Raw genomic sequence first — 72089 nt, forward strand, 5'->3', positions numbered from 1 at the left:
TCCACTCCGCACAGGTCTACTGTTCCACCGCCACTGCCATCCTGCGATTCTACTCCTGAACCTATGTAAATAGGCCATCTGGGATTAGCTAAGCAACGCCGAGCAGAGCGGCTCGCCCTGGGTCTGTGTTTCTACTATGGAAGCGGTACACACCTGCTTCGCTCTTGCCCTGAGAGACCAGGGAGACCCCAAGGCCTAGGGTTGGTGGGAGTTGCTACTCTAGCTACTGGTACCCCCTCAGTCCCAGTTACACAGACAGTCCAGGTGACGACGGAGAAGACCCGGTTCACGGCAGAGGCTCACTTTGATTCGGGGGCAGTGGGCAATTTCATCCAACAGGCTACAGTGAACCGATGTCGGATACCTGTCATCCCGCTTGCTAAACCCCTCAGGCTCGCCTCCGTGGATGGAAAACCCTTATCTGAACCCGTGTTGTTTAGTACCAAAACCGTGGAACTCCGTGTTGGCGCTCAGCATACCGAAAAGATTGCTCTATATGTTCTCCCGAAAATGGCTCACGCAATCCTGCTGGGTCTGCCCTGGTTACGACTCCATGAACCTGTCGTTAGTTGGCGCTCTGGAGCGATCACTCATTGGGGTCCGTTGTACCAAGACAACTGTCTACAGCCTGTACGGCCCGTTCCTCAGTCACTGACACCGGAGTCCTCCATGCTGGAGGAACAAAAAGAACAGACGAATCAGTCCTGCATTGGTCCCAGTAAGGTTGTCCCGGTAGATACCTCCACCCTGGCATGGATGCCTCCTGGGAAGACCTTCGTCGGGGAGACCGACAGACTTGATTTTCTTCATGGGGGCATTCTTCAGAAGCGACCACACACGCCAGTCGGAAGGAAACCCAGCGTGCTATTGGTCGGCACCATTGGTGGCCGTCTCTTCGTCAGCATGTTGCCTCCTTTGTCTCTACTTGTCTGTCCTGTCCCCGGACCAAGAGACCTGAGCCGGTAGTCCTTGGTTCCCTCTCTTCTGCTGAAAGTGCTCCTCCTCTTCCCGTTGCTGCTGACAGGGGGTGTCCGGTAAGAGGTATAGTGGCCATGAAGCAAGTTCGGGGTAAGCAGTCCTTCCTTGTCGATTGGGTGGGTTGCGGCCCTGAAGCCCAGTCCTGGATACCCCGGAGGTACATTACTGCCTCTCTTCTACGTGGCTTCTTGTCCCGGTCGCGGGGAGGAGGGCGTGAGGGAGGGGGTACTGTCACGCTCCCGGTGTACTGGCACCACTTCTTACACACTGGTCCGGTCTCACCATCACGACACTGCTCCTTACCCACTGATCCGGTCCATGTACTCACCGATCGTGGCCGCTGCTCCCACTCGTGCTCCCCTGCATCCTGTCCCCGGCCTCCTGTGTTTGCCTCTGGCTCCTGAGCTCATGCATGTGTATAGGACGGGGCCGCGCCCACTCACCTTGTCTTATAGGCCCAACACTCCTGAAACAGGATATGGCTGATACAGGTGCTGGGTATATAAGACTTTCCTTTCCATGTGGGTGGCGCCTGTTCAACGTGTTTCTTTAGTTAGGTGTTCAGGTCTCCTAGTGCTTTGTCTCTCTTTAACCCTGTCTCTTTAACAGAAAGAAATAGTAGAAATCGGGTTTCTGAAGCCGCGCCAATGATCACCACCAGGACATCAGATTTATGTGACTTTATTACAGCATCGGTCTACGCGTTTCATGAGCTCTGCTCACTTCCTCAGGACCATATGAAAGACACCATCAAATCTACCATGCAAGATACAAGTGTACATTAAATAGACATAGTGACATCATAGAACCTCCCCCTATAGAAAAAATGAGCGGGAGAGAAAAGCCTGTTGTTGAAAACATGACGCAATACAAGAGAAGCAAGGTGAAGATACAAAACATAATATACGTCTGAGAATAAAGTGTACACAATCATGATAAACATAATAAATTGAATAAAAATTAAAAAATAAAAATTGTGAAATAATGTATATGTGTGATCCACATCATTACCTATGATATAGCCAAAATGGATTGTAAAATATATATATATGTGTGTGTCTATATTTATAACTTCTCCACAAGTCCGGATGAGCCTGGAACCCATGAAGGACAATTGACCTCAGATTCCAAGCAAGTAAGGATATAAGATGTAGAGGTATAAGCCCCCTCCACCATGATAACTGTGACAAGTTACGCTTATATGTAACCCCACAATCAGGAACGTATATACTATATAATATATACTGAGGTGATTAAGAGGTAATGACCACAGACCCAAGTAATCAGAAAACCGTGAAGTGAAAGTCCATGTGAATATATAACACAAAGAACTCATTCCCCTTTTGTTAGAAGGAGTGAGGGCTTACTAAAGTTCAGTACCGTGGGAAAAAATACCCAGCGGCTGCGCACAAGAAACTTCAGAAAGGAGGGGTGAACGAAGTTCATACCCGTGGGAAAGTGACCCAAGCGCATGCGTCGATTGCGTCCATCCCCGTGTGAAACAGGTGTAGACCCAGAAGAACAGTGATCATAGGAATACATAGGACCAGCAGAATAATAATAAAGGAACGTGCATATTCCGTGCGCAAAGAACCAGAAATTAAAACTACAAAATTTCTTCCATAGTGACCGGCAATATTTATAAAACACGGGAAAAAGGTTTTAATATATGGAATACCCGTTTGGGAGATATCAAATTCGTGCGCAAAGTGCAATTAAACCAAGAAGGAAAAACACCCCCCAGAACACAGACCGAGTGCCAAAGGCGCACTCCATTAATTTATATATACCTATAAGACAAAAAGAGAAAAAGAACTACTAAAATTTGGATAAAAACAATAAAAATCTAAAAGGGAACAATGATTCTAGGCATTAACCCACAACAGAGGTGAAGTAATCCTTCATTTGTTCCATGCTCTCAATGACCCCTCTGGGAGCCGTATAGTATACCTAGATGGAACTACTAATGGTCACAGATATACAAATATATCACAAATAGGGTATTGATGCCAAAATTATCAACCCACCAATATATTACAATGGGAATAATTCCTTCTTTAAAATTATTATAGATAAACCGAACAACAAACCTACCAATTCAAGGCATAAAAAAGTCACATGGAATATACTAGTTTAAAATGCATTAGCAACAAGGCATAGGCACTAAAAATATAAAAAAACACATATAATAATACTATAGAGATAAAATAGATGAATAAAAACAGTACATATATCCAAAGGAGATATATATATATATATATATATATATATATATATATATATGTCGACCTTCATAATACACAAAATCACAATGTAGCCATCACTCACAAGGACCCTTAGGGAAGAGCAATATTTTAATGAAATAGATCAGTTACTTCATTCAGACCCTGGGGTTTCAGGGTATTGAGCTTGTAGATCCAGTACGTTTCTTTTCTGTTCAGGGTCTCAATTCTATTAGGCACATGTGGTGGAATTTGTTCAATGGGTGTTACTTTAAGTTTAATTTTTTTTGTCATGATGTAGGGTCACATGCCGAGATAACCCATGTAGCATGAACCCCACTTTAATATTGTGCCTGTGGGAGTTAATTCTATTATGTAGAGCTTGGACAGTTCTACCCACATACCGTTTGTCACAGTCACATTCAATAAGGTAAATGACGAAGTCAGATTGGCACGTCAGATACCCTTTGATGACAAATTCCATTCCTCCAGGAGCTACACCAAAATTTATTCTTCCATGTTGAATATTTTTACAACATAAACAATTTTTGGTGAGGCATTTGTAGACGCCTGCCTTTTTATTATTACCGGTGAGACTGACCACCTCTCTAAGCCTCTCAAAGAAGGAATTATTCCCATTGTAATATATTGGTGGGTTGATAATTTTGGCATCAATACCCTATTTGTGATATATTTGTATATCTGTGACCATTAGTAGTTCCATCTAGGTATACTATACGGCTCCCAGAGGGGTCATTGAGAGCATGGAACAAATGAAGGATTACTTCACCTCTGTTGTGGGTTAATGCCTAGAATCATTGTTCCCTTTTAGATTTTTATTGTTTTTATCCAAATTTTAGTAGTTCTTTTTCTCTTTTTGTCTTATAGGTATATATAAATTAATGGAGTGCGCCTTTGGCACTCGGTCTGTGTTCTGGGGGGTGTTTTTCCTTCTTGGTTTAATTGCACTTTGCGCACGAATTTGATATCTCCCAAACGGGTATTCCATATATTAAAACCTTTTCCCGTGTTTTATAAATATTGCCGGTCACTATGGAAGAAATTTTGTAGTTTTAATTTCTGGTTCTTTGCGCACGGAATATGCACGTTCCTTTATTATTATTCTGCTGGTCCTATGTATTCCTATGATCACTGTTCTTCTGGGTCTACACCTGTTTCACACGGGGATGGACGCAATCGACGCATGCGCTTGGGTCACTTTCCCACGGGTATGAACTTCGTTCACCCCTCCTTTCTGAAGTTTCTTGTGCGCAGCCGCTGGGTATTTTTTCCCACGGTACTGAACTTTAGTAAGCCCTCACTCCTTCTAACAAAAGGGGAATGAGTTCTTTGTGCTATATATTCACATGGACTTTCACTTCACGGTTTTCTGATTACTTGGGTCTGTGGTCATTACCTCTTAATCACCTCAGTATATATTATATAGTATATACGTTTCTGATTGTGGGGTTACATATAAGCGTAACTTGTCACAGTTATCATGGTGGAGGGGGCTTATACCTCTACATCTTATATCCTTACTTGCTTGGAATCTGAGGTCAATTGTCCTTCATGGGTTCCAGGCTCATCCGGACTTGTGGAGAAGTTATAAATATAGACACACACATATATATATATTTTACAATCCATTTTGGCTATATCATAGGTAATGATGTGGATCACACATATACATTATTTCACAATTTTTATTTTTTAATTTTTATTCAATTTATTATGTTTATCATGATTGTGTACACTTTATTCTCAGACGTATATTATGTTTTGTATCTTCACCTTGCTTCTCTTGTATTGCGTCATGTTTTCAACAACAGGCTTTTCTCTCCCGCTCATTTTTTCTATAGGGGGAGGTTCTATGATGTCACTATGTCTATTTAATGTACACTTGTATCTTGCATGGTAGATTTGATGGTGTCTTTCATATGGTCCTGAGGAAGTGAGCAGAGCTCATGAAACGCGTAGACCGATGCTGTAATAAAGTCACATAAATCTGATGTCCTGGTGGTGATCATTGGCGCGGCTTCAGAAACCCGATTTCTACTATTTCTTTCTGTTATCAGCCCTTGGGTTGCCGCGGCCAGGATCCATTGATACATGCGAACATAGTAGTTGTGACTCTCACAACTGCATATGGTGAGTAGTATTGCTCCCCACCGTACCCTGTACCTATAAGGGTAAGACCCTATTGCGCTCTTTTTCCACAGCTCCTGTTTGTATTAACCCTGTCTCTTTTGCAGAGCCAGTCCTGCCTCCTCTACCTGGTCCTGACTGCGAATTACCCAGGAAGTCTCTCAATGACTGTCGGCTGTGCATCTCACCACCCTTCCATCAGCCTGAACCCGTCTCCGATCCCCGACTTCACCTGGTGACCTCAGTCTTCACATATAGCTGGGTCCAGAGTCCGCCTGCTGTTCCTACCCGGCACCTGAACCTGGTCCCCGTCTTCTGCCCAGCCTCCGGAGTTCCGTGGACCCAGAAATATCCGTATACCAGTTCCCTGAAGGACGCTGATCCTGTACCACTAGTGCTCCAGCTACTGTGCATCTAGGCCCTCTGGTGGGGTGATCGGACAGTCTCTGTACAGGGGTTAGCTCCGGGTTGCCTCACTGGGGGAGTCCGGTGCATGGCCCAGAGGATCCACCACCAGGACGTTACAATATTCCACACTCATGGTGGATTCTTTTCATTTTCTATGTTAACAAGTATCACTTTCTTATATATATTATACATCATTAATATTCCACACTCAGAGGTGGATTCTTTACATTCTCTATTTTAAAAAATTGTAACTTTCTTATATATATTATACATTGAAATAATACTAAAACAATAATATAAATTTCCAAATATTCTGCATCAAAATTATTAATACATTAGTTGTTCAAATTCATATAAATTCTTGAAATATATGTCATGATAAAAAGGATTAATAAAACAATAAAAAAAATAAAAACATTCAAAAGAATCATATATAAATGTATAACCCTGAGATACGTTCATCTGCAAAAGTGCAGGATTGAACCTATCCTCATATCTGACTCCAGCTCTCCAAGAGCCATTCGCTACAATATGTGCTATTGGAGTTGTCAACTGTGAACAAGTGAATGGAGGACAATAGACTTAATATTTCTAACATATATATGTGATGTAAGTTATTGACAGATTCCTGACTGAGATCAGGGAAGGTCCTCATAAAATATATATTTTAGATATTTTCTAGTTTATCATTTATGCCATCAGGATGCAAGCAATGGAGCTTATACAGTTAGGTCCAGAAATATTTGGACAGTGACACAAGTTTTGTTATTTTAGCTGTTTACAAAAACATGTTCAGAAATACAATTATATATATAATATGGGCTGAAAGTGCACACTCCCAGCTGCAATATGAGTTTTCACATCCAAATCGGAGAAAGGGTTTAGGAATCATAGCTCTGTAGTGCATAGCCTCCTCTTTTTCAAGGGACCAAAAGTAATTGGACAAGGGACTCTAAGGGCTGCAATTAACTCTGAAGGCGTCTCCCTCGTTAACCTGTAATCAATGAAGTAGTTAAAAGGTCTGGGGTTGATTACAGGTGTGTGGTTTTGCATTTGGAAGCGGTTGCTGTGACCAGACAACATGCGGTCTAAGGAACTCTCAATTGAGGTGAAGCAGAACATCCTGAGGCTGAAAAAAAAGAAAAAATCCATCAGAGAGATAGCAGACATGCTTCGAGTAGCAAAATCAACAGTCGGGTACATTCTGAGAAAAAAGGAATTGACTGGTGAGCTTGGAAACTCAAAAAGGCCTGGGCGTCCACGGATGACAACAGTGGTGGATGATCGCTGCATACTTTCTTTGGTGAAGAAGAACCCGTTCACAACATCATCTGAAGTCCAGAACACTCTCAGTGAAGTAGGTGTATCTGTCTCTAAGTCAACAGTAAAGAGAAGACTCTATGAAAGTAAATACAAAGGGTTCACATCTAGATGCAAACCATTCATCAATTCCAAAAGTAGACAGGCCAGAGTTAAATTTGCTGAAAAACACCTCATGAAGCCAGCTCAGTTCTGGAAAAGTATTCTATGGACAGATGAGACAAAGATCAACCTGTACCAGAATGATGGGAAGAAAAAAGTTTGGAGAAGAAAGGGAACGGCACATGATCCAAGGAACACCACATCCTCTGTAAAACATGGTGGAGGCAACGTGATGGCATGGGCATGCATGGCTTTCAATGGCACTGGGTCACTTGTGTTTATTGATGACATAACAGCAGACAAGAGTAGCCGGACGAATTCTGAAGTGTACCGGGATATACTTTCAGCCCAGATTCAGCCAAATGCCGCAAAGTTGATCGGACGGTGCTTCATAGTACAGATGGACAATGACCCCAAGCATACAGCCAAAGCTACCCAGGAGTTCATGAGTGCAAAAAAGAGGAACATTCTGCAATGGCCAAGTCAATCACCAGATCTTAACCCAATTGAGCATGCATTTCACTTGCTCAAATCCAGACTTAAGACGGAAAGACCCACAAACAAGCAAGACCTGAAGGCTGCGGCTGTAAAGGCCTGGCAAAGCATTAAGAAGGAGGAAACCCAGCGTTTGGTGATGTCCATGGGTTCCAGACTTAAGGCAGTGATTGCCTCCAAAGGATTCGCAACAAAATATTGAAACTAAAAATTTTTTTTTTGGGTTTGGTTTATTTGTCCAATTACTTTTGACCTCCTAAAATGTGGAGTGTTTGTAAAGAAATGTGTACAATTCCTACAATTTCTATCAGATATTTTTGTTCAAACCTTCAAATTAAACGTTACAATCTGCACTTGAATTCTGTTGTAGAGGTTTCATTTCAAATCCAATGTGGTGGCATGCAGAGCCCAACTCGCGAAAATTGTGTCACTGTCCAAATATTTCTGGACCTAACTGTACATCCAATATGCTTCCTTTCTATTAAGCAATTGTACTCTATTTGGTGCGGTAACTGGGATATGTTCAACCGGTGTCAAGTGGACATCAAATTTTTTCCCATGACTAAAGAGGAGGTGGCGCGAGAGTCTATGTGTAAGTAACCCATTCTTAGTATTATACCTATGTCCATTTAAACGTGTTCTGACCATTTGGATCGTCCGACCAACATATTGTAGCCCACAGCTGCAGGTGATCACGTAAATTACATGGTCTGTTGTACAAGTGAGATAATTCAGTAATAGGTATTGAGTCTCCCGTACTATTTGATTTTATAAATTTTTGTCCATGTGTTAACATTTTCCAACAATGGCATTTCCTTTGTCCACATTTATAGACCCCTATTTTAATATTTCCTGTTATTATCTTCATATATTCACTATGAGCAGGAGGGAGTCTCTGGAGATGACTTGGTGCCACAAAATTCCGGATCGATTTCCCTCTTCTGAATGTAATTTTTGGTATTTTGGGTAGTATTCCTCTAAGTATAGGATCTTGTTGTAATATATACCAATATTTATTTAGTATTTTTCTAATTCTTATATTACTATCATTATATCTAGTAATAAAGTTGTAACGCCATTTTTTTTTATCTTTTTTTATGGGTTGGGTTTTTTCAGAATCATTTTCCTTTATGGACGAGATTTTATATTTCTCTTGCATTTTTTCTAAACATTCATCCTGAGTTTCTCAGATTTATTTGGAATGCTTCATTAACCCCTTCACGACCTTGGACGGATCTATCCGTCCAGGATCGTGTCCCGTTAAGCCCCGCCCCCTGCCGCGGGCAGGCGGCGTGGATCGGCACACATATCAGCTGTTTTCAACAGCTGACATGTGTGCCTGCTAGCCGCGGGTGGAATCGCTTCCACCCGCGGCCATTAACCCCTTAAATCTTGCTGCCAAAGTCTGGCAGCAAGATCTAAATGCGCGCGGCCATGTTTTTTACTCACCGCCGCCCCCACCAGAAGTCACGTGTGTTATCACGTGACTATAGGTGGTTGCCATTGTAGCACAGGGTCATGTGATGACACCTGCAGCTACGAAGTTTCACTTTCGTTTTCCCTCGGCCGAGAGCAGAGGGAAAAACAAAGTGACTGAATCTGCTGTTTACAGCTGTATTGCTGTGATCAGCAGATAGATAATAGCGATCGGATTGCTGATCGCTATAGCCCCCTAGGGGGACTAGTAAAATAAAAAAAAAGTAAAAAAGTTAAAAAATAAAAAAAACAAAAAACCTAAAAGTTCAAATCACTCCCCTTTCCCCCCATTGAAAATTTAAGGGTTAAAAAATAAATAAATATACACATATTTGGTATCGGCGCGTTCAGAAATGCCCGATCTATCAAAATATAAAATCAATTAATCTGATTGGTAAACGGCGTAGTGGTAAAAAAATTCCAAACGCCAAAATTACGTTTTTTGGTCGCCGCAAGTTTTACGCAAAATGCAATAACAGGGGATCAAAACGTAGCATCTGCGCAACAATGGTACCATTATAAACGTCAGCTCGAGACGCAAAAAATAAGCCATCACTGAGCCATAGATCCCAAAAATAAGAACGCTACGTGTTTCGGAAAATGACGCAAAACGTGCGCCACTTTTATTGGACAAACTTGTGAATTTTTTTTAACCCCTTAGATACATGTAAACCTATACATGTTTGGTGTCTACAAACTCGCACCGACCTGAGGCATCACACAGATACATCAGTTGTATCATAGTGAACACTGTGAATAAAACATCCTAAAAACTATTGTGCGATTACACTTTTTTTGCAGTTTTTCCACACTTGGAATTTTTTTGCTGTTTTCCAGTACAATATATGGTAAAACCTATGGTTTCATTTAAAAGTACAACTCGTCCCGCAAAAAACAAGCCCTCATATGGCAAGATTGACTGAATAATAAAAAAGTTACGGCTCTCGGAAGAAAAGGAGCAAAAAACGCAAAAACGGAAAGTGCCAGGGGGCTGAAGGGGTTAATCAATTGTTTTGGATATTTTTTAGCCTGGAATCTTTGTAATAATATTTTTGATTGAATTTTATAATCAGATTGTTCAGTATTTTTTCTAATCCATAAAAACTGACTATATGGTATATTCTTATTCCATTTATGATAAAGGGCACTACAGAAGTCTAAATATCCATTCAGATCTATTGGTTTAAAGTTAGTTTTGGTTAGTATCTTGTCATCTTTATGACTTATGTGTAACTCAAGGAATAATATCCTGTCACGATTGATATTAGAGGTAAAACTGATCCACCATTCATTGGTGTTCAATTCCTCCACCAGGGACGCAGCCTCACTTCTTTCACCTCTCCATATGATTATAAGATCATCAATGTAACGTCAATAAAGAATGATTTTTCCAGCATATTGAGGGTGATGTAAAGGCGATAGGGACTCGAAGAGCCCCATAAACAGATTTGAAAAACTTGGGGCCACCCGAGTCCCCATCGCTGTACCAAGTAACTGCGGGTACCTCTGTCCTTTAAATTCAAACAGATTGTGCTTTAATATGAACTCCAGACCCTCGAGTAGTAACTCTCTTTGTTCAGGGGGCATTTTTTCATTCTTATTTAGATAAAGGCCCACTGTGTTAATACCCAAAGTATGGTCAATATTTAAATATAATGCATTTACATCCAGGGTAATAAATATACAACTGTCATGCCATTCAATTTTTTGGAATTCATATAGTAGTTCGGTTGAATCTTTAAGATAAGAGGGTAAAGTTTTAACCAATTCCTGTAACTGTAAATCAATAAAATGTGATAAATTACATGTGAGTGAGATTATACCCGAAATAATGGGTCGTCCAGGTGAATTCATAGGATCTTTGTGTCATTTTGGTAAATGGTAAAAGAAGGATATACTTGGCTCTTTATTGATGAGGAATTTCTTTTCCCTTTTATTCAAAATTCCCTTTTCATAAGCTGTTTTGATCATCCTAGTATACTCATCTTTGAATGTTTTCGATGGATCTGTTTTCATTTTTTGATAATATTTGCAATCTGATAAGATTTCTAAAGCCTCCTGTAGATAAGTATCTCGATCCTGTATTACTACTCCCCCCCTTATCTGCTTCTCTAATTACAATAGTGGTATTTTTATTTAATTTATTTAATGAAATTTTTTCTTTTTTTATATATATATATATATATATATATTTACCTAGTTATAGTTATTATTTCGACTGGCTATTTTTATTTTCTCACATTTAGTGTTATCAAGGGTACGAAATTCTTCACCAACTACTGTAAGGAAGGTTGCAAGGTAGCTCCCCCTGTGATATATAGGATTAAAATCGGATTTTGCTTTTACTTCTGCATGTATATTTTTATCATTATTCATGTCCTCATCTACTATTTTTCTTAAAGTAGATATTCTTTTTATATTTATGTTCTTATTCTGTTCTTGTAGATAATAATGTCTAGTCAATATTAATTGTCTTATGAATTTGTTCAAATCTATAAACAAATCGAAACGATTCATTTTCTGTTTGAGGCAGAAATTGAGTCCCTTAGTTAAAAGCTCCATTTCCTCCTCATTTAATACATAACTAGATAAATTGAAAACTTTTTGAGGAGTTAGACCATTTTTTATGGGAGAAATTTTTAGTTCTCTTTTCCTTTCTCTTTCTCTATTATATTCGTATCTTTTAGAGTGTTCTGTGTTTTTTTTTGTTGTTTTTTCTACCGCCCCTAGTTCCCTAGTTCTTCTGGTCCTCCTTTTCTTTTTTGGAGTTTTTTAGTGATGGAAAGAAATTTGTAATTTGTTGTTGGGACGCTGGTGGAAGGAGAGTGGCAGTGCTGGATTGACTTTGGAGAGGGGGGAATATAGTTTCTGTAGGCAGTGGGGGACAAACAGGACCAATTTCTAAAAAAGAAAGGTAAAACTGTTGAGGAAGAAGAGGGGGTGGGGGCTTGTAGGACTATAATAAATAGGGGGAGGTATCATCCAGACTATGCTTTGTTAAATTAATAAGGTTGAGAATACTATTAGAAGCTTCACATTCCACATCCCCACTAAAAATATCCTCTTCCATTCCTATTTCATCAATCCATTGAGATTCACTTATATTTTTATGACATGGCAATACTAGGTTTGAGGGGTAATATTGTGGAACCCCTATTATTTATTAGTATTCTGCTTCTATGGATTTCAAGTGGAGAAGGTAAATGGTTGTCTCTATCATTAATATTTTTTCTCATAGTGATCGATCTAGATGTTAGATTGGGAGTTGATTGATTTTATGTCTTTTTCTTTGGAATAGCTCCTAGATCTCTCCGTGGAAATATTCCTGTAGAGATCTTATTTAAGTTATTAGTTACCTTAGTAGTATTAGAATTATAAAACGTTCTTAAATTTTCTACTGTATGTTGGTGTCTTCTAGAAGAAATTTCTTTTTTTCTAATATGGATTTCTATAGGTATTTTTTGTGGAATCCCAATTATGGGTAATTTCTTCGATTAATTGGGTCTTCTCAATAAATTAAGAAGGAAACTTGAGTAAACTAACCTTTTGTTCATATAAACCCCCCAGTTACGTTTATACTGTACCTGAGGAAGGCTACTTGTATGATGTTGTAGCCAAAACGCGTTATACTTTCTATGTGAACCTACAGGCATTTATGGTTTTATACTGTTGAATCCAATAACATTTTGAAAGAATAAGGATTCTGGAATAACTCTGGGAGCGCCAGGCTAACAAATCGGGATTCCTCTATACGGGATTGATGAAAATACCTTGTTGTTTTCTACTTTCTTTTATTTATTTTTTTTACTGTGTGCACTGAAGGGGTTAATTAGTCTTACAGTTTTATAGATCAGGTTGGTCCAGCCACGGTCATCCCAAATATGTGTACTTTTTTGTTTGTTTAATTGTTTGTCTTACATAAATATACATATTTGCTGGTATTTTTTTCCTTTTTTTGTTCTTTATTTTTTGATTTATTAAAAATATTTTAATTTTTTTTCACTTTTTTTTATACTTAGTCTCTATATGGAACATTACCGTTATTGCTCTGATCTCTGACATAATGTATTGCATTGCACCAGCACTGCAATACAATATATCTGTCAGTCCAGCACTGACATCTCTCTCTGCTGCACTGACATAAACCTCTGATCCTGACATGATTCCAGAAGCTCTCCATAGCTGGGTGACCCAAAGGTCATCATAACGACTTCAGGATACTATAGCAGTGATTGAGCTCTTGCGATGACGTCACAGAGACACCAATTGGACCGGAGAAGGAATGCATTCCTTCTCCCAGCCCCCAAATTCTGCAATACTGCAATTGATATCAGTCGTGGAATTTAATGGGTTTAACAGCCAAGGATGGCACGGGGACCATTCCTGGCTATGAGGGCTCAGCAATCATAAGCAAGCGCCTAGCAGGAAGTACCGATACGTCCAAGGTTTGGACTTTCCCACCAAACAGGGCAAACCAGTACATCCAAGGTCATGAAGTGGTTAAGGAATATATTTCTTAGTAGCCCTTCAAAATAACTATTTCTATATATTAGTTACTAAACCTGAAGGAAATCTTCCCTCTTCCAAAGTAAATAAACGTGTGTGCAATGCCATATTATCATGAGCCCCAAGCTCATTACTACAAAGGACATTAGTATATCAAACAAGGCTTTTGGTTACCTTACTGGTGAATAGAATGTACTTCATAGCATATCCCCTAAAATCTCAGTGTGTCAGCCTCAGATGTCTCATTCTATATACCATGCAACTCACAGACCCCCCCTATTACAGCAACTGTGCCCTACTTAGATACCCTTTTCTCCAAAACCGTATACTATTCATATATAATCACCCATTAAATTCTACCCATGGCCAGAGCCTTTCGTGTTGGGTCAGTTCTGGACTGCACCTTGCCATTCAAGGTTCTACAGGTTTGCATCCTAAAGGCTACTTTACACACTGCGATATCGGTCCCGATATCGCTAGTGTGCGTACCCGCCCCCATCTGTTGCGCGACACGGGCATATCGCTGCCCGTGCCGCACAACATCGCCCAGAGCCGTCACACATACTTACCTGTCCGGCGACGTCGCTGTGACCGGCGAACCGCCTCCTTTCTAAGGGGGCGGTCCGTGCGGCGTCACAGCGACGTCACTGAACCGCCGCCCAATCGCAGCGGAGGGGCGGAGATGAGCGGGACGTAACATCCCGCCCACCTCCTTCCTTCCGCATAGCGGCCGGGAGGCAGGTAGGGAGACGTTCCTCGCTCCTGCGGCGTCACACGCAGCGATGTGTGATGCCGCAGGAACGAGGAACAACCTCGTTACTGCTGAAGTAACGATAATTGGGAATGGACCCCCGTGTCGCCGATTAGCGATTTTTCACTGTTTTGCAACGATGCAAAATCGCTAATCGATGTCACACGCAACGGCATCGCTAATGCGGCCGGATGTGCGTCACGAATTCCGTGACCCCAACGACTCCGCATTAGCGATGTCGTAGCGTGTAAAGCCCGCTTTAACTTCATTTTAAGTTAAATTAAAGTGTTTTTTTTCAAAGAGTTCATTGTATGGCATGATATGTTTACTCACAATACACACTGGTATTCGTCTAGTGAAGTTTATTGTTTCTTCATCTACCTGTGGCCAAACATTTTTGTAATTCTGATCACAGCATCATGGACATGAAATTGCTGGTATTGAAAAGAAACTTCAAATCCCAAAGAGACAGAAAAGTCTGGAAATACAAACTTATGATGACCTTTGACACATTCAGAGCAGGAATGAATGTGTCACATGGATTTATGTCTTTTTACATCAATTAAGAAATGTACTCCTCAGAGCATCTGGGGGCATCTCAACTCTGGACCAGACATCAATCAGAAGACAAAAAAACTTTCACACTCCTTGTCTATGAACTGCTACAATATTTACTGCCACAACTGTTTGTCCCCTTCCCATACTGATAGTTCTGCTTCACATAACTTGTCTTATTTACTGCACTATTCTATGTCCTGTTGTGTATAAATATGTGACTCTTAAAATTTTGTGTTATACCATGCCTGTGTAATGCTGGGTTCACACATAGCGACAGCGACAACGACGTCGCTGTTACGTCACCATTTTCTGTGACGCAACAGCGACCTTGTAAGTCGTTGTTATGATCGCTGCTTAGCTGTCAAACACAGCAGAAGCAGTAGCGATCATAACGACACGCGTCACTGTGCTACATGTGCAGAGAGCAGGGAGCCGCGCACACTGCTTAACGCTGGCTCCCTGCACTCCTAGCTATAGTACACATCGGGTTAATTACCCGATGTGTACTGCAGCGACATGTGCAGAGAGCAGGGAGCCACGCACACTGCTTAGCGCTGGCTCCCTGCACTCCTAGCTACAGTACACATCGGGTTAATTACCCGATGTGTACTGCAGCTACATGTGCAGGGAGCAGGAGCCGGCACTGGCAGCGAGTGCGGCGGATGCTGGTAACGAAGGTAAATATCGGGTAACCAAGGTAAGGGCTTCCTTACCGCAGCTGTCAGACACCAGATCCCACACTAGGTGACTTCCTAAAGAGCAAAAGAGCAAACAGAAAGCCATGGAACCTATGGGGTGGAGGGGCGACATGACTAGAGGGAAGGGAAGGAATGATGGGGTTAATAGGGACAGGAGTGTGTTTGAACGATGTAGAAAATGGGATTGGTGGGAAGGAGGAGTTTTAGGAGGAAGAGGGGGCAGATGACGGGTAGTTAAGAGAGGAGATTTGTCTTACCTCCCTCCTTGACTTCCGGATTGTGATCAATCAGGACGGACGGCTGTATGGCAGATCTTCAGGACCTCGAGAGAATGATCCGAGCGACGATGGCGGTGCACGGGCCCCAGGCCGTGCGGTCCCACATCAGGGCTGCCGGGGTTAACCCATCGGCACTATCCCTTCGCTCCCCTGCCAGCAGCGGGCGGCGGTCCTAGCCCCCTGCAGGTACTCACCAGGTGTGGAGGGGGATGAGGAAGAGAAGTGAGAGCCCCTCTAGGGGCCGCGGCAGCTGAGAAGGGGGCGTGTCTAGTCTGAGGCCTACTTCCGGTCTTGAGCCTTGGGCTGGAGTAAGCAGTGCAGCGGTGGCTCCTGACCGGGAGAGCGCCCAGTGGGTGACGGAGGCCAGCTCTACCCCCCGCAGTCAGCAGGGGGGCCGAGGGGCTGCAGCCAGTGGGGAGTCCGGCAACAGGGTAGGAAAGCAGAGGTCTGGTGTGACGGGCACCCGGGAGGTGGCGGTGAGTGGGGGTGACGGCAGGTGCCCTGTCGCTCAGATTCATGGTGCAGTGCCCGGAAGCAGCGGTCTCCCTCAGGCGGGAGGACCCGGCAGGTGGAGGCATTCATCGGCCCTGGAGGGCAGGAGGCGGCGGCGGCTCTGGATCAGAGTCGTCCGGCAGTGGGAAGGGCACAGAGACCCCTGGCAGGTGGCAAGGAGGCAGATCTGGCCTGAAGAGGATGGGGCCCTTGGTGGCAGTCCATGGGACAGGATGGTCTCACGGGTTGTTGCCGCATGGGAAAAGATGGAGCTTGGACGGCAGTGCCCACATGGTGGCTCGGGAGAGTGGCCGTGGTGGAGGCGGCGCATCGAGTGCGTCTTCCTGACCCAGATCAGCGGCGGAAGGTTCCAGCAAGGAGGAGGGAGCTGTAACTTCAGAAGAGTCGGACGTACAGATGGCGGAGGATGGCATGGCGCCTATTCCAGGATACGTCGAGTCAAGGTCGGGCGAGACAGCCGTGGATTCGGCGGGGTTGACGGCGTTGGGGGCGTGGGGTGTTAGTTTTTTGGGGGCGGCTGCGAATACGGCAGGGCCAGAGGGGTCTGTGGTTTTGAGCCAATTACTGGGGCTCCTGCAGGGTCTGGTGGTGGCTAATGCGGTGGCAGCGGGGCTTGGGCGCCGTCAGCAGCATGGACAGGAACGGCGGTGGACAGCGCAGTGTCGGCAGGCGGAGAGAGGGCGCCTGAGCCAGTAGGGGCGAGTGATATGATAGAGGTGGCAGGAGGTGCAGAAGAAAAAGAGAAGGAAAAGGAGGATGAGGTGGTGCGTCTAGATGACAGGGCTAAGAGAGAGGTATTTGTGTGCTTCGAGGGCCCGCTGGGGGCTCACCTTAAGAAGGAAGTGAGGAATAAGATTAGGAAAGGGGAGTATGTGGAAATATTTTCTCTGCTGCCCCTGGAAAAGTTTAATTTGGATAAGGTCAAGCCGAGTGACTCCAAGAAGGAGAAGGAGGAGGAAGAAAAGCGCTGTTATAGGCTCATTCCTCGTACATTTGCAAACTGGCTGCAGGCGTTTGCGATCTTGGCGAGTGTTATTGGGGAGAAGGAACTGGAGCATTGTTCGGCATTGTTGGTTAGATGGATGCGATAGGGGAAGCTTATAGGACGTACGGCGGTTTAGCCTGGCTGCAATACAATGAGCAATTTAGGCACAGGAAGACTTTGCGGGCAGGTATGCGGTGGGATCATAAGGACATATCCGATCATCCAGAGAGGAGAAAGCGGCAACTCACTCTGTAAGTAGCAAATAACTTTATTCTGCGGTTGCAGACAAATACAGGAGCAGTGGGGAGAGGAGGGAGTGCGGGGACAGAGAACGGCCCGACCCTTCTCCACAATCATAAGGACATATCCTTATGGATGCGGTTGATGACGGCTCCAAGTCATCCCTTTCGTGGGGGAGCCTGGGGATCGGGAGTCGGGGCCCTGGCGAATCAGAAGAAGGGATTTTGTTGGCAGTATAACAAAGGGCAGTGCAAATTTGTAGCGCCCTGTTGTTTTAAACACGAGTGCTCAGGTTGTGGAGGGGGACATAGTCTGGCCAAATGTTTCAAGAAGGGGAAAGAAAAGGCTGGGGATGGGGCTGGAGAAAAGGAAGACGCCGGTGAAAATAGAGGCGATGGGCTGTTTTTAAATAGGTACCCGGATGTTAAAGCGGCTTCCTTAGTGTGGTTTTGTTTTTCCCACGGTTTTCGCATCCCGTCGGTTGTCGGTTTGTCCTTGCCGCCTTATCGGAATTTGCACTCTGCGAGGGAGCACCCGGGTGAAAAATTGGGTAAGGAAGTTGATTTGGGCGGGATGGGCAGGCCATTCGAGGTTCCGCCATGTCACGATTTGGTTGTTTCTCCGTTGGGGGTGGTGCCAAAAAAGGAGCTGAACAAATTTCAGTTTATTCATCATTTATCTTACCCGGAAGGGTCATCGGTGAATGACAGCATTGCGCCAGAATTGTCGGCGGTGTATTATGTGTCGTTTGACAGAGCTCTGGATTTGGTTAAGGAGGTGGGTCGTGGAGCATTGATGGCAAAGACGGATGTGGAGGTGGCATTTAGGTTGTTACCGGTTCACCCAGATAGCCAGCATTTATTGGGTTGTTGGTGGAATGGGAATTATTACGTTGATCGCTGTTTACCGATGGGTTGTTCGATTTCTTGTTCCTATTTCGAAGCATTTAGTTCGTTTGTTGAGTGTGTTGTGCGGGATGTGTCCGGGCTCACATTTATCTTTCATCATTTGGATGATTTCTTCTGTGTTGGGCTGGCGGGTTCGATGATTTGTGCGGGTTTGTTGTTTTCATTGAAGAAAGTAGCGGACCGTTTTGGTATCCCTTTGGTGCAGGAAAAAACGTAAGGTCCGGCATCAGTGATGCGTTTTTTAGGGATAGAGATTGATCCTATGGATATGAAGTGTAAGCTTCCGGGGAAGAAGGTTCTGGACTTAAGGGCCATGGTAGAGGCAGTGAGATCAGCGAAGAAGGTGCGCCTTAAAGTGGTGCAGTCTTTGCTGGGGAAACTGACTTTTGCGTGCAGAATTATGCTGATGGGGCACGTGTTTGCAGGTGTGAAGTCATCGGCTCATTTTGTACAAGTCACGAAGGAGATCGAGGAGGATCTTATGGTGTGGGATGTTTTCCTGCGGCGATTTAATGGCCGCGCGCTGTGGTTGGATAAGGTCGTGCCTAATGGAGCATTGCAACTATACACAGATGAAGCTGGGTCAGTTTGATTTGGAGCAATTTTTCGGGGTCATTGGTGCGCGGGTGAATGGCCGGAAGAGTGGCGTAAGGACGGCTTGGTCAGAAACTTGGCATTGCTGGAGTTGTTTCCAATTGTGGTGGCGGTTGAGTTGTGGGGTCCGCAGTTTTCCGGGCGAAAGGTTTGTTTTCATTGTGACAATCAGGCGGTGCTGCACTCTATTAACAGTTTGTTTGCTAAATCTGGGCCCGTAGTGGCGTACTTGTGGCATTTGGTGCTCAAATGTCTGCAGTTGAACATTCATGTGGTGGCAAAGCACATACCGGGGTCAATAATGGAGTGGCTGACGCTTTGTCTTGTTCTCAGTTCCGCAGGTTCCGGGCTTTGATGCCATGGGCAGACGAGGTTGGAGCGGTGTCTCCAGAGGGCTTGTGGAGTCTGGTGAGGCTGTAATATTGGGACTAATCAGGAACTCTGTTACCGAGGTTACTTGGTGCCAGTATGCTAAAGTATGGGCCGAATGGGAGGCGTTGTTGGGGTCTATGTTCAAGGAAGGACAGGTGGATCATTTGGTGGCGATGTTAGCAGTGGTGAGTAATGATTTTAGGGTCGGTCGGTCGGTCAGCACCGGCAGTGGCTCTTAGGGTGGCGGCTGTGGCCTTTTGGTTGAAGATTAGAGGCGAGCAGTACGTTTCGCAGGATTTCCGGTTGTGGCACGCCTTGAAGGGTTTTCGCAAGGGTGCGAAGGAGCGGGACACAAGGTGGCCGATATCCTTTGATTTGTTAAAGTGGTTGGTGAGGGGTTTGCGGTTGATATGTTCATCTGATTCTGAGTGGGTTCTGTTCAAGATGGCTTTTGTGCTAGCTTTTTATGGGGCTTTTCGGATCGGGGAGTTGGTTAGTCCATCTAAGGTTAGAGGTGGTGGTATGCTGTCGGAGGATGTGTCTGCGGCGAGGCAGAGGGTTGAGTGCCAGATTCGTTACTCTAAAATGGATCAGGTGGGTCGTGGAAGGTTGGTAGTGTTGTATGCGGTTCCGGGTGAGAAATTATGCCCAGTACTAGTAGTGGGGAAGTTTTTAACCATTTGGGGGGGGCCACTCAGGCCCGTTACTGTTTCATGAGGATGGGTCCTTTTTGTCGCGGTATCAATTTGTGGCAGTGTTGCAGAATTGCTTGCAGGGGGCGGGGGAGCACCAGGAGGACTACGGGTCACACTCCTTCAGAATTCGGGCAGCCACGGAGGCTTCTCGGTGGGGTCTCGGGGACGAGATGGTGAGATGCATAGGGAGGTGGGAGTCCTCCTGTTTTCATCGTTACGTTCGGCCTCAGTTGTTATCGCAGTAAGGTCATCGGGGTATTTTGAGTTTAAAGGAAGTGGCACATGTTATAGTTGGTGAAACTGGTTAGTGTTTTATGTGTGTGTTTATAACTCGCTTTTTTTTTGTTGTAGGGGTGTACCTAATTTGGATATTGGGGCACTCATTCTTTTTCTAGGGGGCTTGTCAGGCCGAGGCTCACCTGAATGGTCGCCAGCTGGGACTGGACAGGTCAATGGCGTCGGTTAAGTGGATCAGCGTGCGCGGAATGGAGTGGAGCAGGGTTGTGCCGGAGTTTCAATATTATTGAGAGTGGACAAACCCCCTGATGTGCTAGTTCTGCATTTGGGAGGAAACTATTTGGTAGCTCGGGCGTCTCTGGAGTTAATTAGGGATATTAAAATTGATTTATACGTTTGTGGAGGATGTACCCGGGCTTAATCGTGGTGTGGTCTGATATCATGGCCAGGTTGGAGTGGAGAGAGGCTCGTTCTGTGAACAGGATCAATTGAGCCATGGTGAAGGTGAACAGGGTGGTGTAACGATTTGTGAGGAGGAATGGGGGTATTGCGGTGAGGCACAAGGAGTTGGAGTCACCGAGATGGCAGTTTCGGAGAGGTGATGGGGTACATTTCAACGATATTGGTTCTGATTTGTGGGCGATGGGTTTACGTGAAGGTGTGGAGCGAGCTTTTGGTGTGTGGCGGGTCCAGGCCACGTAAAAGAGTCACATGTCCTGTTCTGTGGCAGGGGGAGGGCTGGTCCAGAGGCGGTTTGAAGGGAATGGTAACTGGACCGAGAGACACCGTCTTAGTATGGTGGCTCTGGGTTCCGGGATGTTGCAGGCACGAGGTTCTGCAAAGTTTGGGGGTATTAATCCATGGGTGATTAATTCCTCATCTCTGGGTCGGTGTGTTGTGGCCAGGGATATTGGGGTGAGTAGTTCCTGGACTGGGCCTACCCAGGGTTAAATTTACTGTATTGGTTACTGTGTTACCTATTGTTATTTGTTGGGGTCACCCGTTGGACGGCGCCCCCTGTGTTTAGAATGTAAATAAGGCTATGTGCGCATGTAGCGTTCTGTCCCTGCAGAAATTTCTACAGCAATTTGAACAGCACACGTGCGCTTCAAATCGCTGCAGAAAGAGTCCATAATGAAAAAAAAGCCGATTTCATGCGCTCTGAGTGCAGCCCCTCCCATAGACAGAGCGGGGAATGCATGCAGAGCGCACGAAAGAAGTGACATGTCACTTCTTAAAACGCGCGCTTCGGGCAGCAGCCGAAGCGCTGCGCTCTAATATGCCACGTGCGCACATCTCCTGCATAATCTTCATAGATTATTCTGGGGACGCAGGACGCATGCAGTTACACTGCGGTGCAGATCGCAGCGTAACTGCATGCAAATACGCAACGTGCGCACATAGCATTATAAGTAATAAAGCCTGCTGTGGCCAATTTGAACCAAGTCGCATGCAGTTCGTGTATTATTTACAGATGGTTTAATGGTGGGGCAACACAGAGATCACGACTGGAGAATCCTTCCTCACTGGTCATAGTTCCTTCATACAGCATCTGGCCTAAAACACACTTCCGCATAAAAAACGTACGTGTCTCACGTTCCGTTTTTCGTGTCAGTGTTCCGTATTTTAGGGGCGTTTCTCCAGTACGTATGGCATCCGTGTGATGGCGTATGCGAGCCATGCGTACATGTGGGATGTCCGTATTATCATAAAATACGCACGTGTGCGGTCCGTTTTTAATGAACCGTATTTTGCCACAAATAACCTTGTTATCCCATCATGATGTGCTCCAGTTGTGTTTAATTGGACAATTAACTTCCCAATTTAGTTTTTATGTTTAAAAACCCTGTGAAAACAAGGCTTTTGGGCTCTTTATCACATCATACACACTCCAACTAGTCACTCTCCAATGAAGCAACCATGTATTTGCTGTGGTTGATATCTAGGAGATTTGGGGTTAGGCGACATATGATTGAAGAAGAGCCACCACTGGAGAAAAGGATGTGGATTCACCCCCTTGTGAAGCTCAGGAAAACACATGGGCATTTTAATATTCTCTATGCCGAAATGCGGAAATTCCCTGCAAAATTCCAAGCCTACCGCCATCTCACCATTAATTCATTTGACAACATCCTTGCCCTTGTGTATAATCGTTTGAAGCATCAGGACGCCTCTATGCGCCTCAGCATCTCCCCTGAGGAACGACTGTTGGTTACTTTACGGTAGGTTTTGTTATGTATACTAATGGTTTTTTGTAAAATGTTTGAAAATTTGTAAAAACTTAAAGGCATGCATTTAGCTAAACTATGCATTTTTTTATTGTTAGTTCTATGTGTGCAGAAAATTAAGATAGACCACATAACATTGTAAACAATGATAATGGTCTGAGTGCTTACACATACCATTCTATGGCTAAAAAGATTTAAGACACAAGAGACAAACATCAAACAATCTTGTTTATTAAACAGATCAGTGTTTTTGTTTCCAATATGGAAAATAAATTTCAAAAAATATGTTTTAAACACAAAAACAAAAAAAAAAGTCATACAGAGTATGTTGCTAGCCATTGCATGACACAAAAATTTGTATTGAAAACAAGCTGTAATGATTACACATAGTAATGTCTTGTTCTGTTTCAATTTCAGTTACCTTGCAACTGGGCAATCCATCAGCAGTCTACATTTCGAATTCTTATTGGGAAGGTCTACAATAGGCAAGATAATCCTGCATACCTGCACTGTGCTATGGGAGACCCTTAAGCGGGCTTTACACACTGCGATATCGCCGGAATTTTGTCGTTGGGGTCACGGTTTTGGTGACGCACTTCCGCAATCGTTAGCGATATAGCTTTGTGTAACAGCGTTCAGCGATGTAAAATCGTCGCAAAAGCGTGATTTATCGCTAATCGGCTACACGGGTCCTAATTCCCAAAAATCGTTGTAATTTCTTTGTAACTATCGTTGCTCGTTCCTTTCAACATACTTAACGTTACGTGTGACACTACTAAAGCGACTTTAAAAATTGTTGCCTCTTGCGTCATCATCGATACGGGCGTGTATGGTGGTTTAAATGTTCAATACGCCTACTTGTTTCCTATTTGCTAACGCATCTGCTCCATGATTGGACCATAATATATGTAATACGCTAACATCCTTTTAGCGTTTATCCATTTGGTGGGTTCATTTCCTAGGTTAATTTCGTCGGTCTTGGACGTGTCCTGCTGCCTCCGTGTCCGGCGTTTAGTTAGGCGTCATTCGTCTGTGAGATAAACTTCGCATGTGAGGTTTTTTTTTTTTAATTATATTTTTTTTTTTCTTACTATAATTGTTGTATATTTGGCCTTTTTTATAGGATTTATGTCTTCCTTTGTATTATAACATTTAAATATTGTTGTAGAATTAAATGGGGTTTATCTTAATTTATTAACTAGCCAATATCATGACTGTATTTGTGTTTCTTTAATACATTACAGTTAGATATATTATATTATCCATAATTGTATGTTAATCAAGATTGCTGGCATCCAAAGTGTAACGGTTAAAAGACGTCAAACATTACTGTGACCAATAAGAATAATAATCATATTTGTTAAGGGGTTTTATTGTGCGATCCAAATAAAATTTTGCTATTATTATCCCAAAAAGTTTTTATTAGAAAATACCACAACAAATACTATATTATTCTCTGTTATACAGGCTAAATATGCGTAGTGAGCCGGAAAATGCCGTAATAGCTGCCATGCTTGTAGCCGGAGGAGCCCTTGCACTTGCCGAGGATCATGACATGCGATGCCGAACAAGAAAAAGAAGAATTTGGGCACGCAAATGGCTACTAGAGAGACAACGCTATACTCACATGCACCTTGTAAGAGACCTACAAGAGCATAACCCACATGACTTTCGAAACTACTTACGCATGTCGGAAAGCTCGTTCTCATACCTTTTAGAGAAAGTCCGCCCTTATATCCAGCGCAATAATACAGTAATGCGTCAGGCAGTACCTGTAGACGAGCGTTTGGGGGTGACTCTTCGATTCTTGGCTACAGGACGCAGTTTGACTGACCTTCAGTATTCATCAGCAGTGTCCCGCTCTCTACTTAGCTCATTAATTCCAGAGACATGTTTGGCAATAGCACATGCTTTACATGACTACATGCATTTGCCAAATAGTCCTACTGATTGGGACAAAATTGCTAATACATTCAACCTATTATGGCAATTCCCTAATTGTGGTGGCGCTATTGACGGCAAACACATAAGGATAATGCAGCCACATAATTCTGGCTCATATTATTACAACTACAAGGGCTACCACAGCATTATCCTTATGGCGGTTGTCAACGCAACTTATGATTTTCTGTACATTGATATCGGCATGAATGGCCGAGTTTCTGATGGTGGGGTATTTGAACATACGGAGTTTGCATTACGGCTCAAACAAAATCAACTCCAATTACCCACAAACCAAAATGCCATTGGAAATTTAAATTTTGTTTTTTTGGCGGACGAGGCCTTTCCATTACTACGTAATTTGTTACGGCCATATCCACTTACAGGCTTGAATGTTGAAAGACGCATTTTTAATTATCGTCTATGCAGAGCTAGAAGAGTTGTCGAGAATGCTTTTGGCATATTAAGCAGTAGATTTCGTATCTTTTCCATGCCAATCAACTTAAAACTTGAATCCATTGACAATGTTGTGCTTGCATGCTGTTATTTGCATAATTTTCTCAGAAAAAGAGATGGTCTTGAATATGTTCCACCTGGCTTTGTTGATGTAGAAAATCCAAGTAATGGTGTTGTTGAGCTGGGGGCATGGCGTCAGCAAGGTAACCCACTGGATAATCTTTTGCCACAGCCACCCCTGTCACGTAGTATGATGGATGCAATGGAAAACAGAGCTAATTATTGTAATTTTTTTAATGGCCCAGGGGCTGTGTCATGGCAGCATGTTTATAATTAATTCATGAGTTTAGGTGCTCTTTAAACATGAGATTGCATGGTTGTGTTTAAATAATGTAAGTCATAATTTTTTTTTGTTTTTTTTTTTTTTTTTAACTAAAATTGCCTTAAGTGTGGAAAGATTCTGATTTTGAGTTGAAAAATGTTTATTGTGTTATTAAAGTAAATTGTTTGATGTAACTTAATACAACATTGTGAATATAGTTTTTTGAAGTTTATTGTGATAACATGTTTAATCATTACAAAATAATGTATGATTGTAAACAAAATATTTATTTGGGCAAAATTTTTCTTTTACAAATTATCAAAAAAAGATAACTAAACAATTAAGCAGTACAAGCATTCTGTCAATCATTTTTCTCGATTGATTATTTAAATTTACTAATATGTATGTTTTAAACATGACATAAAACATTATGATTTTAAAAAAAAACGGCACTTTTCCATAACTAAAATATAATTCAAAGATAATTCTTTAATAAACACAAAAAACAAAGTGATAAAAACAAAAAAAACCATTTGCGCATAAAAAAATGAGCACATAAGTATTACTAATGTATATTACGGCGACATACAATGTTCAGTTTGTTCACATATAAATAAAGAAACGTCATGACGTACAAACGTCTAAATGACCATGTGACACGCCACACTGTGTACCTGCTGATCTAAAGCGAAACTGAAAGGGAAAATGGCAACCAACAAACGTTCAAAGGTCTGGGGCCAAGGGGAGGTCCAATACTTGGTGAAAAGGATGGATGCACTGGACTATATATGTGCAAAGACATATCCACGTCCTATGGGACATAAAAGGAGTGTTGTGAAAAAAATATGCAGGGGCCTGTTCCGTAAATTTCATATCAGACGCACATCAACGCAGGTACTGAAGAAATGGGCTGATTTAAAGTACAGGGATAAGGAGAGAATCGAAGAAATTCGAAGTAGCCTGGTATTGATAGCTGGTAAGATAATTTTTTCATACATACATTATCTATATTTTTGATTAATAATATAAAAACATAACAGTTTTTAAAATCATTAACGGTCTGCAGTGATTTGTTAGATCAAAAAATCACATTATATGTTGTTGTTTGGGTTTAATGAAAAGTGTTTTTATTTAATGTTAACAGATGTAAACTCATTGAATAATGAGTCAAGGCAGCCCACCAACAATACTGATGAAAATGTAGTCCAGCAGCTGTCTGCAAGCATGGATTCCAACCCTGAAAATAGCCTACCCATTTTAAATGAGGAAGCAGACAGCCTTGATTATGATGTTCTGTCACCATCATCAGGACATGGTGATGCTGATGTAACGTCTGAAGAGAATATGGAGGACAATGGTACTGATGTGGTTTTCCAAAGTTAGTACAGTGGAAAATCTTTAGCTACATGGCTAATACTCTAACAAAATTACCTTATGTTTCAATTAGGTGGTAGAGGATCAGGTTGGGACATGAGCGCATCATCAGGAGATGAACGTGAAAAACAAGTTGTCAGTAATGGTAAGTTTCATGAGTGTACAACATAATGGTAAATGTTTCAATTTTTCATTGTTTAATTTAATTTTTATAACCAAACGCTAAAATATATAACAATAACTGTTTTTTTTGTTGTTTTTTTTACAGAAATAGTCACACTATATGATGTTTATGTGTCTGCGAACCGACTCAAAGAAGCCTCTGCGGCGCATGATGCCCTAATCCTTAAATATATTAATCAACGTAATAAATAAATGATGTTTGTTTTGTAGATTTCTATGTTAACCATGTATGTCTAATTGTTTGTAAACTAAGATTTTACCAGAAAAATATTTTTTAAAATTGCAAAAAAAATTAGACAAGTTAATAAATAAATCTAAATTAAAATAAAAGTTTTAAACCATTTTCACAAAAATTGTGCCTAATTGATTCGAAAAACACATTATTTCATATGGCAGGTTTATTATCTGTGGAATGGTTACACATTTGTTATTTTCACAAATATGCACGAAATATCAGGCAACAGAAGGAATCCAATAATCACCAAAAACATACGAAAATAATATAAAAAAACAATACAACTACTTCTTTTTGCGTTTGTTTACCAAACTCATGCGTGACCTACGGCCACGCACACCACCCTTTCGAAGTGCTTGTCTTGATGGCTCTGCTGCAGCTTGAGGAATTTCAGGGGCATCAACAGGAGCAACAGGATCAACAGGTTCAACAGGGTCAACAGGTTCAACAGGTTCAACAGGTTCAACAGGTTCAACAGGATGAGAAACCTCGCCAATGGCAACATAGGATGAGTCTGTTAGTTTTTTTGCTCTTGCCAAACGTAAGACATCCTGGATTAAACATTGGGCTATGTATTTTTGATCTGGGGTCAGTTCACGCATTTCATCATCCACAAACATAGCAATACCAGAAAGGGGTGGTCTGTTGTGCTGGTCTAGGATGTTTTGTGCCACTCCCATCAGTTTTGTTACAGCTGTAGTAGTGTTTGGAGGGATGGTTTTTTTTCTCCTTTGCCAACTTTGTGTGTAGGACACATTGGATGGGCCTGCCTCAACCAAATCAACATTGGTTAATTGGCTAGCAGGAGTTTCCATTAGTTGTTCAGATGTTGATTGCTGACTTGTTGTTGGCTCCTGCAATACAAAATTAACATGAATAAATAAAATTGTCATTCAAATCTATTTGTCTAAACAAAATTTGTACACTTTTACATATATATTGGAAAGTAGACAAATATTCATTTCATCATCAATAAAAAATACCAAAAACAATTTTTAAAACCAATTAGGACAATTTTAAAAATTATACCTCAGATATAGTCACTTCATTGTTCGCATCAGGGGGAATATCACCACCAATATTGAGGCTACTGGTTGATGGCCTGTGAAGCTCCTGGTCCCTTGTGAAATTTAATAAATCAAAATACCACAGCGTTGGGACGTAGACATCACCAGTGCCAGCACCAGAACGCTTGGATTCCTCTATTTTGTTCAGTTCTTTCTTATAAACTGTGCGTATTGCCTGTATTTTTCTTTTAACCAGATCCTCGGTACCTTTTTGATTAGGATGGTATTTGTCATATATTGCAATCATTTTAAGGTACGCATCCTTTTTAAGTTGCCTATTGCTGTACTCGGGGGATTTAATTTTCCATAAGGGTGTTTGCGTCTGGTACACCTCAATGAATTCACGTAGGAATTCCTCCTTATTAGTACACATCTGTAAAACAGTAAATTGGAGATACATCAGTACAAGCACTGATTTAAATAAGAATAAAAAAAAATTTAAAAAAAAAATAAAAAAAAAAATTGCACATACACGTCAGGCAAACATTAAATTGGAGCAAATTCAGTACAAACTATGATTTTGACCAAATTAAACAAAGAAAAAAACTAAAAAATTATATACAGCAAATACTATAGCACATACACGTCTGGCTAACATTAAATTGGAGCAAAATCAGTACAAACAATGAGTTTAAAAAATACATTAAAAAAATAATTAAAAAAAAAAACGATAACACATACCTTGAAGCAAAGAAAAGCAAGTCCAGATGACAGTTGCGTCCAGATGACAGTTGTTTTCCAAAATAAGTTGTGCGAGGACAAACGCAAATGGGTAGACAACAGCTGCAAGAATGAACACGCATCTGCGCACATTTATACTACCAACAACCAATGAAAATCTATAGCGCTGATTAAACAAATGAGTCGAGGCAAGCAGGGGTGTAGCGAGTTTACAATTCTACTACATCAAGATGCACTTTGTGTGGGGAACCAACGCCCATATCGCCATGACACTTGGAAATCCATGCGGTGAGACAGCTACACAACGATAATATTGTTCCTCATTACATCGGGACACGAGATAGCTTGAAAGGTGACTATAACAGAGATTGTGACATGTGACCGTAAGCACACGACAAAAACATGGACACACAGCGATGAACACACATCGCGCTAACGAACAGGGCGTGCCGCACATACGGCGACATCGCGCCCGATATCGCAGTGTGTAAAGTAGCCTTTAGGCATCTTGTCATGCAGCAGCCAACAACAAAGGATTGGATGCACATTTCGGATGAATTTTTGGAGAAAACATCTTTCCCTAATTGTATTGGTGCCATTGACGGAAAGCACATTAGAGTGAAGAAACCACCTAACTTTGTATCAAGATATTATAATTTTCACAATTTCTTTTTCTGTAGTTATATTGGCAATGGTAGATACAAACTACTGCTTTGTTTTTGCTGATATTGGGGCCTATGGCAGTGCCTCAGATGCACGCATTTTCAGAAGCTCACGTTTAGCAAGACGATTAATGTCTGATAGTTTAAGTTTGCCTGCACCAAGACCATTGCCTGGTACTAATGGGCCTACTTTACCTTTTGTCATGGTTGCAGATCAGGGGTTTGCCTTGTCTAGGCATTTGATGCGTCCATATCCCAGAAGGGGGCTGGACAGATCAAAAGCCCAATTTAATCGCCACTTGGCAAGAGCACGTTGCTATGTTGAACGTGCCTTTGGCATTTTGGCCTCAAAATGGCGCATTTATCAAACCACCATCCAACTCCAACCATCCACCGTCAAGGCTGTCATTAAATCGACAGTAGTGTTACATAATTACTGTAGATTACATGAAAGCAATGACGATAGACATGGAAGAGTTGCCTGTTTTAACCCCATAGCGACGGCCTAACGTCTCAAGACGTCGGAAAAACAGGGTACTTATTCTGTTCCGACGTCTTGAGACGTCAGGCCGGAAAAAGCTTGTAGCGCCCCCCAGTGACGAAAAATCTCGGGGGTTTCAGCTACCGGAGGTAGCTGAGACCCCCAAGATTATGAATCGGGGTGTTTTTTTTGGACCCCGTTAATGCGATCGCCGGTATACACCGTATACCGGCGACAACATTAAAAAAAAATAAATGGCCGGTAAAATTGATTTATTTCTCATCTGACGTGATCAAACATGTCAGATGAGAAATAAATATGAGCCCTTAGTGCCCCCAAAGCCCCCGGTACCGGAGAGTCCCCCCACCACCCCTACCCCCCCTCCGGAAAATCCAAGATGGCGCCGACGCGCGCTGAAAACTCCCGCCGCCGCCGGCTCTGCATTCATTTCCCTCCGATCTGAAATGATCAAACATTTCAGATCGGAGGGAAATGTCCTCCCCCTGACCCCTCCTCCGGTCCACCGGAGATCTCTGGTCCCCGGAGCCCCCTCCGGTCTCCAGAGCCGCCTCCCCCCTCCCCCCTCCCCCCTCCGGAGCGTGGAAGATGGCGGCCGCATTCATCCTGCACTTTCTGCCGCATGTGACACGTCACATGCGGCAGAAAGTTGTCCCCAGGTCCCGCCGTCGCCGTCGCCGTCGCCCCCCCCCCCAGTTTTACGTTACCTGGCTGCTGGTGCTCCTGCTCCGGCCCCGCGATCACAGCACGCCGCCTCCTTCTTGAAAGCTGACGGCGCATGCGCAGACAGCGGCTGTCAGCTGGATCCCTGCAAGCAGGGATCCTGCTGACGTCGCTACTGCACAGGCTACTCCACTGTGGACCGGGGGAGGGTGAGTGCGGTAATCTGCAGTCACACCCCTCACATGGAGAGACTGCTGTTCTAGAAAATGGGGGGTACGTTCTGTGAGCGTGCCCCTCATATTCTAGAATGAGGTTACTGCAGGTCACTCTGCCCTAGGTTGGACCGGGGCAGTGTGAGTGCAGTATTCTCAGATTACTGCACCCACACTGCTCATGGAGAGCTTGCTCTTCCAGAAAATGGGGGATACGTTCCCTGAACGTGCCCCCCATATTCTAGAAGATCCAGAGTCGGCGCGGGACCTCCAAAATGGATTACAGCGACCGAAATTTATTTATTTTCAATAAATTGGTAAAAGAGGAATGTTTCGGGGAGTTTTTTTTTCAAATAAATTTTTTTTTTGTCTTTATTTTTTTCTATTACTTGACTGGGTTAGTAATGTCGGGTATCTGTTCAGATGCCGTGACATCACTAACCCCAGGGCTTGATGCCGGGTGACATTACAGCTGGTATCAACCCCATATATTACCCCGTCTGCCACCGCACCAGGGCGCGGGATGAGCTGGAGCGAAGCGCCAGGATTGGCGCATCTAATGGATGCGCCACTTCTGGGGCGGCTGCGGCCTGCTATTTTTAGGCTGGGAAGAGTCCAATAACCATGGCTCTTCCCACCCTGAGAATACCAGACCCCAGCTGTCCGCTTCACCTTGGCTGGTGATCTAATTTGGGGGGGACCCCACGTTTTTGTTTTTTTTTAAAAAACGCCTGGGGAGCCCTCCACATTGATCACCAGCCAAGGTGAAGCTGTCAGCTGTGGTTTGCAGGCTACAGCTGTCTGCTTTACCCTAGCTGGCTATCAAAAATAGGGGGGACCCCACGTCGTTTATTTTAATTATTAATTTTTTGGGGGGCTAAATACAAGGCTAGGCACCCTTTAGTGCCACATGAAAGGCACTAAAGGGCGCCAGCTTAGAATATGCAGGGGGTGGGACGTTATATATGTTTGACATCTATCCATTCATCCATTGTAGCATTTTAGGCTGTGTGCCCACGATCAGGGTTTGCAGCGTTTTGGGCGCAGAGTGTTTTCCCTGCGTCCATAACGCTGCGTTGTGCAGTAGAAGCACAGTGGAAGGATTTTTAGAAATCCCATGCCCACTGTGCTTCTCTTCTCCGCAGCATAAACCGACCTGTGGCGCAGCTTCCCAAGCCTCCACATGTCAATTTATGCTGCGGAGATGAGTGTTCTCTGCAGGTAGCATAGAGCTCCACAGCGGCCTGAACCCAAATCGTGGGCATGGCCAGCTGCGTTCTCCCGTGGACAACACTCACATCTCTGCAGGAAGGCTGACACTGTGTACTAGACGCCGTGTCGCTGGATCATGGCCACATAGCCTAAAAGTGAGACATTTGTTGCTACAGCAACATTTTTGTGAAGTACCTGTGGATTCAAAATGCTTACTATACTCCTGAATAAAATCCAGTTTCCAAAATGGGGTCACTTGTGGGGGGTTTCTAATGTATAGGTACCCAAGGGGCCCTGCTAATGTGACATGGTGCCCGCAATTTATCTCAACTTTTCCAGAATTCAAATGGTGCTCCTTCCATTCCAAGCCCTCCAATTTATCCAAACAGATGTTTTTGGCCACATGTGGGGTATCCCTGTGCTCATAAGACATTGGATAAAAACCTGTTGGGTCCACGGTTTGTTGTTGTCTCTTGAAAAAGTGAGAAATTTGATGCTGAAGCAACATTTTTGTGAACAAAATGAAAATTTTCAATATGGCAACCTAAGCTTATCAAATTCTGTGAAGTATTCGTGGATTCAAACTGCTCACTATACACCTAGATAAAAGCCTTGAGGTGTCTTGTTTCCAGAATGGAGTCACTTGTGGGGGACCGCCACTGTTTAGGCACCTCAAGGGCTCTCCAAATGCAACCTGGCGTCCGCTATTGATTCCAGCCAATTTTGCAGTCAAATGGCACTCCTTCCCTTCCGAGCCCTGCCATGCGCCCAAACAGTTGATTTCCACCACATATAAGGTATCGCCAAACTCAGGAGAAATTGCACAATAAATGTTATGCTGAATTTTTTCCTTTTACTCTTGTAAAAAAAAAAGCTACCTGGTTGAAATAACAATTTTGTGGTAAAATTTTATTTTTTTTTTTTCATGGCTCAACGTTATAAAATTCTGTGAAGCACCTGGGGGTTCAGGGTACTCACCAAACATCTAGATAAATTCCTTGAGGGGCCTAGTTTCCAAAATGGGGTCACTTGTGCGGGGTTTCTGCTGTTTAGGTACCTTAGGGGTCCTCCAAATGTGACATGGTGCCCGCAATCTTTTTCAGCCAAATTTCCTTTCCAAAATTCAAATATTGCTCCTTTCGTTCCAAGCCCTCCCATTTGTCCAAACAAAGGTTTCAGACCACATGTGAGGTATCACCGCACTCATAAAAAAGTGGTTAACAAACCTTGAGGTCAAATTTTTGGAATTACCTCTTGAAAAAGTGAGAAAATTTATGCTAAAGCAACATTTTTGAGAAAATTATTAAAATTTTCAATGTGACAACGTAACGTTAACAAAATCTGTGAAGTACCTGTGGATCTAAAATGCTCACTATACCCCTAGATAGAAGCCTTGAGGGGTCTAGTTTCCAAAATGGTGTCACTTGTGAGGGGTTTCTTCTGTTTAAGTACCTTAGCGGACCTGTAAATGCAACATGGTGCCCGCAATCTATTTCAGCCAAATTTGCTTTCCAAAATTCAAATATTGCTCCTTCTGTTCCGAGCCCTCCCATTTGTCCAAACAGAGGTTTCTGACCACATGTGGGGTATCGGCGCGCTCATAAGAAAGTGGGGAACAAGTTTTGCGGTCCATTTTGTTGTGTTATTTCTTCTAAAAGTGAATAAATTTGGGTTAGAGCAACATTTTTAGGTAAAATTTAATTTTTGCTTTTTTTCATTCCACATTGCTTTTGTTCATGTGAAGCACCTGAAGGGTTAATAAACTTCTTGAATGTGGTTTTGAGTACTTTGGGGGGTGCAGTTTTTATAATGGTGTCACTTTTGGGTATTTTCTGTCATCTAGGCCTATTGAAGTCACTTCAAATGTGATGTGGTCCCTAAAAAACTGGTTTTGTAAATTTTGATGTAAAAATGAGAAATCGCTGATAAACTTTGAACCCCTCTAACTTCCTAACGAAAAAAAATTTTGTTCCCAAAATTGTGCTGATGTAAAGTAGACATGTGGGAAATGTTATTTATTAACTATTTTGTGTCACAGAAATCTCTGGTTTAACGGTATAAAAATTCAAAAGTTGAAAATTGCAAAATTTTCAAAATTTTTGCCAATATTCAATTTTTTTCATAAATAAACGCAAAAAATATTGTCCTAAATTTGGTACTATCATGAAGTCCAATATGTGACGAAAAAACAATCTCAGAATCACCGGGATCCGTTGAAGCGTTCTAGAGTTATAACCTCATGAAGTGACACTGGTCAGAATTGCAAAATTTGGTCTGGTCATTAAGGTGAAAATTAGCTCCGTCACTAAAGGGTTAAATGCCACATTTGTAAATAATGGTACTCTTAGAACCAATTTGTCCTCTTCTGGTCTACAAGTGAGGAATCAGTTTAAAGATTATTTTAGTTTAAATCGCCATAGTCATGTATAAACTTGACATTGTTATATATTTTGTTATCTCAGGTACATAATTACAAACACATATGTAATACAAAAGAGAAAATCACCTTACATAGGTATATTGTTTGGTGTACTTTGTTGTTTTGTTGTGTTTCAGCTACCAATAAGCTATTGTTTTTTGGGGTTTTTTTGGGAAAAAAACTAAGTAAATATGGTTTTGTCAGTGACATTACTACTGAATGTAGCTGAGTAATTAAAAATTTGCTATATGTTTTAAAAAAAATTGTAGTCCTGATTGTTTATTGTACCTATGTATGTCTTTTTTCTTTTGCAAAACACACTGTATTCTATTATTTTGTATAAAGAATTTTGTCAGGGACATAATCCCATACAAAACACCATACTGTATTATGCAATAATGTCACGCAAACATGATTTGTTTGACACTGTTGGAATACAAGTATGGGACCAGAGCATATGCAGATACTGCATAATGGGTGGATTTTTAGTAATAAAGGTGTTTGAATGTTAGTGTAGTAGTTTATGTGCGTGCATTTTTTCTAGAAACACAGTTTTGTCTGCTGGATTGACAAAACACCATGTCCAGAGCAAGGCAACATTCTTACAGGCCGGTAATGTTTAGGAAGTGATAGAGTAACTTTCTGTTTAAATTTTGGAAACATTATGTCAAAAAATTCCCCATCCATATAGAGTAATTAATGTTTAACATTTTTAAATGTTTAGAGACCATCTATAACCCTGAAAACATTACAAAATGTTGAACAATGCATACTTAATCACATTATGAGTCAACTAAATCCTCTAGGCTAGTGATGCTTTCTTGTGTAGTCTCCATTGCATTGACACCTACTGAATATGACTGTTGGCCAACACTAGATGTTGTAGTAAGTGCCTGATCAGTGTTTCCACTAGTAACAGTTGTTGTACTTGGGACAAATATTGATGCAGTTGTTTGAGCAGATGGAAGACCAAGTGTAGGTGGTACATATTGATGTGTTTGAAGAGGCTGAGTATGTGTGTACGTGTAGTTAGGTGGGTAAGGCTGATGTTGAAAGTACTGTTGTTGAGGATTATTAGGCACATGGTAGGATGTAGGTTGTTGAATCATTTGAGGTAGTCTATGAACATTACTAATGTCGTGGGCGGCGGGGTGCTGCGCTCGCTAACGCTCGGGTCCGGCGCTGCTGCTGCTGCTCGGTGGCTCGAGCGGTGGGCCGGATCCAGGGACTCGAGCGGCGCTCCTCACCCGTGAGTGAAAAGGGGGGTGATTTGGTTTGGAATTTAGTCCATGACGCCACCCACGGGTTGTGCTGAAGGTGGGCACCACCGCTGCTGGTGATGGGGATCCCGGGAGTGATGGTAGGGAGCAGCTGGGATGTTGTTTTCCCCCTCCGTAGGTAGGGGTTGGTGGTCCCGGGGCCCGGTGGTGTGACAGGAAGGCAGGGTCGGTGAGGTGCAGGGTTGCAGGGACAGCGCGGCGTGGTGCCGGATGGCACGGGTGTACTCACTCAGCAAGAGATGCACAAAGTCTCCGGTAAACCAAACGGCTGGATGGACGGGTCCCGAAGCCGGCTGCAGTGTCTCTCCCCGGACAGGTGATGGTGGCTGTCTCTCCCTGCACATTTGTGTACTGTGTTGACTCCAATGGCTTCCCAACGATAGTCCGCTCCCCGGTGTATAGATACCGGAGGAGCCCGTTTTGCCCGCAGGCGCTGGCCCTTGGATTTATAGCTGTTGGCGGTGGCTGTGTATCCTCACGGTGTGAGCAGTTGCCTTCAATCGAGACTTGGTTGTTAGGTAACCCCGGGGGTTCCTGTCACATTCGGATTTGACTATTGACGGCGGCTCCAAGCCTGGACAGGGTACAATGGCCCTGCCTGTGTGTGCTTAGCTTCACTCTGTTCCTCAGTCCGGTACCGGTGGGCCACCGCCCAGCCCCGGTCCTTACGGCTCTGCGAGTTCCACTAACTCCTGCAGACGGCCACCACCGTCTGCCAACCTTGCTGACAGTGCCTGGGCTCCTACCCAGACACCTCAAGTGTTTACTCCTCTCACTTTGACCTCCAAGACTAGACTGTCACTTTTCCCGCCTCCAGGCCTGTGAACTCCTCGGTGGGTGGGGCCACCACCCTGGCTCCGCCCCACCTGGTGTGGACATCAGACCCTGGAGGGAGGCAACAAGGGTTTCGTGTCTGACTAATTTAACTGTCCGGGGGGGTGAGGATGTGTGTGTGTTTTGTCTGTGGCTACCTGGCTAGTCCAGGGCGCCACACTAACATTACTTGGATAGCTAAAAGAGGATTGTATTGGTGTCTGTTGGGGGCCTTGTGGGTTAAATGATGGCTGTTGAGATGGCCTTTGTATCATTAATGTACCAGTTTGATGTGGGACAATTGTTGGCCTAATTTGTACATCACTTCCCATAGAAGAAGAAGGCCACTGTATATGTGTTGGTTGCACTACAGTATTTAGTTGTGTATTTGAGTAATGTTCATCTGTTTGGGTTTCCACAGTTTGTAGGATTGTGTTTGTGTGTGGGCCAAGTGGATTTGCTCTCCATTGCTCAATCACTTCAAAACAATATATGGGTTCAGGCTCACGTTGGGTAGCAGATATCAGTGTTATTAAGGACACCCTTAACCTGTCCTGCCTATCAGCTTGGACCAATGCAAGAGAGGGAGAAAGGGAGCGGCAAAATCTCTCTCCATCACTCTCTGGTATCAGTGAGTTCATCATGTTTATTATTCTTGTATCAATGATCTCAGGCAGGGACCGTAAATCTTCAAAACGCCTATGTCTGTGACCACAGATAGATTGGGCTATTATGCGCATGGTATTAGTTGGTATTGTTGGCTGTGGGCCTGTTGGTTGCTGTGGACTACTCTCTGCAAGAACTGGTGAAGGACCACTTTGTTGACCTGTAGACTGGCCTGGAATTACAGTAGTGGATTGACTTGTTCCCAAACCCAAATCTGATGACATTTCTTCTGCATCTGGCTGGCTGGCGTTGGGGATTGTGGGTGGTTGGTAGGAGGTTGGCTCCATCTCGGAAGCAGAGGTAGCTGTAGCTGTTAAGACTGCTGACTGTGCCTCCTCACTGTCTTCTAGATTATCCTCTGTACTTTTGTATAAAGATAAAAAAAAAAAATAGTGTGTGCATTTAATAAAGACCGCCATGTGATATGATGGTTAAAACTTACTTTTGGAATTCCATAATGGGCATGAGGAAGGTGAGTCTTGCATAATGCACATATTTTTTCTTTTTTGATGCTGCTGCTGTGGTTGGCACTGGGTTATATTGTCACGAATTGGTCACGTGCAGACCGCCAACAGTGTTTAACAAGATCCACTGTTTCCAAAAAAAAACAGAATATATCAACATCATGAACACTATTTTCCATTAAAAAAGGCACATAGATTTTTTCAACCAAAATATTCAATAATTAGGTTAACAAAATCATGTGGATTAATACTGCAATCCATGACAATCATATAGTGACATAACACAATTAACACGACGAACTACAACAGTTCACCATTACACAGATTAAACCAATGTATAATTTTGCAATCCGTCACGCCCACATCCAATCCTTTTCAGCACTGCTGATCACATTGTTTAAGGCTGCGTGCTCACGATCAGTATTTGCAGCATTTTGGATGTAGCATGTTTTTCCTGTGTCTAAAACGCTGCATTGTACAGTACAAGCACAGTGGAGGGATTTCTAGAAATCTCCTGCCCATTGTGCTTGTTTTTTCTGCAGCAAACACTGACCTGCGGAGCGTCTTTCCAGACTGCAGCATATCAATTGTTTGCTGCAGTTGCATGCGTCCTCCGTAGGGAGAACACAGCAGGAGACCGCAGCGCACTGAACCCTGAGAATGGGCACAGGCAGCTGCATTCTCCTGCAGAGGAGACGTGCAGCCATGCAGGTCAGGACCCGCTGCCTCCAGGACACAGCGAGTCCTGATCGTGGGCACAGGCAGCTACGTTCTCCTGCGGAGGAGACATGCAGCCCCGCAGGTCAGGACCTGCTGCCTCCAGGACACAGCAAGTCCTGATCGTGGGCACAGGCAGCTGTGGTCTCCTGCGGAGGAGACGTGCAGCCCCGCAGGTCAGACCCGCTGCCTCCAGGACACAGCAAGTCCTGATCATGGGCACAGGCAGCTGCGATCTCCTGCGTTCTCCTGCGTTCTCCTGCGGAGGAGACGTGCAGCCCAGCAGGTCAGGACGCACTGCCTCCAGGAGACAGTGAGTCCTGATCGTGGGCACAGGCATACGCACATATACGGTACATATTTGAAGACAAATTCCCTAAAATACATATAAACAGACAAATCTATACACAGTCATCTGCACTGACATACATAGATATATACATCATACACATACACACATTGGAGGTAATAACATGGGGAAGCCGGCAGCAGCCGCACTCACCTACCCCGCTTGTCTCTATCCAGCTCCTCCTCGGCATGTGATCACTTGGCAACACTTTAACAGACCTAGCCACGCACAGTGCACACTGACACCGCTGTGTATGTATCACAAGGGAGGATGGGGGTTTTATATACAGTACATATATATATATAATATGTATATATATTTATATATGCAGTATATACAGCACAGGAGGGGCTGAGGGCTACAGTATATACAGCACAGGAGGGGCTGGGGGCTACAGTATATACAGCACAGGAGGGGCTGGGGGCTACAGTATATACAGCATAGGGGGGCTGGGGGCATAGACAGTACTTGAGGGGCATACATATTAGGCCTGTTTCAGATGTCAGTGATTCTGGTATGTATGTGCTAGTTTTTATATGTAGCAGAATCACTGACCTATGCAGACCCATCATAATCAATGGGTCTGCACACACATCAGTGATTTTTCACTGACCGTGTCTCCGTGCGGCGTACATGCGTATCCGTGATTGCCGCACAGAAACATGTCTGGTTTTTTTCTGGCATCACTGATGTCCCACGAACCACACTATGGTGTGATCCGTGAAACACGTACCAGAAAAACACGGACATTTAAAATAAAAAGCTTTTTCAACTCACCTTCTCCAGCGATGCTGAGTTCGGCAGCTGCTCTCTGCTTCTTCCTGCCCGGCTCATTATGGCATACATATTCATTTATGCAGCCAGAGCCGACCCGGAAGTAGCTGCAGAGTTGAGAGAGCGGTGGCTGGATGCTGAATCGTGGGACTCTTCAGCACTACGGAGAGCAGGAGCGGGGGCAGGCGAGTATATGTCCATGTGCAATCACAGAGTACGGATCACGTATCATGGATTGCACATGGACAACCACTGTGTGCCGTGAATCACGGAGCATGAAGGGACATATGCGTGTTTAACACATCAGTGAAGAACATCTGTGTTTTTCACTGAGGGGCATACATGTTACTAAGGGGTACACACATTACTGGGGGAAATACACTTTACTTTGGAGCATATAAATAACTTAGCATAGATATTACTAAGGGGCATATAGCTCTGGTGTTGTGGCTTATACAGCTCTGGGGGCACATACAGCTCTGATGGGGGGGCTGGGGGCACACAGATCTGATGAGGGGGGGTGGCTGGAGGCATATAGCTCTGGTGAGGAGAGGGCTGGGGCATACAGATCTGGTGAGGGGGGGCTGGGAAACATCTGGTGGGAGGGGGCTGGAGGCATACAGAGCTGGGGGGTGCTGGGGGGCATATAGATCTGGTGGGGGGGCTGGGGGCATACAAATCTGGTGTGGGGGCTAAGGGGCATACAAATCTGGTGTGGGGGCTGGGGGTATACAAATCTGGTGTGGGGGTTGGGGGGCATACAGATCTGGTGACGGGAGGTGGCTGGAGGCATATAGCTCTGGTGAGGAGAGGGCTGGGGCATACAGATCTGGTGAGAGGGGGCTGGGAGATACAGATCTGGTGGGACTGGGCTGGAGGCATACAGAGCTGGGGGGCATATATGGTAGATCTGGTGGGGTGGCTGGGGGCATACAAATCTGGTGTGGGGGCTAAGGGGCATACAAATCTGGTGTGGGGGTTGGGGGTATACAAATCTGGTGTGGGGGTTGGGGGGCATACAGATCTGGTGACGGGAGGTGGCTGGAGGCATATAGCTCTGGTGAGGAGAGGGCTGGGGCATACAGATCTGGTGAGAGGGGGCTGGGAGATACAGATCTGGTGGGACTGGGCTGGAGGCATAAAGAGCTGAGGGGCATATACGGTAGATCTGGTGGGGTGGCTGGGGGGTATAAAAATCTGGTGTGGGGGCTGGGGGGCATACAAATCTGGTGAGGGGGTGGCTGGAGGCATATAGCTCTGGTGAGGAGAGGGCTGCTGGGGCATACAGATCTGGTGAGGGGGGGCTGGGGGATACATATCTGGTGGGAGGGGGCTGGAGGCATACAGAGCTGGGGGGTGCTGGGGGGTATATAGATCTGGTGGGGGGCATACAAATTTGGTGAGGGGGCCATACAGATGTGGTGAAGGGGGTGACTGGAGGCATATAGCTCTGGTGAGGAGGGGGTTGGGGTATACAGCTTTGGGTAGGTGGGGGGTCACATACAGCGTTTCTTGGTGTTAAGCTCCTCTTCCTGCAGTCTCTTTATCTGTGGACAGAGCTCAGCATGTTGCTCGGTAGCTCCGCCCACAGATGCACTTCCGTACACAAACAGCCCAGCAGTAAGCAGTGAGTGCACGCTGAGCTGCAGGTGCCGATTTAAAGTGTCGGCAGCCAGAGTGCTGCTGCCGCCCACCCATAACAGCGGCAGCACAGAGCCAGAGCAGTGAAGCAGCGCTCTGCTCTGCTCTGCTCATGTGCATTAGGAGGGGCAGAAAGTCAGACGGGGAGAGCGGGTGGGCAGAGCCACGGAACAAAAGCCTCACGATCGTGACACCGGGACACCAGCTGAAATCCAGTACAGTCCCGCTGTATCCGGGACGGTTGGGAGGTATGCTTTGTGGAGAGATGGTATAAATTCCTATACACTTAGAGTGGCGCAGGTTGTGGTCCCATTGGTGGGATCAACATTTACTATACAAATCCTGAGGATAAATGTACCAGATGATACCAGACAAGGCACCATGGAGCCGGTGGTCGATGCTGTGTGTACGCCGGACCAAAAAGTCCAAAATATAGATGTTAAAGGGGAATGTACGAAATTAGAAAAAAATCTCTGCTTTCTACATAATAAAGAGTCCTCAGGTTATATGTGTCGCTGCCTCTCAGCTCCACTGACCTGAACAGACTGAGGTGCAGCACCACATACACACCATGAGGGAGGGGCACGGTGTATGGAAGAACTACGGCATACATATTGTAATCCCTTTATTAACCAGACTGGGCACACCCCATTTGGCAATGCTACAAATAATTTTGTTGGAAAATTTGTAAGATAAATCCACACTGAATAATGTAATATTCTCTAGAACTTCATAATGCACACCTCAGCTGCTGCAGAACCTCAAAATACACACCTCAGATGCTATAGAACCTCATTATACACATCTCAGCTGCTGCAAAATCATATAATTCACCTCAGTTGCTTCAGAACCCCATAAGACACATCTCAGCGGCTGCAGAACCCCATAATACACACCTCAGCGGCTGCAGAACCCCATAACACACACCTCAGCTGCTGCAGAACCCCATAATACACACCTCAGCTGCTGCAGAACCCCATAATACACATCTCAGCTGCTGCAGAACCCTATAATACACACCTCAGCTGCTGCAGAACCCCATAATTCACACCTCAGCTGCTGCAGAACCCCATAATACACACCTCAGCGGCTGCAGAACCCCATAATACACACCTCAGCGGCTGCAGAACCCCATAATACACACCTCAGCTACTGCAGAACCCCATAATACACATCTCAGCTGCTGCAGAACCCCATAATACACATCTCAGCTACTGCAGAACCCCATAATACACATCTCAGCTGCTGCAGAACCCCATAATACACACCTCAGCTGCTGCAGAACCCCATAATACACACCTCAGCTGCTGCAGAACCCCATAATACACATCTCAGCTGCTGCAGAACCCTATAATACACACCTCAGCTGCTGCAGAACCCCATAATTCACACCTCAGCTGCTGCAGAACCCCATAATACACACCTCAGTGGCTGCAGAACCCCATAATACACACCTCAGCGGCTGCAGAACCCCATAATACACACCTCAGCTACTGCAGAACCCCATAATACACACCTCAGCTGCTGCAGAATCCCATAATACACATCTCAGCTGTTGCAGAACCCCATAATACACATCTCAGCTGCTGCAGAACCCTATAATACACACCTCAGCTGCTGCAGAACCCCATAATTCACACCTCAGCTGCTGCAGAACCCCATAATACACACCTCAGCGGCTGCAGAACCCCATAATACACACCTCAGCGGCTGCAGAACCCCATAATACACACCTCAGCTACTGCAGAACCCCATAATACACATCTCAGCTGCTGCAGAACCCCATAATACACACCTCAGCTACTGCAGAACCCCATAATACACACCTCAGCTGCTGCAGAACCCCATAATACACACCTCAGCTGCTGCAGGACCTCATCATACACATCTCAGCTGCTGCAGAACCTCATAATACACCTCAGCTGCTGACGATGCATTACATTGATATAATGGCCTTCATAACAACATTAAGACTAAGTTCACACAGTCACAGGACATCTATTGTAGCATTTTTGAGGTTACAAAGATGCCCCTGCATGCATTTCCTCCTCCCAGCAAAGTCTATGGGATTGCTCTTTTGCTGTCCACATTGGGCATCTTTTGTTGGCTGCGTTTTTGAAGATGCAGCATGTTAGTTCTTTTTGCGTTTTCGTTTTTGAACCCTTCCAGTCAATAGATTAGACTTAAAAACCGCATTAGGCAAACGCGGTAAAAATGTGTCAAAAACACATTGCGTTTTTTTATGCGTTTTTGCTAGGGTGCATTTTTGGTGCATTCTTGGGACAAAAACACTGCATATTTGTGGTAAAAAAGATGCCCCGTGTGAACATACCCTAAACCATTCCATGTGATGTGCAGACAGCAGTGACGCCAGGTAACATGAGAGACTCTGCTATTATTTTCTACCAGGTAAGGAATCTGACAGCTGATTCCCCTACACGACCCCCGCGTAGAAGGAATCAGGCACCGGATCCATTATTGCAGTCATGTATATTTTACTCTGATGCTTCCACATTTCAGATAAAACACATTTTATCTCTGCTGAGGACGATGCAGTCAGGATGAGGAGCCCGGGAGGCCGGTGCCCAATGGCTTCTCCCTGCTCTGCCGCCCTGGACTGACTGGTATCTCCCCTGTGTCTGACATTCTGCACATTGGTCGAACCCCAAAAATGTGTAATACACACTGTTAGGCCAGAATCACACTTGCTAGTGCCTCGCGTGTAACTCGCGCAAGTCTCTCATTGAATCACCCAGCATGGCCGCACACTATGCATACAGGAGCATCTGAGCTGCATTGAGATACATGCAACCGACCCGCTCCTGTCAGGGGAGTGTGCGGCCAAGCCGGGTTCTACCATGAGAGACTCGCGCGAGTTACACGCGAGGCACTAGCAAGTGTGATTCTGGCCTTAGGATTTCATTTGCCAATGAAATCACTCACAAGTGATTTGCAGACTCGGGGTCATCTGCTGAATGATGTCTCCTCCTGCTTCTCTCATTGTTATCATTTTCAATTTGAGAGGAACAGGAGGAGACGCCATTCTGCAGATGACCACACATTGAAAATTGCATGTGAGTGATCAGGTGACAACTACTCGAATCAGCAAGTGAAATCCTAACAGAGCACATATTACACACCTATAGGATATGGCAGGTCAATATTCAGAATTACATTACATTACACACTATACGTGACATGTACAGGGCATATGTAGGGTGTATAATCTACAGCTAGTCTAATATATAAAGTTGTGTGTGTGTGTGTGTGTGTCCGTCCAATAAAGGAATTCGCACCGTCACATTTACAATCACGAAATTTTGCACAGACGCCTCATGTGACTCAGGGAACGTCACAGACTATGTTTTGATGAGAAATTTTAACCCCGCACTTTACAGTTATTCGCCGCAAAAACCTGCTTACACTAAAATCAATGGCGCTGGGAACTACAGGTCATTAATAAGAGCTGTAATTGGTTGCTATAGGCAACAAAGGACATTCTTTTTTTAAGACAGGTAATGTGTCAGATAATATGATGTCAATAGAGACAAACACAGACACACACAGAGACACACAGACACACAGGGACACAGAGTCTGATACAGAGACAGAGACACACAAACACAGAGACAGACACAGAAACAGAGACACAGAGAGAGACACACAGACAGACACACACACACACACACACACAGACTGATGCAGAGACACACACAGGGACAGGGACACACACAGGGACAGGGACACACACAGGGACAGGGACACAGACTGAAAGACACACAGAAACAGACACACAGAGACATAGACACAGACATAGAATCACAGAGACTGATATAGAGACAGAGAAGAGACACACAGACAAAAAGAAAGAGACACAGACACACAGAGACAGACACACAGACAGAGACTGATACAGAGACACACAGAGACTGATACAGAGACACACAGAGACTGATACAGACTGATAAAGAGACATACAGAGACATAGACACACAAAGACTGATTCAGAGACACAGAGGCACAGAGAAAGAGACGGAGACACAGACATAGACAGAGACACACAGACAGACACACACAGACACACACACAGACACACAGAGGCACACATACAGAGACAGACACGGACACACACAGAAATACAGACACATACAGAGACACATTCACACACAGAGACACACAGACAGAGACACAGAGGCAGAGACACACAGAGACAGACACAGACAGAGATACAGACAGACACACACACAGAGACTCACAAAGACAGAAACACACAGACACACAGAGATAGACACAGAGACACAGATATAGTCACAGAGACAGAGATACACACAAACACAAGCACAGACACGCAGAGACAGAAACACACAGAGAGAGGGAGACAGAAACACACAGAGAGAGGGAGACAGACAGACATAGAGGGACACAGAGTGGAGAGAGGGAGAGAGACAATTCCTATCCTGGGCATCGCCAGGTACTACAGCTAGTAAATATATATGTATCTATTACCCCCTACACATGCTCTGCACCCACTCTGGCCGCAGCTGCAGGGCCCACTGGCATCATGTCCCAGGCTCACCCTGATGTCATTACACCTATCCGGGGCCCACAGCTGCAGAGCAAGGGTGAAGCAGAGAGCCAGTGGCCATCCAGTCCTCAATGGTGTTCAACCATGCATCCGAGAAAATAGCAATGGCCACCATCACTGACAGGCCCAGTCATTTTGCCACTGCATAAATTACACAATATACATGACACATACATAGATACTATGGAAAAGATAGATAGGTTGGACTGGGGTGTCTGGGGTCCACAGGAGGCGTTAACTCTAGAGGCCACAGAACTATATGCAAATCGCTGCAGGAGCCCACACAGCCTCCTATGCATAGCAGGAGCCCCCACACAGCCTCCTATACTCAGCAGGAGCCCTCATATAGCCTCCTATACTCAGCAGGAGCCCCCACACAGCCTCCTATACACAGCAGGAGCCCCCACACAGCCTCCTATACACAGCAGGAGCCCCCACACAGCCTCCTATGCACAGCAGGAGCCCTCATATAGCCTCCTATACTCAGCAGGAGCCCCCACACAGCCTCCTATACACAGCAGGAGCCCCCACACAGCCTCCTATACACAGCAGGAGCCCCCACACAGCCTCCTAGCCTCCTATACACAGCAGGAGCCCCCACACAGCCTCCTATACACAGCAGGAGCCCCCACACAGCCTCCTATACACAGCAGGAGCCCCCACACAGCCTCCTATGCATAGCAGGAGCCCCCACACAGCCTCCTATGCACAGCAGGAGCCCTCATATAGCCTCCTATACTCAGCAGGAGCCCCCACACAGCCTCCTATACACAGCAGGAGCCCCCACACAGCCTCCTATACACAGCAGGAGCCCCCACACAGCCTCCTAGCCTCCTATACACAGCAGGAGCCCCCACACAGCCTCCTATACACAGCAGGAGCCCCCACACAGCCTCCTATACACAGCAGGAGCCCCCACACAGCCTCCTATACACAGCAGGAGCCCCCACACAGCCTCCTATACACAGCAGGAGCCCCCACACAGCCTCCTATACACAGCAGGAGCCCCCACACAGCCTCCTATACACAGCAGGAGCCCCCACACAGCCTCCTATGCATAGCAGGAGCCCCCACACAGCCTCCTATGCATAGCAGGAGCCCCCACACAGCCTCCTGCACACAGCAGGAGCCCCCACACAGCCTCCTAGGCATAGCAGGAGCCCCCACACAGCCTCCTGCACACAGCAGGAGCCCCCACACAGCCTCCTATACACAGCAGGAGCCCCCACACAGCCTCCTATACACAACAGGAGCCCCCACAAAGCCTCCTATACACAGCAGGAGCCCCCACACAACCTCTTATACACAGCAGGAGCCCCCACACAACCTCCTGCACACAGCAGGTGCCCCCACACAACCTCCTGCACACAGCAGGTGCCCCCACACAGCCTCCTATACACAGCAGGAGCCCCCACACAGCCTCCTAATGTGACGCCCTGGGCAAGCCAGGGGTCACAGGTCACAACACCACCACACCCCACACCCCAGGTAGGCACATCACAGCTAAACTACAAATCCTTGTTGCCTTCCTCCAGAGGCTGATGGTTCACACCAGGGGGTGGGCCAGGCGGTTGGCTCCGCCCACCGAGGAGGACACAGCTCTGGAGGCGGGAGAAACCAGGCAGTCTAGTCAGGGAGGAGGAAGTGGAAGGAGGAGAGGAGAAGCCTAGACAGGGCAAAAGTGAACAGCTAAGTGAAAGGAGTGAAAGTAGAAAAGTGAAAAAGGAGAAAAGCAAGTGAGGTGACAAGAAGGAAGGAAAGCCTGAAGGGTCCAGCTTTATGTAGGACCAGGTCAGCAAGGTCAGCGACGGCGGTGACTGTCTGGAGAGGGACCGTTTGGAAGTTCCTGGGAGGACCCCGTTGGCTGTGTGCCCGGTGGTCTGGAACAGTGTTCCGAAGGACAGTCAGCACCAGGGCAGGGGCCTCTCGGACCCCGGCAAGGCTAGGAGTCGCCAAATTTGCCAAATCCGTCAGTGAAGGGGACGTAGATCCCCCAACAACCAAGTCCCGATTGAAGGCAACAGCCCAACCGGAATAGGAGAGACACCGCCACCGCCACGGCACCAGTTTCTCAGGGCCAGCGCCTGCGGGCAAAGTGTAGGGCTCCTCCGGCCCAGATTGAAGCCGGGGAGCGGGTAACCGGAGGGAATCCACCGCTACCACAAGTCAACCAAAGGTTCAAGGAAGAGGGACATCACCGTCACCTACCGGGAGTGCAGGTGCAGCCGTCCGTGGGACCGTCCTACCAGCCGTTTGGTTTACCGTAAAACTGTGTCCACGTCTCAGGCTGAGTGAGTACCACAGTGCCGCAAGGCACAACGCTGCCCCCGCGTCCCTGCGCCCACCAGGCCCCGCACCTCCCAAACCATCACCGGGCCCCGGGATCACCAACCCCTGCCCACGGAGGGGCAACACAACACCTGGCTGCTCCGCATCACCATCCCCGGGATCCCCGTATTGAGCAGCGGTGGTGAAATCACCACAACCGTGGGTGGCGTCACGGACTATAAACAATCCCCACACCCAACAACCCCCTTTCACTCACGGGCGAGGAGTGCCGCTCGAGAAACCCCCGGGATCCGGCCCACCGCTCGAGCCACCACTGAGCAGCAGCCCCCGGACCCGAGCAGAAGGGGTGAGCGTAGTGTGCTGACACCCTCCTCCCCGCCCGCGACAACTTGGCGTCACGAACAGGATCTTACCGCTCTGCCGTCTGGTAGAGGTGCGCCTTGTTACCGCCGGAGGAATCCGGCAGAAAAATTTCAGAAGCCGCCATCTTTGGCGCGAAAAGTTCCCGCTCGAGCGTCTTCTCGAGTAGCAGAGGCGCGAAGGCCAAAACCCCGCCCCGAGAGAGGAAGGGCCGGAAAGAGCTAAGGGGGAAGGAAACAAGATGTCTGCGCCCGACGGAGCCGCTGGAGGAGCGGTGGTCGCAGCCGCAGCGGCACCCGCGGATGGGAATGGGCCTGCCCAGGTCCCGGCCGTACCGGCGGGAGGTGCCGTGGCCCCCACACTCGCTCAGGTCATGCCGTTCTCCTTGCCCTATGCGCCCGGAGCTGCCTGGCTACTGCAGTATGACGGGAAACCGGATGCCTTACAGGCCTTCCGGAAGAAGCTCGGCCCGTTGCTGGAGCTGTACCCCCTGACCGATAAGCAACGTGCAGCGATAGTGCTGGGCCAGTTAACCGGTGCGGCTGAGCAGGAGGCGGAGACCTGGGCTGAGGGGGACCGGCTCTCTGTAGCCACCATCTTTGAGAAGCTACAGACTGCCTTTGAGACCCGGACTGAAGCTGAGCTGAGGATGCAGTTTTACCAGTGCCGACAACGGGCTACGGATAGCATTCGGGACTATGCTTTGCGGTTGCAAACCGCCCTCCGCACGCTAAAACGAGTGAATCCTATTAAGGAAGCGGACAGCAACAAGATGTTAACTGAGCAATTTGCGCAGGGGATGAGGTCCCCTGAGGATCGCAAACAACTCCGGCTGTGGGCCCTGGAACATCCTGATGTGGACTTTGCTGTGTTGAAGGAGCGGGCCATTAAAGCACTACAACCCCCAGCTTCAGAAGCCCTAGAGCCAGCCCCGTGGCCCATCAAGACGGCTCCTGTGGTGGTGGCCCCTGCTCTACCAACCTCTTCAACGTCCACCACCTCAAGCAGCACTATGGAGGAGCTGGCAGCCCAGGTCCGTCGCATGGACGGAGACCTCGCCAAGATCCTTGCTGCACTTCAACCGTTGACCAAATCTCCGCCTGCAGCACCGATACAGCTTGCTGACAGCCCTGAAGATGTACCCTGGATGCAGCGGAGAGGTGCTAATCCACCGCGGAGCAGGCCTCCAATCTGCTACAAGTGCCGTAAGCCGGGGCATTACTTTCGAGAGTGCCCGTTAAACGAGCAACCCCTGGGGCCCCGGGCCAATCCTCAGGAGTAGAACCCCGTGGCCCCTCGGACTGGCGGGATCGGTATATCGGAGCTCGACCCATCATTCCCGTGGTTGTGGACGGTATACCGGTGATGGCTCTCTTGGACACTGGATCCCAGGTAACCACCATACCATACACATTGTACCAGCGGTATTGGGGGGCGGACGAGCTGGCACCCCCAGATACTAGTATAACGCTGATTGCTGCCAATGGACTCCCCTTGACCCAAGTGGGGTATAAGCAGGTGGCCATGACAGTGGGACAAGCTGAACTGCAACACCAGGGTATGATTGTGATCATGAATGAGCCCAGTGATCATAACCCGAAGATAGTGCTAGGAACCAATGTGATGGAGCACTGTATGGGTGATGTGTTGGCCCTATTGCAACAGCTGGCCGCCACGGCAGCGGGGAGCCGACAGAGAGCTGTGCAGCGTGAGATTCGAGCCTTGATGTACCGCCAGCATGTAAATTCAACAGGAGGAGAGATTGGTGGAGTGAGAGTGATGGATGTGGCCCCGTTGCTTGTGCCCCCTAGAAGTGAGATGATGATTTGGTGTAGGGCAGCAGTAGGACCTCAGGGGCGTGACTACCCTGCCATGATGGAGCCCATACCCTCCGAGCACTGGCCCACCGTAATAGCCGCCCGAGGGGTGGTAGACGTGAAAAAGGGGAGGGTGCCCGTGAGGGTGTTGAATTGTGGGGAGGAAGAAGTCAGGCTTCCCCGGTATGCTACCATCGCCAAACTGCTCACCCTAGACCCTCACACCATCCACGAAACCAGTCCCTCGGTCTCCCCACCTGCTACCAGCACTTCCCCACCGCAGGGGGAGGTGAAAGAGTGGCACCAACAGCTACATGTGGGCACTGACGATACCCCTACACATCACAAAGCGGGGGTATACAGGGTGGTGCAGGAGTATGAACAGGTATTCAGTAAGCACCCACTAGACTTCGGGCAGATCAAAGGGGTCCAACATCACATCCCCACTGGTGAACACCCCCCTATCAAAGAGAGGTACCGGCCTATTCCCCCTGCACATTACCAGTGTGCCAAAGATATGTTGAGGAATATGAAGGAGGCAGGGGTCATTCGGGATAGCTGTAGTCCCTGGGCCGCTCCGTTGGTACTGGTCAAGAAGAAGGATGGTACCATGCGGATGTGTGTGGACTACCGGAAGATTAATCAGATAACCCACAAAGATGCCTACCCGCTGCCCCGTATTGAAGAATCGTTGGCCGCACTGCGGACGGCAAATTATTTCTCTACCCTGGACCTCACCAGTGGGTACTGGCAAGTGGCTGTGGCCCCAGAAGACCGGGAGAAGACCGCCTTCACCACCCCGATGGGGCTTTGCGAATTCAATAGCATGCCGTTCGGGCTGTGCAATGCCCCTGGAACCTTCCAACGGCTGATGGAGTGCTGTTTGGGACATTTAAACTTCTAGACCGTCCTGCTGTACTTGGATGATGTGATTGTTTATTCCCAGACGTATGAAGCCCATCTGGAGCACCTGGCCGAGGTGTTCGCGTCCCTGGCCAAGTACGGGATGAAATTGAAGCCCTCTAAATGCCCCCTGCTGAAACCCAGGGTGCAGTATCTAGGGCATGTGGTGAGTGCGGATGGTGTCACTCCCGACCCTGAGAAGATCACTGCCATCCAGAGCTGGCCGAGACCAACTACAGTAAGGGAAGTAAGGCAGTTTCTGGGTCTGGTGGGGTACTACCGGCGCTTCATCAAGGGGTACACGAAGATGGCTGCCTCCATGCAAGACCTCCTCGTGGGACAGACCAAAGGGGGAAGACCAGCCCCACTGGTGTGGGAGGACAGGCACGAGGAGTCCTTCCGTCAGCTGAAGGCGGCTCTGACCGGAGAAGAGGTCCTGGCGTATCCGGACTACGGCTGCCCATTCATTCTCCACACTGATGCCAGCAATGTGGGTTTGGGGGCAGTCCTGTCCCAGGTCCAGGAAGGCAAGGAGAAAGTGATTGCCTATGCTAGTCGAAAACTCCGGCCGACCGAAAGGAACCCTGAGAACTATAGCTCTTTCGAGCTTGAGCTCCTGGCACTGGTGTGGGCTATCACCGAGCGGTTCCGCCACTACCTGGCCGCCGCAAAGTTCACCGCTTTTACGGATAACAATCCGTTGACTCACCTGGACACGGCCAAACTGGGTGCATTAGAACAACGGTGGGTAGCCAGACTAGCCAACTACGACTTCACCATCAAGTATAGGGCCGGTCGTGTCAACATCAATGCTGATGCCCTCTCTCGAATGCCCCACTTGTCAGAAGGTGAGTGCATAGATGATGACCTCGAGGAGATCGAGTTGCCTGCATTCCACCGGCCATCGGTTGAGAAGATCCATGTCCATCAACAACGGGTGAATCTGGATCCGCTACCCAGTCAGAAGTGGAAAGAAGCTCAAAATCAGGCGCCTGCGGTCCGCCTGGTCAAGAACCTGGTAGAGCAAGGCGCCGCCGGGATGGACTCTGCCGCCCCAGCGGAGGCCCAACGCTTGTGGAAAGAACGGGCCCGGCTGTGCCTGCATCAGGGGAGGCTGTACCGGGAGCTGATTAACCCGAAGACCCACGAGAAGACCCGCCAGTTGGTTATTCCCCAGGCTGATGTGCCCACCGTTCTGCAGGCGTACCATGATGGTGCCGGCCACTTCGGATGGAAGAAGCTGGAGATGCTGTTAAGAGAGCGGTTCTATTGGAGTGGGATGCGGGAATTGGTGGAAGCCTGGTGTCGGGAATGTGGTCCTTGTACGTTGAGGAGGAAGGATGAAGCTAGCCAGAAGGCCCCCCTGCATCCCATCGTTACACACCAACCGTTGGAGCTGGTCGCCTTGGACCATGTAAAGCTCACCCCCAGCCGAAGTGGGTATACCTACGCTCTGACCATAGTAGACCATTATTCTCGGTTCATGGTGGTTGTCCCGGTCAAGGACTTAACCGGCCGTACCTCTGCGAGAGCGTTCCAGGCGTACTTCTGTCGGCCCCATGGATACCCTGAGAGGGTGCTCACCGACCAAGGTCCAGCCTTTGAGGCGGAGGTATTCCACGAGTTTTGTCAGCTGTATGGTTGCAAGAAGATCCGGACCACTCCTTACCATGCCCAGACCAACGGTATGTGTGAGAAGATGAACCATCTGGTCCTGGGTCTCCTCAAGACGTTGCCACTAGAGGAACGGAACCTGTGGCCGGAGAAGCTGCCTGACTTGGTCGATATGTACAATAATATCCCGTCCAGCTCAACGAAGTGCACCCCAGCGTATCTGATGAGAGCTCGGCCTGGCCGGCTGCCAGTGGATTTGGAAATGGGATTGGAAGCCCCAGAGACGCTCCCCGCAACGGCTGAATGGGATGCCCGGCGGAGGGTGCAGTACCGACAGATTCAGGAGTATGTGGAGAAGAACCTGGGTCAGAGTCGAAAACAGCAGGAGCGGCACTTCAATCAGAGAGCGGCTGCCGGGCCTTTCCAGCCTGGAGATGTGGTGTTGAAGCGGAAGAGAAAAACCCACAAGCTGGATGATCAGTGGGAACAAACCCCCTACGTCATTCAGCCCACCGGATGGGAGAATGGAAAGACTTACCAGATCAGTCGTGACCAAGGGGGCACTTTGGCCACGGTTTCTCGGGACCATCTGAAAAGGTGCCCACCAGCCTTGAGGACAATGCCGGAGGTGCCAGCTCCTCCACCAGCGGAAAAGGAAAAAGAGGTCATCCACACGGTGATGGGTGACTTCCCAGCAGACTGGCCTATGCAGAACGGCGCGGTGATTCTTCCAGTGATACTGTTCCCACAACCTGTGGATGAAGAAGTGGTGGAAGCGGTCAACCGTGAGCCAGAACCGATGCCAGTGCCCAGGGATGAACCTATGCCCAGCTCCCCTATGCCTCCACCTGTCCCACACGATAGCCGGGAGGTGGAACCAGTTGTTCCCTCTGCCCCACTGCCTAGCCCCACTGATACCGGTCCCCGGAGGTCCACCCGTTCCAACTTAGGTAGACCCCCACTTAGGTACAGAGAAACCGTCCTTTAGAGAGGGGATCAGGAAGGCAGTTATGTGAGTTTAGAGTTTGTTTGTTTAAGAGTTGAAAATGAAAAATGATTGATCCAAGAAGAAGTTACCTGATTGTCTGTAGTGATTGAACCGGCCGGAGCCGGCACCGTTGTCCCTGTGGGGACCGTTTAAAGTTTTGCATGGGAATTATCCATGGACAAGCCCGTGAACTTGCAGGGCAACCACAAACGTTAGTGGCTTGTAAATATGTTGTTTACCGTTACCGTTTTCCGCAATGCCGCCTCCGGAGAGGCAGGTTGGAGGGAGGGCCCTGAGCAGAGCAGGCTGGGGCCCAGCCACCAAAGGAACCGGTGGCTACCCTCTGGAGGGAAGGACAGATCCCGCTCGGGTAACATGTGCTGGACTGTGGGTCAAGGGGTGCTGCCTGGGCTTTAGGGGCAGCATCAGGGCCAGGTTGCTTGGGTGGGAGAGAGCGGAAACCGTAACCGTAAACCGTTATGCAACGTTAAAAGTAAATGTGCCTCCCGTCTTGGGAAGAGTTATTATTAAAAATGTATATATGTTAATTCCCAAATGTTATCTTTTTCAGAAAAATAAAACCGGTGTAGGACGGCAGCCCGCGGACGGTCTGCATTTTGCTAAGGGGCAAGCCAGGGGTCACAGGTCACAACACCACCACACCCCACACCCCAGGTAGGCACATCACAGCTAAACTACAAATCCTTGTTGCCTTCCTCCAGAGGCTGATGGTTCACACCAGGGGGTGGGCCAGGCGGTTGGCTCCGCCCACCGAGGAGGACACAGCTCTGGAGGCGAGAGAAACCAGGCAGTCTAGTCAGGGAGGAGGAAGTGGAAGGAGGAGAGGAGAAGCCTAGACAGGGCAAAAGTGAACAGCTAAGTGAAAGGAGTGAAAGTAGAAAAGTGAAAAAGGAGAAAAGCAAGTGAGGTGACAAGAAGGAAGGAAAGCCTGAAGGGTCCAGCTTTATGTAGGACCAGGTCAGCAAGGTCAGCGACGGCGGTGACTGTCTGGAGGGGGACCGTTTGGAAGTTCCTGGGAGGACCCCGTTGGCTGTGTGCCCGGTGGTCTGGAGCAGTGTTCCGAAGGACAGTCAGCACCAGGGCAGGGGCCTCTCGGACCCCGGCAAGGCTAGGAGTCGCCAAATTTGCCAAATCCGTCAGTGAAGGGGACGTAGATCCCCCAACAACCAAGTCCCGATTGAAGGCAACAGCCCAACCGGAATAGGAGAGACACCGCCACCGCCACGGCACCAGTTTCTCAGGGCCAGCGCCTGCGGGCAAAGTGTAGGGCTCCTCCGGCCCAGATTGAAGCCGGGGAGCGGGTAACCGGAGGGAATCCACCGCTACCACAAGTCAACCAAAGGTGCAAGGAAGAGGGACATCACCGTCACCTACCGGGAGTGCAGGTGCAGCCGTAGGTGGGACCGTCCTACCAGCCGTTTGGTTTACCGTAAAACTGTGTCCACGTCTCAGGCTGAGTGAGTACCACAGTGCCGCAAGGCACAACGCTGCCCCCGCGTCCCTGCGCCCACCAGGCCCCGCACCTCCCAAACCATCACCGGGCCCCGGGATCACCAACCCCTTCCCACGGAGGGGCAACACAACACCTGGCTGCTCCGCATCACCATCCCCGGGATCCCCGTATTGAGCAGCGGTGGTGAAATCACCACAACCGTGGGTGGCGTCACGGACTATAAACAATCCCCACACCCAACAACCCCCTTTCACTCACGGGCGAGGAGTGCCGCTCGAGAAACCCCCGGGATCCGGCCCACCGCTCGAGCCACCACTGAGCAGCAGCCCCCGGACCCGAGCAGAAGGGGTGAGCGTAGTGTGCTGACACCCTCCTCCCCGCCCGCGACACTATACACAGCAGGAGCCCCCACAGAGCCTCCTATACACAGCAGGAGCCCCCACACAGCCTCCTATACACAGCAGGAGCCCCCACACAGCCTCCTATACACAGCAAGAGCCCCCACACAGCCTCCTATACACAGCAGGAGCCCCCACACAGCCTCTTATACACAGCAGGAGCCCCCACACAGCCTCCTATACACAGCAGGAGCCCCCACACAGCCTCCTATACACAGCAGGAGCCCCCACACAGCCTCCTATACACAGCAGGAGCCCCCACACAGCCTCCTATACACAGCAGGAGCCCCCACACAGCCTCCTATACACAGCAGGAGCCCCCACACAGCCTCCTGCACACAGCAGGAGCCCCCACACAGCCTCCTATGCACAGCACACAGCAGGAGCCCCCACATAGCCTCCTATACACAGCAGAAGCCCCCACACAGCAGGAGCTCCCACACAGCCTCCTATACACAGCAGGAGCCCCCACACAGCCTCTTGCGCACAGCAGGAGCCCCCACACAGCCTCCTATGTATAGCAGGAGCCCCCACACAGCAGGAGCCCCCACACAGCCTCCTGCACACAGCAGGAGTTCCCACACAGCCTCCTATGCACAGCAGGAGCCCCCACATAGCCTCCTATACACAGCAGATGCCCCCACACAGCCTCCTATACACAGCAGGAGTGTTACAGGGGGCTGTCTGATAATAAAACCCAAAGGAATATCAGACAGTCAGGGTCCACCGTGCAAAGACTCTGCTGCAGACTATGGCAGAGGATAAGGGGTATATAAGTGTGCCACTGTAAATAGTAATAGCACAAGTGCAGAGTGCAATACCTCTGTTAAACTCACAGAGGAATATAATTAGGAAATAAAGCAATTCCTCCCTTGCTTGGAGGGTGTGTGGTATGGTCTCTGTTAATGGTCACAGAGACAAAAGCAGTAAGTGTGAAATGGCACCTACCTAGGTCCGTTCCTCTAGCGGTGCAAGGAGACGGACAGCAGCGTAAGCCGCACAAAGCTCCTACCTGCGTTCGCTCCACTAGTGTGCGAGGACACGAACCACTAGATATGGCACCTGCCTAGGTCCGCTCCACTAGTGGTGCAAAAGAGACGGACAGCAGCATAAGCCACACAAAGCTCCTACCTATGTTCGCTCCCCTAGTGTGCGAGGATACGAACAACTGCCAGACGCAGTATAAGGAACATTACCCTAGCGGCAACGTCCACCTACGATTAGAATCACAAGGCCCAGCCGGACCATGTGCCTCAGGCACCTGCCTATGTCCGCTAAGATGTAAGGATACGGACCGCAGCCGAAGCTGTAAGGTATAAGAACGCTACCCTGCCGGTAGCACTCACCTAGCATAGACAGAGAGATGCCTAGAGGGACGTGCACAAAGCATCTACTCTCATGCATGAACCAAGAGGACTGAGCGCCGGGCGGCGTGCATCAGGGTCTTATATAGACTCTGTGCCTCATCCAAGATGGAGGACACCAGAGCCAATCCGCTGCCAGAATGACAGCAATGACGTCACGCTTGCCTATCACCGAGCAAAGCATCACAAGCACATGACCAGCGACCAATCAGCATAGAAGGTGTCAGAGACATGTGACCACGTGTCACAAGCACATGACCAGCGGCCAATCAGCTTAGAAGGTGTCAGAGACATGTGACCTCGTGTCAGCGATGATGTCACCCGCACATGTACAATGGCTCCAAGATAGGACTTAAGGCTGCTTTACACCAGGCAATCTATCGTGCGATAGATCGTCGGGGTCACGGTTTTTGTGACGCACATCCGGCATCGCTGGCGATGCCGGCCTGTGTGACACCTCCTAGCGACGCAGTATCGCTCACAAATCGTGAGTCGGGTACTGCTCGTTAGGTTCCATAATATCGTTTACTTTAGTTGACCATCGTTTCCGTGGTAGCACACGTCGCTCCGTGTGACACCACGGGAACGATGAGCAGCTCACCTGCCTCCCGCGGCCGCCGCCGTCTCTATGTGGAAGGAAGGAGGTGGGCGGGATGTTTACGTCCCGCTCATCTCCGCCCCTCCGCTTCTATTGGCCGGCGGCCGTGTGACGTCGCTGTGACGCCGAACGTCCCTCCCACTCCAGGAAGTGGACGTTCGCCGCCCACAGCGAGGTTGCACGAGAGGTAAGTATGTGTGACGGGGGTTACTAACTTTGTGCGACACGGGCAGCGATTTGCCCGTGACGCAAAAAGGACGGGGGCGGGTACGATCGATTGTGAAATCGCACAATCGGTCGTACCGTGTAAAGCAGGCTTTAGTCTCCAGTGCTCGCACATGTGCAGTAGCAAGAGATCCGAACATTGTCTCCAGTGCCACAGCAACCGTAACAGTACCTCCCCATCAAGGGCGCCCCTCCCGGCGACGCAGGTAATCGGCAACTAAGTCGGTTGCATGGACAGCCTCCTCAGGCTCCCAAGAGCGATGTTCCGGGACGTAGCCCTCCCAATCTATCAAGAAAAACCTGCGCCCTCTAACCATGTTAGAACCAACTATGGCTCGTACCTCATAGCTAGAGCGAGAGGAATAAGAGGCAGGAGAGTGCACTTCACGAGTGTGAGGAAAAATAGCCGGCTTTAGCAGTGATACATGGAATTTGTCATGGATCCTAAGATGGACGGGTAACTTCAATTGGTAAACTACAGGATTTACCTGTCGAAGAACCTCATAAGGACCCAGGAAGCGAGGAGCAAATTTGACAGAGCTCACTCTAAGTTTCACGTGTTTTGCAGAGAGCCACACAAAGTTCCCCGGAGAAAAGACAGGAGCCGGGCGACGAAACCGATCGGACACCGTCTTCATACGGTCCTTAGCTGCTTGGATCGACTCTTGAGTCCGATCCCAAACCTCTCTGGCATTAGTTGCCCAGTCGGCCACAAGAGGAGGAGGTGCAGCAGCGGGAAACGGTACCGGTACCCTAGGGTGTTGCCCATTATTGAGTACAAACGGTGTCTGCCCAGTGGCCTCAGCCAGCGAATTGTTAAGGGCAAATTCTGCCCAGGGTAGGATGGAGGACCAGTTATCGTGGTTCTCAGCAACAAAGTGTCGAAGGTATATTATCATGGATTGATTGGTACACTCAACCAAACCATTGGTCTCCGGATGGTATGCCGAAGAGAGATTCAACTCAATTTGCAGAAGGCTACAAAGATCTCGCCAGAAACGGGAAGCAAATTGCGGGCCTCTATCACAAATGATACGATCTGGCATCCCGTGAAGCCTAAAGACATGCTTGAGGAATAGTTTGGCTAGTACCCTGGAAGTTGGGATTCTCGATAACGGTACAAGATGAACCATCCGGGAGAAATGGTCCGTAATGACCCACACAAATCTATGTCCCTGTGAACACGGAAGATCACCCACAAAGTCCATGCCTACCACCTCCCATGGTCTATCTGGCACTGGTAAAGGATGCAAGAGCCCAGCCAGTCTCTGCCGTAATGGACGGTTGCGAGCACACGAGTAGCAGGAACCGACATATCTCTTGACATGGCTGGCTAAGTGTGGCCACCAATACCACCTCTCGAATTACTCTCGTGTCCGTCTAATACCAAAATGCCCACCCACCTTTGAGGTGTGGGCCCACGACAGTATATCATTCTGTCGATCCGGCGGAACAAAGGTCTTGCCCGGTGGGATTTGGTCTAACGTCACAGGGGAGAGCGTATGAAAAACCCTGGAGGGAAGGATAAGACGAGGTTCGTCAATCTCTTCCTGGGTAGAAACCATAGAGCGAGACAGGGCATCTGCCTTGTTATTCTTACTTCCAGACAGATAGTTGATGGAGAAGTGAAAGCGGGAGAAAAACAAGGACCAGCGGGCTTGGCGAGGATTCAGACGCTGAGCGGTTTGTAAGTACGTCAGATTCTTATGGTCTGTGTAGACCTGGAAAGGATGTTTCGCTCCTTCTAGCAAGTGACGCCACTCCTCCAAGGCTAATCTCAGGGCAAGCAGTTCCCTATCCCCAATGGTATAGTTTCTCTCTGCCGGTGAAAAGGTTTTAGCAAAGAAGAAACACGGCCTTTTTCTACCTACACCGTTCTTTTGATACAAGACCGCGCCAGCACCCACTGAAGAGGCATCAACCTCCAAGAGGAAGGGCTTATTCTCATTGGGTCTTTGAAAAACGGGAGCAGTTGAAAAGTGTCTTTTTAATGCCTCAAAAGCCTGGGATGTCTCAGTAAACCAGACGTTTGGATTAGCACCTTTCTTGATCAAGGCCACCAAAGGGGCCACCAAAGTGGAGAAATGGGGTATGAACTGCCGGTAATAATTTATGAATCCTAAGAAGCGTTGCACCGCCTTCAAGGAATGAGGTTCGGACCATTCCAGGACAGCAGAGAGCTTCGCAGGATCCATAGCCAGACCCTCTTGTGAGATAATGTAACCCAAAAAAGGCAAGGATGACTGCTCGAATACACACTTTTCGAGTTTAGCAAACAATGAGTGCTCCCTTAAGCAGGAAAGGACACGAACGACATCCTAACGATGAGTCTCCAGATCAGGAGAAAAAATCAGGATGTCGTCCAGATACACCACTACAGAGGATAACAGTAAATCACTGAACACATCGTTTACGAAGTCCTGAAATACTGTAGGTGCATTACATAAACCAAAAGGCATGACAAGGTATTCATAGTGACCGTCTTGGGTGTTAAAAGCGGTCTTCCATTCGTCACCCTCTCGAATTCGTACCAAGTTATACGCACCCCGCAGATCCAACTTCGTAAAAACCTGAGCTCCCCTCAGTCTGTCAAAGAGCTCCGAAATTAAAGGTAACGGGTATTTGTTCTTTATTGTGATTGCGTTGAGACTCCTGTAATCTATGCAGGGACGCAAATCACCCTCTTTCTTCCGAACAAAGAAAAACCCAGCTCCCGCGGGAGAGACAGACTTACTAATGAACCCCTTCTCTAAACTCTCTCTTATATAGGTCGACATGGCCTCCGTCTCAGGTATTGACAGGGGGTAAACCCTGCCCTTAGGTGGAACCGAACCTGGGATAAGGTCTATGCACAAGGATCTTCTCCCCTGAGGAAGCCACCATTACGGTGGCGATACGCGTGGGGTAACCACGCCGGAACCCGCCCTCCCTGCATTCCAGTCCCACATTATCCCATGTGGTTAGGTAGTGAGTATAGGTCTGACAAGCCGCAACTAGGATTTCGCTGTGCCATGCATGTTGTCCATCACTTTACCCAGGACAGGTGTGAGCATCACTACTTTCCTCTGTAAACATCTATGTGGATATCCACAAACCTCTTATTTGCTGTGAGACCCTATTATTATGCAGTGACTTTGGGTTATTTTGGCACTGTATGCTTGATTTTGGCTTTATAACTAGTCTAGCCATTCTCTGGGTAAATTGTTTAATCCACTGTATGCATACATGGGGTTATACGGACTCCATATTTTCTGGTACACAGCAACCGATGTAAATCATAAACCCTAAGATTCGGATATCAGTTATTAATGGTTATTAACGGTTTTGCATAGTACCTGTTTTCATCCTCTACCAGAGGTTTGCACTTTTGCCGTTTTCATTTCCTAAAACAATCTTACCTATCTCACTTGTACCATGACTGTCTATGCACTAACCCTGCCTGCTATATTGTGAATACATTTATTAGGCTCTGGGATTAGCAGACTGTAAAACCTGATCTGTATTTTTTTCTGGATGACTAAGGGAGAGGCTAAATTCTGAGGGTTCTGGCTTGGTGGAGATTTTGCCCTTTTGGCCTTTTTAAATGTTTTTAATGACACTAAGTGTGTGTTGTACACTTCCATATGTTTGAATATTGTCATGTGTTTTTGCCCTTGTAATAAAGTTTCTATTTTCATATACAGCCTTGTTGGTGATCCCCATTAGGTATACTCTTTTCTTTTTTTGGGATAAGGTCTATGGCGCAGTCATACGGCCTATGGGGTGGAAGAACCTCAGCACCCTGTTTGGAGAACACGTCAGCGAAATCCAAATAGGGTGTAGGTATGGGAGAGAGATCAGTTGATGCAACCGCAACGACCTTAGGTGGTAAGGATAGACATCGGGACTGACATTTTGAACCCCAACTAATAATGCTGTTGGACTCCCAGTCAATTAGAGGAGCATGGGTCCGAAGCCATGGGAGACCCAGAAGAACGTCATCTATACCCTCAGGCAAAACAAGAAAAGAAATCTCCTCTATGTGACCCTGAGACAGGGAAAGGCGCAAGGGAACTGTCCTCAATGTAATGGAGTCAGACAACATAGTCCCATTAACAACACAGACAGGAATAGGCGCCTCTAACATGATAGAGGGAATATTGTGTCTCTTTACAAATCCTGAGGACACAAAAGTCCCGTCAGCTCCGGAATCCACAAAAGCCATAATAGGCCATGTATTCTCAGAGAATGAGAGCTGACCTGGGATACTACACTTAGAGGGTGCAGAAGACGTCTCTAGTAACCCCACTCTAATGGTTACTAGGCCTGGGAGTTTCCCTGACGTCTAGGACACTTGTTGGCATAGTGCCCAGCCTGACGACATACGTAACATATAGGAGGACCAGACCTGCGTAGTCTGGAGGACGTATGACCTAACTCCATAGGAGTGGAAGATGTCTCAGATGCTGAGGAAGATGGTAGTGGACCCTCAACAACTGGAATAGCCCGATGCTTAGGGCGCGAGGAAGAGACCTCAAGTCTACGTTCCTTATGGCATACGTCGATCCTTGTTGCTACAGTGATTAAGTCCTCCAGAGAAGCAGGGACCTCACGAGTAGCAAGGGCATCCTTGACATAGCCTGCCAACCCTCTCCAGAAGATAGGAATCAACACCTTTTCTGGCCAATCTAGTTCTGCCACCAGAGTTCTAAAAGCAATGGCATAAGAACTAGTGGATAACGAACCCTGGGATATATCTAACAGTCTCAGGGCCGCATCATGGGTAACCTGTGGACCCATGAATACCGCTTTAAGAGCTTCAAGAAAGTCTTGATGTCTCAGAGTAACCACATCAGAGCGCTCCCATAGGGGAGTCGCCCATTCTAAGGCTTTGTCCTGAAGTAAGGATATGATAAAGCCTACTCTGGACCTCTCCGTAGAGAAGCGAGAACAGTTGACCTCTAGGTGTATCTGACACTGACTAATGAAACCACAACATGATCTGGCATTGCCAGAATACCTGTTTGGCAGAGCAAGTCGAGGATCATGTGCAGATGTCACCATGGTCTGAGGTTTATCCTCAATAGTCTTGAGCCGCGACTCAAGTACTTGTATGTAACGGTGTAACTGCTGATATTCTGCCATAACTGCCAGACCCTTGGCTCAGTCCTAATGTTACGGGGGGCTGTCTGATAATAAAACCCAAAGGAATATCAGACAGTCAGGGTCCACCGTGCAAAGACTCTGCTGCAGACTATGGCAGAGGATAAGGGGTATATAAGTGTGCCACTGTAAATAGTAATAGCACAAGTGCAGAGTGCAATACCTCTGTTAAACTCACAGAGGAATATAATTAGGAAATAAAGCAATTGCTCCCTTGCTTGAAGGGTGTGTGGTATGGTCTCTGTTAATGGTCACAGAGACAAAAGCAGTGAGTGTGAAATGGCACCTACCTAGGTCCGTTCCTCTAGCGGTGCCAGGAGACGGACAGCAGCGTAAGCCGCACAAAGCTCCTACCTGCGTTCGCTCCACTAGTGTGCGAGGACACGAACCACTAGATATGGCACCTGCCTAGGTCCGCTCCACTAGTGGTGCAAAAGAGACGAACAGCAGCATAAGCCGCACAAAGCTCCTACCTATGTTCACTCCCCTAGTGTGCGAGGATACGAACAACTGCCAGACGCAGTATAAGGAACGTTACCCTAGCGGCAACGTCCACCTACGAGTAGAATCACAAGGCCCAGCCGGACCATGTGCCTCAGGCACCTGCCTATGTCCGCTCCACTAAGATGTAAGGATACAGACTGCAGCCGAAGCTGTAAGGTATAAGAACGCTACCCTGCCGGTAGCGCTCACCTAGCATCAGGGCCGGATTAAGGTTGGTGGGGGCCCCTGGGCAGAAAATCTGGTGGGGGCCCCATAAACGTTAACATTTTTAGCCATAACAGTAGAGCACGAACTGTAGCATTTAGATATAAATTTAATGAACATTTATCTTCTCCTGTTCTGCCACATTCAGATTTACAGGACTACAATACAGATACAGTCTAGGATCACTCACAGCCGTCACTTATACACACACAGTACAATACAGATACAGTCCAGAATCACTCACAGCAGTCACTTATACACACACAGTACAATACAGATACAGTCCAGGATCACTGACAGCCGTCACTTATACACACAGTACAATACAGATACAGTCCAGGATCACTCACAGCAGTCACTTATACACACAGTACAATACAGATACAGTCCAGGATCACTCACAGCTGTCACCCATACACACAGTACAATACAGACACAGTCCAGGATCACTCACAGCAGTCACTTATACACACAGTACAATACAGATACAGTCAGGATCACTCACAGCCGTCACTTATACACACAGTACAATACAGATACAGTCCAGGATCACTCACAGCAGTCACTTACATACACACAGTACAATACAGATACAGTCCAGGATCACTCACAGCAGTCACTTATATACACACAGTACAATACAGATACAGTCCAGGATCACTCACAGCAGTCACTTATATACACACAGTACAATACAGATACAGTCCAGAATCACTCACAGCAGTCACTTATACACACACAGTACAATACAGATACAGTCCAGGATCACTCACAGCAGTCACTTATACACACACAGTACAATACAGATACAGTCCAGGATAACTCATAGCTGTCACCCATACACACAGTACAATACAGATACAGTCCAGGATCACTCACAGCCGTCACTTATACACACAGTACAATACAGACACAGTCCAGGATCACTCACAGCCGTCACTTATACACACAGTACAATACAGATACAGTCCAGGATCACTCACAGCAGTCACTTATACACACAGTACAATACAGATACAGACCAGAATCACTCACAGCAGTCACTTATACACACACAGTACAATACAGATACAGTCCAGGATAACTCACAGCTGTCACCCATACACACAGTACAATACAGATACAGTCCAGGATCACTCACAGCAGTCACTTATATACACACAGTACAATACAGATACAGTCCAGAATCACTCACAGCAGTCACTTATACACACAGTACAATACAGACACAGTCCAGGATCACTCACAGCCGTCACTTATACACAGTACAATACAGACACAGTCCAGGATCACTCACAGCCGTCACTTATACACACAGTACAATACAGACACAGTCCAGGATCACTCACAGCAGTCACTTATACACACAGTACAATACAGATACAGTCCAGGATCACTCACAGCAGTCACTTATACACAGAAAGTAGAGTTACTCACATATTTTTTTATTCATCCCAATGTTAAGGCAGCCAGGGCCGGCTCCAGGTTTTTGTGGTCCCCGGTTGAGTCTCAGTGGACCCCATCCACACACAGACACGCACATACACATACAGGCATACGTACATATACATATTTGAAGACAAATTCACAAAAATACATTTAAACAGACAAATATATGCACAGTCATATACACTGACTTACATGCAGACACAGACGCATTACAGGTGTTAATATGGAGAAGTCACAAGCAGCCTCACTCACCTCCCCCGCTTGTTTCCAGCTCCTGCAGGACATGTGGCTGTGTTGCATGATGGCCATCAATAACAGACATGACTGCACACCATGCACACTGACACAGCACTGCTGTATATACATCACAGGAGTGGCTAGGGCCTACAATATATACATTACAGGAGGGGGCATAGATGTTGCTGGAGTGGCAAACAGCTCTGGTGGCGTACACATTACTGGGATGGGTGGCTTAGCGCTCTGGGGTGCCGCACAGACTGCTCTGATTCATATACACACACACACACACAGCTCTGCTTCACACACACACACACACACAGCTCTGCTTCACACACACACACACAGCTCTGCTTCACACACACACACACACAGCTCTGCTTCACACACACACACACACACACACACAGCTCTGCTTCACACACACAGCTCTGCTTCACACACACACACACAGCTCTGCTTCACACACACACACACACACAGCTCTGTTTCACACACACAGCTCTGTTTCACACACACACAGCTCTGTTTCACACACACACAGCTCTGTTTCACACACACACAGCTCTGTTTCACACACACACAGCTCTGTTTCACACACACACAGCTCTGTTTCACACACACAGCTCTGCTTCACACACACACACACACACAGCTCTGCTTCACACACACACACAGCTCTGCTTCACACACACACACACAGCTCTGCTTCACACACACACACACACAGCTCTGTTTCACACACACAGCTCTGTTTCACACACACACAGCTCTGTTTCACACACACACAGCTCTGCTTCACACACACACACAGCTCTGTTTCACACACACACAGCTCTGCTTCACACACACACAGCTCTGCTTCACACACACACACACAGCTCTGCTTCACACACACACACACACAGCTCTGCTTCACACACACACACACACAGCTCTGTTTCACACACACAGCTCTGTTTCACACACACACAGCTCTGTTTCACACACACACAGCTCTGCTTCACACACACACACAGCTCTGTTTCACACACACACAGCTCTGTTTCACACACACACAGCTCTGCTTCACACACACACAGCTCTGCTTCACACACACACACACAGCTCTGTTTCTCACACACAGCTTCTGTTTCTCACACACACACACATACACACACACACACATACACACACACACACACACACACACAGCTCTGTTTCTCACACACACACACACAGCTCTGTTTCTCACACACACACACAGCTCTGCTTCACACACCACACATCTTTCTTCAGCTCTGCCCTTACCTGCTCTGATGCCATCCTCCTGCTGCTCCGGTATAGGCCGCCGTCCTCCTGCTGCTGTTCCGGTGCCGCGGCCATCCTCCTGCTCCGGTGAGTCTCCTCTCCTGGCCACGGTGCCGGTCTTCTCATCCGCGGCCGCGACGCCGGTCTTCTCATCCGCGGCCGCGGCGGCGTCCTGCTGTGACATCCGCGGCCGCGTCCTGCTGTGACATCCGCGGCCGCGTCCTGCTGTGACATCCGCGGCCGCGTCCTGCTGTGACATCCGCGGCGGCGTCGTGCTGTGACATCCGCGGCCGCGTCCTGCTGTGACATCCGTGGCCGCGTCCTGCTGTGACATCCGCGGCCGCGTCCTGCTGTGACATCCGCGGCGACGTCGTGCTGTGACATCCGCGGCCGCGTCCTGCTGTGACATCCGCGGCCGCGTCCTGCTGTGACATCCGCGGCCGCGTCCTGCTGTGACATCCGCGGCGGCGTCCTGCTGTGACGGCCGCGGCATTGGACCCCGCAGCAGAGCAGGGAGCAGGCATACCTATGACCCCGGAAGTACAAACTACTTCCGGGGTCAATCAGCGTCCTGCGCCCGCAGATACAAATAAATGTAGGTGCGCGCACCTCCCCCCCGCCCCCCCCCCCCCCCCCGAAAACACAGCTGATTTATTAGACTGTCTTTACGGAGGGGGAGAGGGTGTGAAGAAGAAAAAAAAAAAATGCTGACGGGTGGCAAGTATGGCCCTGGTGGTGGGGGCCCCCTTGGAAGCTCTGATGGTGGGGGCCCCGGGGCTGAAGCCCCGCCTGCCCCGCCTATAATCCGGCCCTGCCTAGCATAGACAGAGAGATGCCTAGAGGGACGTGCACAGAGCGTCTACTCTCATGCTTGAACCAAGAGGACTGAGCGCCGGGCGGCGTGCATCAGGGTCTTATATAGACTCTGTGCCTCATCCAAGATGGAGGACACCAGAGCCAATCCGCTGCCAGAACGACAGCAATGACGTCACGCTGGCCTATCACCGAGCAAAGCGTCACAAGCACATGACCAGCGACCAATCGGCATAGACATGTGACCACGTGTCACAAGCACATGACCAGCAGCCAATCAGCTTAGAAGATGTCAGAGACATGTGACCTCGTGTCAGCCGCACATGTGCAATGGCTCCAAGATAGGACTTAGGGGCACTTTGCACACTGCGACATCGCAGGCCGATGCTGCGATGCCGAGTGCGATAGTCTCCGTCCCCGTCGCAGCAGCGATATGTGGTGATAGCTGGCGTAGCGAAAATTATCACTACGCCAGCTTCACACACACACTCACCTGCCGTGCGACGTCCCTGTGGTCAGCGACCCGCCTCCTTGTTAAGGGGGCGGGTCGTGCGCCGTCACTGCGACGTCACACGGCAGGCGGCCAATCGGAGCGGAGGGGCGGAGATGAGCAGGATGTAAACATCCTGCCCACCTCCTTCCTTCCGCATAACCTACGGAAGCCGCGGTGACACCGGTAGGAGATGTTTCTCGCTCCTGCGGCTTCACACACAGCGATGTGTGCTGCCGCAGGAGCGAGGAACAACATCGGACCGTCGCGTCAGCGTAATTATGAATTATGCCGACGCTGCACCGATGATACGATTACGACGCTTTTGCGCTCGTTAATCGTATCATCTAGGCTTTACACACTGCGATGTCGCATGCGATGCCGGATGTGCGTCACTTTCAATTTGACCCCACCGACATCGCACCTGCGATGTCGCAGTGTGCAAAGTGGCCCTTAGTCTCCAGCGCTTGCACATGTGCAGTAGCAAGAAATCCGAACATAGTCTCCAGTGCCACAGCAACCGTAACAAGGAGCCCCCACACAGGCTCCTATACACAGCAGGAGCCCCTACACAGCCTCCTGTGCACAGCAGGAGCCCCCACACAGCCTCCTATGCATAGCAGGAGCCCCCACACAGCCTCCTGCACACAGCAGGAGCCCCCACACAACCTCCTGCACACAGCAGGAGTCCTCACGCAGCCTCCTACGCACAGCAGGAGCCCCCACATAGCCTCCTATACACAGCAGAAGCCCCCACACAGCCTCCTATACACAGTAGGAGCCCCCACACAGCCTCCTGCACACAACAGGAGCCCCCACACAGCCTCCTGCACACAGCAGGAGCCCCCACACAGCCTCCTGCACACAGCAGGAGCCCCCACACAGCCTCCTGCACCCAGCAGGAGCCCCCACACAGCCTCCTGCACACAGCAGGAGCCCCCACACAGCCTCCTGCACACAGCAGGTGCCCCCACATCGCCTCCTATGCACAGCAGGAGCCCCACACAGCCTCCTATACACAGCAGGTGCCCCCACACAGCCTCCTATACACAGCAGGAGCCCCCACACAACCTCCTGCACATAGCAGGAGCCCCCACACAGCCTCCTATACACAGTAGGAGCCCCCACACAACCTTCTGCACACAGCAGGAGCCCCCACACAGCCTCCCATACACAGCAAGTGCCCCAACACAGCCTCCTATACACAGCAGGAGCCCCCACACAGCCTCCAATACACAGCAGGAGCCCCCACACAGCCTGCTATACATAGCAGGAGCCCCCACACAGCCTCCTGCACACAGCAGGAGCCCCCACACAGCCTCCTATGCACAGCACACAGCAGGAGCCCCCACATAGCCTCCTATACACAGCAGAAGCCCCCACACAGCCTCCTGCACACAGCAGGAGCCCCCACACAGCCTCCTATACACAGCAGGAGCCCCCACACAGCCTACTGCGCACAGCAAGAGCCCCCACACAACCTCCTATGCATAGCAGGAGCCCCCACACAGCCTCCTGTACACAGCAGGAGCCCCCACACAGCCTCCTATGCACAGCAGGAGCCCCCACATAGCCTCCTATACACAGCAGATGCCCCCACACAGCCTCCTATACACAGCAGGAGTCCCCACACAGCCTCCTGCACACAGCAGGAGCCCCCACACAACCTCCTGCACACAGCAGGAGTCCTCACACAGCCTCCTATACACAACAGGAGCCCCCGCACAGCCTCCTACGCACAGCAGGAGCCCCTACATAGCCTCCTATACACAGCAGGAGCCCCCACACAGCCTCCTATACACAGCAGGAGCCTCCACACAGCCTCCTGCGCACAGCAGGAGCCCCCACACAACCTCCTGCACACAGCAGGAGTCCTCACACAGCCTCCTATACACAGCAGGAGCCCCCACACAGCCTGCTACGCACAGCAGGAGCCCCCACAAAGCCTCCTATACACAGCAGAAGCCCCCACACAGCCTCCTATACACAGCAGGAGCCCCCACACAGCCTCCTGCACACAGCAGGAGCCCCCCACAGCCTCCTGCACACAGCAGAAGCCCCCACACAGCCTCCTGCACACAGCAGGTGCCCCCACACAGCCTCCTATGCACAGCAGGAGCCCCACACAGCCTCCTATACACAGCAGGTGCCCCCACACAGCCTCCTATACACAGCAGGAGCCCCCACACAACTCCTGCACATAGCAGGAGCCCCCACACAGCCTCCTATACACAGCAGGAGCCCCCACACAGCCTCCTGCACACAGCAGGGGCCCCCACACAGCCTCCCAGACACAGCAGGTGCCCCAACGCAGCCTCCTATACACAGCAGGAGCCCCCACACAGCCTCCAATACACAGCAGGAGCCCCCACACAGCCTCCTATGCACAGCAGTGGCCCCCACATAGCCTCTTATATACAACAGGAGCCCTCACAGATCCCATATAGACATAAAAAAAAATTATACTCACCTAATCCTGATTCCCAGCACCGCAGCCTCCATCTTCTCTTCTATGGTGGCCTGCGGAGGCAGCGCGACGCAATGATGTCACTGCTCTGCCCTTGTGGATATACGGTCTCCTAAGACACAGGCCTGCAGCGGTTTGTGGCTTAGGAAACGGGCAGTGATAGAGCAGGGAGCTCTGTGCTCTGTCACAGGATTGAACTGTATCGGGGTGACCGACATAGTTCAGTACGGTGGTTGCAGAAGACTCGGAGCTCCGGCCAAGACGTTCTGGGTCGGAGCTCTGGATCTTTGATGCCAGTGGTGTCCCTGCCGGCGGGTCCCTTGTTCAGTTAGGCTGCTTTCACACATCCGGTTTTTGCTGAGCGGCACAATACGGTGCTTTGCAGAAAAAACGCAACCGTTTTTTTTTTTGCCGCCGGTTGCGTTTTTTCCCGCATAGACTTGCATTAGCGCCATATTGTGCCGCATGGCCTTGCGTTGTGTCCGTTTTTTGCCGGATGCGGCATATTTAGCCCATGCGGCGGCCAGATGGAACGTTGTCTGGCACTTTTGTGCGGCGCAAAAACCGCAATGCGCCAGATCCGACGCGATTTACAATGCAAGCCTATGGACGCCGGATGAGGCGTCCTACAGGAAAAACCGCATCCGGCCGCCGGATGCGTTTTTTTACACTGCGCATGCTCAGTATCAAGCCGCATCCGTCAAAAAACGGACGGGCTGCATGGAAAAACGTATGCAACGGATCCGTTTTTTTCGCCGCATCTGTTGCATAGGTTTTGGAGCCGGATTGAGCCGCACTGCAAAAACCAGAGGTGTGAAAGCAGCCTAAGGCTATGTGCGCACGTTGCGTACAAGCCCTGCAGAAATTTCTGCAGCGATCTGAAGAGCACATGTGCGCTTTAGATCGCTGCAGAAATGTCCGTAGTGAGCGCCGATTCCATGCGCTCTGCCTGCAGCTCCTGCCATAGACAGAGCAGGAGCCGCCGGCAAAGCGCAGGAAAGAAGTGACATGTCACTTCTTTTTGCGCAGCGCTTCGGCAGTAGCTGAAGCGCTGCGCTCTTAAACGCCACGTGCGCACGGCCCCTGCACAATCTCCATAGACTGTGCAGGGGACGCAGGACGCATGCAGTTACGCTGCGCTACAAAGCGCAGCTTAACTGCATGTTTTTACGCAACGTGCGCACATAGCCTAAGAGAGCTTTCTGGGGCATTCACTGTTGTCTGTGTACCAGACCGACCCTGAATAGATGATAGGCAAATAGATATCAGACAGATAGATAGATAATAGAAAGATAGATAGATAATAGAAAGATAGATAGAGGGATAGATAGATAGATAGATAGATAATAGAAGGATAGATAGAGGGATAGATAGATAGATAATAGATAATAGATAGATAATAGAAAGATAGATAATAGAGACACATAGATAAAGACAGATATATAATAGAGAGATAGGCAGACAGATAATAGATAGATTGATAGATAATAAATAGATAGATATAGGATAGATAATTGAGATATGTAGACAGATATA

At 47.8% G+C, this 72089-nt stretch overlaps 1 protein-coding gene across 1 annotated transcript; it reads right to left on the reverse strand.

Annotated features, from left to right (window-relative positions):
* Nucleotides 1-10520: 10520 nt before the first annotated feature.
* Nucleotides 10521-28690, reverse strand: LOC142289834 (uncharacterized). The gene is made up of 3 exons (XM_075333761.1): nt 28253-28690; nt 27532-28077; nt 10521-10925 (listed from the first exon to the last, which is right to left on the reverse strand). The coding sequence occupies exons 1-3, from the start codon at nt 28688-28690 to the stop codon at nt 10521-10523; spliced, it is 1389 nt and encodes a 462-aa protein (XP_075189876.1).
* Between the last annotated feature and the right edge of the window lie 43399 nt (nt 28691-72089).

This window comes from Anomaloglossus baeobatrachus, chromosome 2, assembly GCF_048569485.1.
Source record: "Anomaloglossus baeobatrachus isolate aAnoBae1 chromosome 2, aAnoBae1.hap1, whole genome shotgun sequence".
NCBI classification, from domain to species: Eukaryota; Metazoa; Chordata; class Amphibia; order Anura; family Aromobatidae; genus Anomaloglossus; species Anomaloglossus baeobatrachus.

Excerpts from the sequence above, each read along its gene's own strand:
- LOC142289834 (XM_075333761.1), bottom strand. The coding sequence starts at position 28,690 with ATGTATCTCCAATTTACTGTTTTACAGATGTGTACTAATAAGGAGGAA. Across the intron at positions 28,078-28,252 it reads ATGAAGTGACTATATCTGAG|GAGCCAACAACAAGTCAGCA; the intron begins GTATAATTTTTA and ends TTTGTATTGCAG. Across the intron at positions 10,926-27,531 it reads GTAGGTCACGCATGAGTTTG|TTACAGGAATTGGTTAAAAC; the intron begins GTAAACAAACGC and ends ATTGATTTACAG.